Source organism: Budorcas taxicolor, chromosome 21 (genome assembly GCF_023091745.1).
Source record: "Budorcas taxicolor isolate Tak-1 chromosome 21, Takin1.1, whole genome shotgun sequence".
Classification (NCBI taxonomy): Eukaryota; Metazoa; Chordata; class Mammalia; order Artiodactyla; family Bovidae; genus Budorcas; species Budorcas taxicolor.
The window spans coordinates 63,684,991-63,757,079 of NC_068930.1; the positions used below are offsets into that span (position 1 = coordinate 63,684,991).

The 72,089-nt window shown below is 41.8% G+C and overlaps 1 protein-coding gene across 4 annotated transcripts; it reads right to left on the bottom strand.

Annotated features, from left to right (window-relative positions):
• Positions 1-12,262: 12,262 nt before the first annotated feature.
• Positions 12,263-58,944, bottom strand: DICER1 (dicer 1, ribonuclease III). 4 transcript variants are annotated; one of them, XM_052659411.1, is made up of 30 exons: positions 58,879-58,944; positions 57,736-57,836; positions 57,184-57,211; positions 53,658-53,846; positions 52,693-52,855; positions 51,598-51,728; positions 50,297-50,431; positions 49,552-49,712; positions 47,198-47,366; positions 45,420-45,892; positions 37,993-38,125; positions 36,479-36,721; positions 35,783-35,934; positions 34,771-34,903; positions 33,729-33,804; positions 32,918-33,057; positions 30,780-30,959; positions 30,323-30,536; positions 29,966-30,119; positions 28,036-28,218; positions 27,661-27,766; positions 26,973-27,148; positions 25,222-26,005; positions 22,601-22,756; positions 18,701-19,589; positions 16,750-17,018; positions 13,447-13,609; positions 13,264-13,339; positions 12,768-12,918; positions 12,309-12,388 (listed from the first exon to the last, which is right to left on the bottom strand). In XM_052659411.1, the coding sequence occupies exons 4-30, from the start codon at positions 53,799-53,801 to the stop codon at positions 12,383-12,385; spliced, it is 5,760 nt and encodes a 1,919-aa protein (XP_052515371.1). In that variant the 5' UTR covers positions 53,802-53,846; positions 57,184-57,211; positions 57,736-57,836; positions 58,879-58,944; the 3' UTR covers positions 12,309-12,382. The 4 variants fall into 4 exon arrangements, with proteins under 4 accessions (XP_052515368.1, XP_052515370.1, XP_052515372.1 ...); XM_052659408.1 differs by having other exon boundaries at positions 12,263-12,918; XM_052659410.1 differs by lacking the exon at positions 57,184-57,211 and having other exon boundaries at positions 12,263-12,918.
• Between the last annotated feature and the right edge of the window lie 13,145 nt (positions 58,945-72,089).

The following is a 72,089-nucleotide window of genomic DNA, read 5'->3' on the forward strand; positions in this document are numbered from 1 at the left end:
CGAATGTCAGGAGAACCATGGACCAGTAGACAGTGAGACATTCTGTGAGAAACTTCTACTCATCCCTCAAAACCCAGCTCAAGTGTCATCCCCTTCCATAAATGTTCCATTAATTCTCCAGTTTTCTTCCTTGTTGCCCTGGCCAGCCCTTTATTGCAGGCATCACCAGATTGAAACTATTTGGTTATACACAATTTTTCCCACCATAATTTGAGCCCTGAATGTAGGGTCTGTGTTTTATTTTCAAGGACGGCAGCAGCATTTCTGCATATCCTTGTGTGTGTTAGTCATTCAGCCATGTCCAGCTCTTTGCGGCCCCAGGGACTGTAGCCTACCAGGCTCCCCTGTCCATCGGATTCTCCAGGCAAGAACACTGGAGTGGGTAGCCATTCCCTTCTCCAGGGGACCTTCCCAATCCAGGGATTGAACCTGGGTCTCTGGTGCTGCAGGCATATTCTCTACCATCTGAATCACCAGGGAAGCCCCTCTGTATCTTTGCCCATCTGTAAATCTTTACCTACCCTTGTTTGAAACAGAGGGACAGTGCTTAGAACAGTAAGCACTCACTAAACGTTACTGATCATTGTAATCTGTGGCCACATCACTCCCCCTGCCACTTGATTATATTACCTTGATTAACTGTCTTCCAGGCAATTAGCCTCCAAAGCTATCAGGTTGCTTTAAGATCTGTCTCCCCTCCCACTCCCATTACATTCCACTGGAATGTAAGCTTCTGTGAAAGTGAGGGCAAAATGACTCCCAACCCCACTGACTCTAGGAGCCCAGACAGGGTTGACCATAGTGGATGGTGAAGTGACATTTGTGGATGAATGCACAGCTGATGAGCCGAGTGAAAGAACAGGATCATGACCCTGGCTTCTAGGAATTCATGGTCTTGACCAGCCATGACTCAGATCTCTATTACTTCTGCATTCACAAGTTCAAGTTCTGTGGCTTTGAGTATTATCAGCCATTAGACCCTCTGCCAACTCCTTTAGCATACAGAGGGGAGGGAGAGGCTGTGGGAGGTTAATGACTTGGCCGAGGTGCAGGCTCCCGGGTATAGGCTGACTGGCTTCTTGCAGCATCCTTGGTACAGGAGGGTTAAAGCTACATTGCCCTGGGGGCGTGTCTGGGACTCAGGAATTCCAGATGCCTCGAAACACTCAGACCACTAGCTTACAGGACCTCCTCTTTGTCAACAAACTTGGTTTTAGTGAGCTTTAGTTCTGGAAAGCCTCGATTTTCTATTTATAAACATAACCTCAAGTTGGAATTCTAGCTTAAGAGAACTGATTCAGCCCTTTATTCCAAAATAGGTAAATACAAGTAAAAATAACTAACCACTAAACAAAAGCCAAAGTGGCCTCAAGGCTCTTAAAAGAACGTAAAGCTCAAACACACTTTCCCATAAAAGCAACTTGTGTCCCAGTGTCTGCCCACATTCGAGCCTGGGCTCGGGATGGGGGTCCCCCAGAGAGCATGATACCCGTTTGGGCGAGAGCACGGCTGGCTGTCGCCTTGCCTGTCTTCATGGAACAGCCAGACCAGCACAAGGTTCAAAGCTGTGATTCAGAGGCGCTCCCTGTCTTCTCAAGAACCACCATCCCCACTTAGGTCAGCTCCACATGGAATATTTAGTAGCTGCTTTAAGACGTATATTCTGGACTGAGGAGTATGGATATGCTTGTCACAGCCCATCCTGTTCCCAAGATACATGGCAACAACTGTAGAGATGTCTTAACAGGACAGGCTGGAGTGTGAGGGGAACCAGGGCAGAGGGAAATGAGAAACTGCTAATACAAACACAGGCTTTTATTCCCAGAAAGTTAACTACCCGTTGGTTTGGCCACAGCCTGTCTTCCCCACTGGCACGAGACTGCCTATGAGAAGGCCTTCACACCCCCACTGCTCTGCCCCTGGTGCCTAGAAAGTGCCATGAACTGATGGTGCCCCACAAATATTTCAGTGAACACAAGACCCTCAGGCCTGCTGCAAATCTGGCTCTGAGCTGCCGAACGGTCAACTCAATGGACATGATGAGTTTGAACAAACTCTGGGAGTTGGTGATAGACAGGGAGGCCAGGCGTGCTGCAGTCCATGCGGCCACAAAGAGGCAGACATGACTGAGCAACTGAACAACAAAGCACAAAAGGAAAGAAAAGCAGTTGCAAACCTGACCTTCAGGAAAAAGCACAGGCTCTCTCAGGCATTTCTCAACAGGGCTTTCAGGTCTACGTGAAAACAACTGTGTCCGACTGGCCAGGAGACACACTCTCCACCCAACGCAACCACGCGATGTTCGGGACCAGGTCCCGTTCCCCTCGGCCAAGACGCTGGACAAGACAGGGATCCTCCCCGCTCTCCACTCTGCTGCCCCCTCACCCCCAGCCCCTCCTGACCCTGCCCGTCATCTGTCTCCTGGAGAATCAGCACCTGCAAACAGGATACAGAGCATGGAGCTGAGATCAGCACTGAGGCTCTCCAGTGGCCAGTGCATCTAGGTTGCAGTCCTTTCATTCCAAAGGCTCACAGACGGTGAGAGGTCGGGGGCAATGGGGTGAGCTGTGCTGTGAGAGGGGTAGGGGTCTGTGGTGGATACCCAGGCTGGGGCTGGGTATGGGAAGTTATGTCCCAGGGGGCTGGGGGCTAGCTCTGTCTGCAAGGAAGGGCAGCAGTGGAGGAGGAAAGAGGTGGAGGAGGCAGGACTGGTTTTAGGCAGTCAGCAGCACACAAAGGTCCGTCTAGTCAAAGCTATGGGTTTTACAGTAGTGATGTACGGAATAAGGCTAAGCACCAAAGAACTGATGCTTATAAACTGGTGTTGGAGAAGACTCGAGAGTCCCTTGGACAGCAAGGAGATCAAGCCAGTCCATTCTAAAGGAAATCAGTCCTGAATATTCATTGGAAGGACTGATGCTGAAGCTGAGGGCCAATAATTGGCCACCTGATATGAAGAACTGACTCATTAGAAAAGACCCTGATGCTGGGAAACATTGAAGGCAGAGGAAGGGGACAACAGAGGATGAGATGGTTGGATGGCATCACCAGCTCTATGGACATGAGTTTGAGCAAACTCCGGGAGATGGTGAAGGACAGGAAAGCCTGGAGTGCTGCAGTCCATGGGGTTGCGAAGAGTCAGACACGACTCAGCAACTGGACAACAACAGGAGCACACAGAATGGACTCCTTGCGGATGGGATTATCGGGAAGTCAAGGTCCATTGTGCTGAGACGGCCAAGGCGCAGACTGCAGGAGGAGGAGAACGTCCTGGAGTGTGTCCTGCTCTGGAACTGTCAGTAAACAAGCTCTGGACCAGAAAACACATCTAAGGGGACTTTACTGTGACTGCCCATAGCAAGTCACGTGTCCCCAGGACCACAGGACTCACCTATGACTGGGAGCCAAAGCAACCCAGTGATCAGAACTCTTAGGGTCCCTTCCGGTGCAGCAACCGCAGGGACTGCTTGTCACCTTCATATGTGACAGACCACAGGTGGGGCACCATCAGAGTGCCCTGGCACTCTGGGCACCATCCGAGATGTGGTTCACCAAAGCTCGGGGGCCCTTGGCAGGGCAAGTCTTCATGTGTGTTGCTCAGCATGCTGCCATCTAAGATTTACTATGAAGTTTATCTGTGGCCTAATAAGTTTGGGAAACACAGCCCTCTCTAGGAGAGGCCCAAGGCACTTCAGCTTAATAAAGGACCTAAGAAGTCCTGCAAAGAACACTGTTTGTGTTAAACCCATACATCCCCAAACTTAATTATGGAATCTTTTTTTTTTTGTCATATCATCCCTGGAATCTAAGTCTTGAACTCAAGGGTCGAGTCAGGCACTGAGTGGGAAGTGGGGATGGTTGAAAGGCAATGCTCAGAATAGCAACAAAAAAACCAGCAACACCCAACATTAGTAAGCAACTCAACAAAATTATTCCCCAAAATTGTTAGAAAAAAATTCAATGTCCTGGTGGCTCGGTCAGTAAAGAATCCGCCTTCAGTGCAGGAGACCTGGGTCTGATCCCTGGGTTGGGAAGACCGCCTGGAGGTGGGCAGTCCAGTATTCTTGTCTGGAGAATCCCCATGGACAGAGGAGCCTGGCAGGTTGCAGTCCATGGCGTCACAAAGAGTTGGACACGACAGTGACTAAGCACACTGCCTCATCATCTGAAAGCTTCCTGGCGAGCTCGGAGGTTATGCACACACCCAGGTGCATAAGGTCAGTGGTCTTTGTCCCCGGTCCCCCGAACATGCAAAGCGGGGAGGAGGTCACCAAGCTCAGGAAAGATCCTGTTCACTCTGCAGGGCACAAATCCCATCATGGGCCATGCTTCTGTTGCGAGGCTGTGTGTGTGTGTGTGTTGTGTGTGTGCGCGCACAGAGAACACACACTTCGGAAGTCCAGCTTCGCTCACATTTTGGTTCTGCTACAAGGACACCTTACGGCATAATGGGAGAGGCTTTACTGAGGGAAAAGTGCTTTCTTTTCAAAATACAGCAAATGCAAAAGCAGGAGGGAAGAAAGCAAGACATTAAAATAAACGCCTGCTACTTGCTGGACCGGGAAGAGTGTTACTTAAAACTAGGAACCAATGGCTTCTCCTACCAAGACCACTGACCTTGTGCACAGACCCAAAATGGCCGCTGGGCATGTCCCTAGTTTTTCAGACTAAAGTGAGTTGAGTAACAGGGTAATGGTGGGTTTTAACCTTGGCTCTCTAACAAAGACCATGAATCTTCTCAGGAGCTACTAGGGTTACACACAAAACGAAGAAACAAATCCTGCAGTTGGCGCCCGTGTTGGTTATGAGTCACCAGCCATGGTTATGGGTTTCTCCTCAAATGCGAAAACCCTGTGACATCCACATACATTCACGCATTTCCATCTTTATCTTAAAGGAGCCACGTATGGTAGAGAAGTACTGAATGATGGTTAAACACTCTTTTTTACGGAAACAGGTGTTCAAGGTCTTACTGCGACCTCAGGTAAGTTATTTCCCGTCTCTGTGCCTCATTTTTCCCATCTGTAAAATGAGGGTTACAGTAAGTGAGTATCTCCTGCGGGCTTTAGGATGTGCAGGGCACAGTGCCCAGCATTTTACATGAACTCTCACTGAATCCCAATGTCCCTTCCTCAGGGAAAAGGCTAGGACGTGAGGCTCAGAGTGGTTTAATACCTTGCCCGAAGTCACACAGTGCTGGAAACCAGACATTCTGACTCGTGTTCTCCATGTGAATGTCTATGCTCTACTTCCCTCCAAAAGCGGCCGTTTCTGTAATCATGGCAAGGAGTAAACGGCATAAAATGTGTGCAACATTTAGTATAGATCAGGCACCTACTACATGTTCAATAAATCTTAGCTAGTAATGGTCTGAGAGCCCTAATCTGAAATCCCGGAGGCCAATGTACCTTGCAATTTAGAATTTTTCAGAATTTTCAAGGGACTAAAAAGGCAATGCACAGAATGGAAAGATGTATTTTTACATTATAAACTTGATAGAGGTTTAATATCTAAAATACATAAAGAACTCCTTAAAACTCAACAACAAAAAACAACCCAATTCAAAAATGGGAAAAGGGCTTGAAGAGGCAGTTCTCCAAAGATACACACGTGGGCAAAAAGCAGAGCTACAGTAAAATAGCACCTCAGAGTCACCAGGGTAAGTATGATCAAAAATAGAAATGAAAGCCAGAGTTGGTGAGGATGTGAAGAAACTGGAACCCTTGTGTGCTGGTGGTGAGCATGTAAAACGGTGCAGTGCTGTGGAAAACAGGATGGCAGCTTCTCAGAAAACCACACAGAATTATCGTGAGCTAGCAATTCCACTCTTGGATACACACGCTAAAGCACTGTAAGGTGTTCAAAGAGGTACGTGTACACCAGTGTTCACAGCAGCAATAATCACAATAACCAAAAAGCGGAAGCAACCCAAATGCCCAGCGGCAGACAAATGGGTCAACAAAATCTGCTCTATACTGTTGTTGTTCTCGTGAAGTTGTGTCCAACTCTTTGCAACCTGATGAACTGTAGGCCACCAGGCTCCTCTGTCCATGAGACTTCCCAGGCAAGAATACTGCGGTAGGTCACCATTTGCTTCGCCAAGCGATCTTTCTGGGCCAGGGATCACACCCACATCTCCTGCACTGGCAGGCGAATTCTTTACCCCTGAGCCACCTTGGAGGCTGTGCTCCACAAACATACAAAGAAATGGTGCTCAGGCCTAAAAACAAGGAAATGCTGACGCACGTCACAACACAGCTGGCCCTTAATAAACAAGCCAGATGCTGGAGGATACATGCTGCCTGATTCCACTTATATGTAAGTATCTAGAACAGTCAGACTCAGAGACAGAAAGTATCGATGTAATAGAACGGGTGGATACCAAGACTGGGGCAAGGAAGGGATGGGAGTTAGTGTTTAATAGGGACAGGGTTCAGGTTTGGGATGAAGAAAAGTTCTGGAACCAGGTTCTGATGGTTGCAGAACAATGAATGTGAATGTACTCAGTGTCCATATGTTCTAAACTTATGGCTCTATGGTGAGCTTTATGTGTAAGTTGCCACAGAAAAAACAAACAAACAAAGATCTACAAGTTGTTCCCACATGGCCTTACACACAGGTCAGGAGCGCTCCTGGCTGCCTGTCTGCCATGAAGGCACCCCTTGCTCCTGGTATCTCTGCAGGGGTCACAACTCGGTCCCCACCCCAGGGGGCTATGACCAGCATCTGCCATTGCACCCAACACCTATATTATACGCTCATGGATCCACAAAAAGGAAAAGTTCATTTCTATCTGGATCCTTTCCATGCACACCACGACCTGTACGCTGACCTGCCTGGCCTGCCCGTGTCCCCTCTTCCAGCCACGGGAGAGGCCAGCCAGGGGAAGGGAGAGGGCTGTGGTCTCAGGCATGGTCTGCAGCACGCAGTGGATCCCAGGCAGTAACACCGACGTGGGCAAGCACACAATGCTGAGCAAAAGTCCTCAGGAGGAAAACACACATACTGCAAGACACCATGGAGATTCCTTAAAAAACTAGGAATAAAACTACCATATGACCCAGCAAGCCCACTACTAGGCAAATACCCTGAGAAAACCAAAACTGAAAAAGACACACGTACCCCAACGTTCACTACAGCGCTATTTACAATCGCTAGGACACAGAAGCAACCTAGATGTCTATCGACAGATGAACGGATAAAGAAGCTGCGCTACATATATATACCATGGAGTATTACTCAGCCATGAAAAGGAATACATTTGACTCGGTTCTAATAAGGTGGATGAACCTAGAGCCTACTACACAGAAAGACATATATCACATAGTAATGCATATTATTTGAAATCTAGGGAGACAGCACTGATGAACCTATCTGCAGGGCAGCAGGGGAGATGCAGACAGAGAACAGACTTACGGACACGGGTGGGGGCAGGGAGGAGAGGGTGGGATGGATGGAGAGAGTAACGTGGGACCACATACACTACCATCAGTGAAATACAGTCAATGGGAATTTGCTGTACGACTCAGGGAACCCAACCGGGGGCTCTGTGACACCCTAAGGGGGTGGGATGGGGTGGGAGGTAGGTTCAAGAGGGAGGGGACATATATATATCCCTACAGCTGATTCATGCTGATGTATGGCAGAAGCCAACACAGATTATAAAGCCATTCTCCTTCAATTAAAAATAAATAAAAATTTCAAAAAACACGTCCTTTTTCTCCTTCAGTTTAGAGAAGTCAGAGAGAAAAGGAAGACATTAATTTAAACCCTTATGAAAGAAAATGGAATTTTTTTTTTCCCCTCATTTTAAGAAACTTCTACTTGTCGTCTTGTTCCTCTAGCCAAGTCGTTCTTTTTAGTGCTTGGTTTACTGAGTTACGAAAAGGTTAGCTCAAAGCCTGAAATAATAGAATTCTTTCTTAACCAATAATATACTGAAAGTGCCTCCTAAAAATCTAGAAGCTTGAGCATTTTGTCCACTTGACTTGAGAATAACTAAATTTACTTAAGGAATGTGTCGAACGTGCCATAAATAATCCAGGACCTGGAACCCATCAGTCAATGTGGCAGAATTTCAGAAAATCACACTGACATTATTTAAGTCTGAAAAGAACAAGGCAAGTGTTAGTTGATAACGCTACCAGCAGATGAAGTAGAACTCAACCGGCGCATGAAGTAGAACTTGGTAAACAACATTTTATCCTTTTAAAGGACACATTTTCAGGTGACCATGGAATCAAAACATTTTCAAGATAATTTCTGCTACAACTATCTAGGTGCTATCATCCACTCAAAATGAATCAAAACAAGAAAATAAAAAGTCAAAAGGACACAACGTGAACAGACCATAACTTTATTGGAAATTTACTTGGCTACAATTATTACAAAAAAAAACAAAAACAAAAACAAAAAACGACTAAAGGTAATCGTGACCCTTAAGGTGCAGACTGCGAATTTCTGCAGCATGATTCCTGTATGAATGAATCACATCATGTTCCTTAAAAACAGCTGCAGCATGTGATGGTAAGTATTTTATTGTCAATCAAATTATATATGTTAGTCTTACTTGATTTTAGTCATTTTTCTTTCGTTCTATTTACAGCAGAAAAGCCAGAAATTTCACCTTCTGTTCACCTTTGCATTTTTGCTACGTAACCTGCTGCTGCAGTGAATTCTGAGTGCATCTAGAAAATTTAAATGGTGGGTGATGTCCAAATAAAAATGGACTAGAGGGGGGAAAAAAACCAAAAACACGATGATTAAAATATATTTACAAGTTAGTTTCAAAACATCATTTTCACCTCTAGTGGAAAATACAATAGTCTCAATGCAAATTCCCTAGGTATTGCTACTGGCAAATTCCAACAACTTTTAAAATCATTTCAGTATTCTTGGTCTTAAACATATCTTAAAAACTTCTCATGTACAATATAAAATAAAGAAATTTATTTGGAAATAATTAAGTTCCTGAAAAGCAATCAGTGGTTGAAAAAATATACCTATTTAAATGTAATTAAAATAACCATATAGGTAATAAACAAGACATGAGTTTCAGTTCCGCAGCGAACACAAACTGGTTCAGGGCGCTAACAGAACTTCAGATGCTGTGTGAAATGAAGATGTCAAGGTCTCAGTCTGGTGGCTTAAATGTTGTGTAAAAGGATTAGATGCCCTAACAGAGCAAGATAGAAAGTTTTAAATCAACGGGGCCTGAAGACTGAACTGCGGTGGGTCTGCATCTCTGTTAAGTCTCTGCACTTTGCAGTCACCGGCCAACGTCAGGTGATGACTCAGAGAGCCGACTGCCGTGTGAATAACTGTACTTATGAACTAAACCAACAGAACCAGAGTAGCCTCCAGTCTCTTGCTATGTAGGCAGGGTAGTTTGAATCTTTCTGAGGGCAAGCTATTATGAAGAGAGGAAAAATATTAGCATTTTAAAAGATAATTACAGGAGTGTTAGAGGTCGTTCTAAATTTAATCATTTCACATAACGTAAAAGAGAAAAGAAAAAGTTAACAAACATCTTTAAAACATAATTAAGAGTTCAGTTAACAAATCTTTGTCATACTTTCACAAACAGTAAAAATGCCACAGACAAAAATGACCTATTTAAGTTGTGCAAGTATATAACACATTGCAGGCATTATAATTATCTTTTTTTCAAATTCGGTTTATCAAAACAGCAGCGAGGCCAAACCACATTTTTTCCTCTCGGTTAAGCATATTTTCCTTGAAATGAGGTAAAGCATGGTACCAAGTGCAATGCTTATCTGTGCTACATGAACAGAACAGAGGAGGAAAAAGCTATTACAAAACGCAGCATAGTCAGGACTGCTGAAAGTATTCTTTAAAAAAAAAAAAATCAAAAAACATTTACAATGAAGGTTCATGCCAACTAACCTCCACACAATCATCGTAAGGAATTTCTGCAGTTGCTTTTCAAAACGTGCCCGCCCAGTCCTTCCCGCGTGTGCTGGCCGTACAACCACACCGCCCACCAGCGGGGACTCCAGATCACACCGGGTCTCACATGGCAATCACAGGAACAAAAGGACGACAGACAAGGTGGTCGAGTGGGGCGACAGAGAGCAATTTTTTGTTTTTTATCCCTTAATTAAATGGATGCAAAACATTTCAGTAAGCTGAACTGGGGGGAAGTTTACAGCATTAAAAAATCAGCAGCACAACAGCATTCATAACCATTTTATATATCTACATCAGAGTTTTGATTTTCCAACTTAAGAACCAGGGGATCAGAGATTGCTTCAAAGTGTGAGTCACAAACTAAAATCAGCTACTGTCCTCCAACCAAAAGGAGAAAAAAAAAAAAAAAGCAATAGCTAAAGTCTGCTGTTGATAAAACATTTTGAATGATAGCAGGAAATTTGAACCCCTGAGACTGTGTGACCTAATCTTATCCAAGTCTGAACTTTTTAGTATTAACAAAAAATACTCTTCTTAAGGTTACAAAATATATTGAGGCATTTTTCTCCCAACGGGGATTGTAACTCTGAAACAATCTGATTTTGGTGCCAGGAGGCCAGAGGACACCTCGACACTGGGATTAGTGCATTAGACACAAGGCAAGGCCCTAAACTCCTGGCAGCAGGTAGTTTATAATTATCAAGAGATTTGTGATACAGCTTTATCACGAATCACCCTCACAAGGAAAATTCATATCCAGCCTTACTTGTTAAGTGTACACATTTACAGTTATGTAATTCAAGAAGCGCTTGGTTTTACATTGTCAGGAGATCTTACATGGAGGTGTCTAAAAAAAAAATCAAATAGAAATCGAAGGTTCCGAATCAGAATTAAATTTTTAAAAAACATGTCCATCCAAATAAATTTGCTCTAAAGCTCGTTTAGTAACTGAGATCTCAGTGGAAGTTTAAGGTTGGAGACGACAAATCACGTGGGAGAAGCGGAATGCTCCCTTCACTCAGGTCTCCTTAGAAAGCGGAGCGGACAGGTTTCTGGGTGCACGCGTGCAGAGGTGTTTCTCTGGGGGTGGGTGGCGCAGATAAAGCAAGAAGTACAGTATTCGACTGCAATTCAAAATATCAATGCAGCATTATATGAGGCGCCACGTTCAGAATGATGTGCTGGAAATTACGAGACGCCTCTACTCAGCTTTCTTGAATTTCAAGCATAATTAAGGGGCAATTGCAGCAAAACTCTACTGGTACGTTGGTGGGAGTGCAAGACTGACCCACAGCTTTTAAAAAGGTAAATTAAGAGGTATTACAGTTACAGTGCAAAAAAAAAAAAAATTAAAATTTCAAGCATAATACATAAACATAGCACCAAACGGGGAGGGGAAAAAAATGCATGCAAAAGAAAAGAACTGAGGTATTTAAGTGAAGAGTGCCTACAAGTCTAATCAAAGAAACTTAGGCAAATGCCTAAAAGTGTCTTTTTTCTTCCTTTTCCAAAGATGGAAACAATGAGCTAGTTTACCTAAATTAATGGCCTAAATCACAGACATATCAAAATTACGGCAGTTTATTGCAAACGTTAAACTTCCATGGCATTAACAGCGCAGCTTTGGTAGGTGAAGCACGCAGCACTGTGAAAGCAGAGTAAGAAATGTGTGTGAGAAGACGAAGGGTAAGGTGCTCTGTTCTGCTTCTTTACGTAAGTAACCAATCCTTATAAGATCTGCAGCATATTTTAGGTGTGATATGTATAAAGTTTATTTTGTTAGAGCAACAGCCTACAGGGCAAGGTTTATTTGCCATAGACAATTTCCATCCGTGGAACTACCTAGCTGGAGGTTTCTAGTAAAAGTGGGGTATTTAGCCAAAGATGATTCTGATGATGTATCTTTTAAAAAATCCATAGGTTACATATTCTGATTTTGAAAATGTCTTCAGTACACCTGACAGAAATTCTCATATAATCCTGTCATTAGTTAGGTTACAGCTATACTAGTGAGTCATTAAGTATCACGCTGTCTCGAGGTCTAATGCATAATAAACAGAATGAAGGGAATGTGAAACGATTTGTTCCAGAAAGATCAGAAGTGAAAGAATATCCACAAGGATTTTACTTTTAAGGCAAGAACCTCTTTTATGCAAGACAACATGGCATGAGAAAACTAGGATGTGATCTGCCAACATGCCGGCCCATGCTGATCAACAATCTGTCCCTTACTAATAAGTGCAATAGCGACCGGGAAGCATCGTCTTACACAATGCAACGTGGAAGGAGAGAGAGCACTGGCACACTCCTCTCTCAAACCGCATCCCTCTACTCGGCTTATCGACGCCGCAGGGCGGGCTCTGCCGCGCACGCTGATGGGTGCCCAGAGCTCTCAACAGAACCCGTTGTCGGGGTTGGGGGGTGCTGTTTCAGGTTTAAGCTCCTTGGCCTCCTAACTCTAAGCAAAACCGACAGAAATTAAACTAAAATGAAACAAGACAAAAACGGTCAAGAATCACTTTGAACACTTGCGAAAATGTCATCAGTAAAGCACTCTCGTGATTTAAACAAAGCAGAAGTGAGGAAAGAAGACGAGAAAGATTGTGTTTGCGCAAAAAACTAAAACTACGGTTAGTTCCAAAATTTTTTACATAGGTTAAATGTTTTATTCTGTAATCTATCTTGTTATCAAACAAACTTTACGTTCTGCCTTCAACTCGTTCCACTCACTATCAGTTTTAAATCATCCTTTTCAACTTAAATATTTTCCACCTAATTCTGCTTTCCTTTTTTTTTTTTTTTTTTAATTTAAAAAGGGGTTTTCAGCTGTTGGGAACCTGAGGTTGATTAGCTTTGAGGCTTCGCAGGGCTCTTCTTGCTGCAGCAGACTTGGCAATCCTGTAACTTCGGCCAACGCCTTTGAACTTCCCCTTCCCGACCACTTCCACGGTGACTCTGACCTTGCCATCGTAGGTTCTCTCAGCTGGGCTGCAAAAGAGCCAAGCAGCTCGAATGAGAAGTCAGAAGTATTTATTGTTATTGTCAATCAGCACCAAGTACGTACTCTCAGGCTGAGAGTCCCCTGTAGAAGCTGACACCGCACAGAGGAAACGTGCATTCTGACAGCCTCCCACTGCCAACAGATGATGCTGCCACTTCCCTCTCACTTCCCAGGAGCAAAAAGAGCCAGTCAATCAGGCTGCAAATGGCAACCGCAGGACAGCACGGCCCAGGGTGAGTACTGCCTCAAAACCGTGAGTGTACGGCATCTCTGAGGACTTTCCCCCTTGTTTTTCAGTGAGTTAATGCTCTTCCATGCACACTTTTGCTTACCTGAATTTGGCAGTTTCTGGTTCCATTTCAAGCAATTCTCGCACAGGGGAACGGGGCACATTTGCAGAAAATTTTTCTGTAATCAAAATGAAAGAATAACGTGCTTAATCTGCTTGTTTTGTTTTTTTTTTTAAGTCGTTTTGAATTGTGATCCTGCTTCTTCCGAAGGGGAGCCAACCATACCGATCAGCGGCCGCATCATGGGATAGTACACCTGCCAGACCGCCTCCAGCGACATCCCGCTGTCCATGTAAATGGCGCCCGCAAGTGACTCGAAAATGTCCCCCATGGCCTTTGGAACTTCAATATCCTCTTCTTTCTCTTCATCCTCCTCGGATCTCCTAAGCTATTATAGTGAGAAAAGAAACTTGTAAGCAGAAAGGCCTCCTAGAAAGGCAGTCTACAGAGATGTTTTTCTTTTCTTGGATGTGACTCCTACCATCTCTTTAACAAGGGCAACAACACCAAACATTTATGACAGGCCAACTACACTGTAATAGGTTCTTCATAAAAGCTGTCGCTGTGTCCGACTCTGAGACCCCATATCCTATAGCACACCAGGCTCCTCTGTCCTCCACTAGCTCCCAGAGTTTCCTCAAATTCATATCCACTGTGTCCGTGACGCTACCTAACCATCTCATCCTTGCCACCTCTTCTCCTTTTGCCTTCAGTTTTTCCCAGCATCAGGGTCTTTCCCAATGAGTCCAAACATTACCTTATCTTAAAAAAAAGTTCTTCACTTAAGAAAAATAAGCCCTTCTCTATTTAGTATTCTGTATTCAACAAGGGGGAAAAAAGATGACTTTCAAATAAAACCAAAGACAACCCTACCACAAACTGTAATAGTCAATAAATTTATGGAAAAAAAAATTCAAATTCACGCACAATCACAGAACTGAGTGCTGAAACAGCTCTGCCCGCCGGCAGCTCGGCCAGGAGCCAGCAGAATCCTCATCCATGCAGCGTGAGCAAGGGTGCACGCTGCTGTGGGAGGGCAAACCGCCACTTTTTGACAGGGAAATTCTGTTTGGAAGATGTTTTCCTCCCAGCTCTCCTTTTATTAAACCACTTAATAAATCACTATGACAGAGAACCTGACACATAGTAGGTATTCAAATTAATAGAATAAAAATTTACATAGGCAGCAAATGCCTTTTAAAAGTTCCTAATTCTTTGATGTGGCAATTCCATCTCCAGGAGCTCATCTTAAGAGGGTAGCTGGATATTTATGCATATCTATCACATACATGTTTATTAAAACCCTAACTGAAAATACGTTAACCATCCAGCCACAAAGGAGCTGTTTGAACACATTACACTTCAGCCATATACTCACTAGCGTGTAGCCTACTAAAAGTCATAACCCCAATTAATAATGATTGGAGAAAATCACCCACAGTATATCAAAGAAGAAGAACAAGGCATGTGTGACAGAATTTCATTTCGTATGTTATGCAAATTTATGTTTATATACATTAGCAACGAAACATCACAAAATGATAATTTTGGTTCTTTTATCTTATAAAATACAAATTACTTGTGAAAGAGAAATAAAAAGAAGAGAGGAGAGCCATGTCTAAATGGATTGCTTAGCCACACAAAATTCTATACAGTGGGTTTATAATGCTGACTACTGGAAAAACAAGGCACCTTACTGTTGTGGATGGGAATTTTAAAACTTAACAAGTTTACAAGTATCTACTTGTGGCTCAGACGGTAAAGCGTCTGCCTGCAAAGTGGGAGACCCCGGTTCAATCCCTGGGTTGGGAAGATCCCCTGGAGAAGGAAACAGCAACTCACTCCAGTACTCTTGCCGGGAAAATCCCATGGACAAAGGAGCCTGGTAGGCTACAGTCCACGGGGTCTCAAAGAGTCAGACATGACTGAGTGACCCCACTTTTCTTTCTTCACCACATTTAATTCTCTTCTTTTACAAATGAGGAAACTGAGGCCCAGAATGGTGAAGACTTTAAGATCCAACAGTAAGTTAGAGAAGCCAGACATGACATTCCCCATCACTTTTTCATAACTTCCATAAATATGTTTATATAAACAAAGGGCAGGAAAAGAATGAACAAAAACTAGCAAAAGCCAGTAAGTCCAACTGTCATCAAAGGTTTTTTTGACCAAGGACCTTATTTCTCCAAGCAGGGAATCGAACCTGTGCCCCCTTCATTGGAAGCTGAGTCTTAACCACTAAATCACCAGGGAAGTCAAAAGATAAGGTTAGTTTTAGCTAATTCCTCAACTTCTAAGCTTACGTATTTCTACAGGAGGAGACTAGAAGCAATACTGAATGTACCTGAGGTGGCTGTGACTCCTGGTCTCACTGCTGGCTGTACTCCACCTCAGGCCACCAATCTCGGAAGAGTGTACCAGGAGGAAGAGGGAGGAAGAGGGAGGAAGGGTACCAGCTATGGCCCTCCTTCAGCACACCCGACACCCAATTTACCGCCTGACCCTCCGCCCTGTGGCTCCACCTCCAAACCCAGGCTCCCCACTTCTCTCATAGGACGCCAAGGAAGTGCACTCCTCCTTAACAAAGTTTGTATAACTAACAACAGGGAGGTACATAGTCAAGAAAGAATAATTACAGTGGTTACCAGAGTTATGAATGGATTCCCTGAGTTCTAGTAAGAAATCTACGGAAAGAACAGAGGGGTCAGAATGAAAAGACGAAATGAGAGGGCTCTCCTGGGTACCCAGGTATGTGGATGGATGTTAGTGAAGAATCAGAGGCTGGAAAGATCTCAGCAAAATCTTTCCTTATAAAACTTCAAAACAGGTCACACATACACACACACACACACACACACACGAGAATTAGCTCCATCACCAAAAGGATCTTTGGCTGAACCTACAATAGACGTCTATCAAATTCCAATCCCTAAAATTTTAGAAGTTTGCTTTTTAAATGAGATTTCCCCATTTCAAGAGAAGCAGGATGTACATTCGTGATGCTTACTGAGATAGAGCAAATATTTCTGATCTATTTTAAACAGAGAAAGGGCAGAATCCACCATGCCGAGCTCTCACTAAGGTTAAAGCTTTTTGGGGGACTGGGGTCGGGGGGCTGCACCTCTCTGGCATGCCTGAATACCGGAAGCCCACACTGTGGGGTGGGGAGGGGGCGCGGTGCACCTCTCTGGCGTACCTGAATACCGGAAGCCCACAGTGGGGGTCAGGGGGGGTGCGGTGCACCTCTCTGGCATGCCTGAATACCAGAAGCCCACATCAAGGACTGAGGATGAAGCTGCTGGAAGCCCCTGGCTCCTTCTCCTCACCAGAATGACCACAGTACCTGCGGCCAAGTTTAAAAGGGCTGCCTGAAGACAATGACCCATGTAGGTTTCCTGGAGAACACAGAGCGTGCTGAGGACCACAACCCTGGCCTTCAGCTGGCTCTTTGGATGGCTGTGTTGAGAAGCCTAGTTGGAAGGCTTTATTTTAAACACTGAACTCAACGTATCTTAAAACGGCACTAACCTCAGAATCCATTCCTTGCATTTCGTTCTTCTCGAGCTGAAACTGCACGAAATCATCGATGACGTGGAAGAGCTCAGGAGAAACGGCCTTAAAGTACTTGTGGTAGTCATATTTCACAGCCAACGACGCGAAGATGGTGTTGTTGACCAGAGCAGAGCGCAGGTCAGTCAGGACCCCTGGGGAGTGCTGCCGTGGGTCTTCATAAAGGTGCTTGGTTATGAGGTAGTCCAAAATTGCATCTCCCAGGAATTCTAAGCGCTGGTAACAATCTGAAGGAAGATTCAAAGGGAAGTTATGAGAGCCAGCAAAACCACCAACACGACTTCCAAATAATAACTCAGTTAAAGGATGGATTCCCCCAAGACCCACTGAAAATATTGAGAAGGGGGTTCCATTTACACGTATATTCTTCAATGACAGAATTACTGAACGACATCCTATTGAAGCTTCTGGAAATTAAGTTCTAATGGCAAATTAAGCACATTTCTGATATATAAATTGGGGTCATAAAACCCTTAAGTTGCCAAAGGACTAACGCTCATTAAGAAAAAGGCATTTCCCAAGTGACATCATTTCACTGAGCCTTTTCCTTTGGCTCTCTGGTGGCCAGGTAGGTGCTGGGGCATCATTCTAAAGCCTCCATCACGATCCGCATCTAGCAACGTCAGACCCTGCACATGTCCCCTCCCCACGCTGCGATACCACCACTGGGCACTGTCCACTCACACTCTGCGAAGTGTGGGAGTGATACACACCTCACCACTCCTGGGTTACATTTGTTACACAAGATGACACTTAGTACAAGAAGACCTTCTTCTCAAACTGAATAAAAAATGGTGAATTTGACACAAATCAAGAAGGAGAATAGCAGGGGCAAGCAGAGACCTTCAGCAAAAATGATCAACGTCAAAATGGGAGACTTTATCAACACTAACCAACACTTCTATTTTCTCACACTGATTTAAAAGGAGCCGTTCAACTGTAGAAACCCAGGTGGGAACAGATTAAGTGAGCGGCCCCCTCACGCCCAGCGAGCTCAGAAGCGAGGGCTGAGACCGAGTAGAGCCCAGGGCTCCTTCCAGGAGAGTGCAGTAGAAAACCAGGCCTCGTTTCTTCTCCACAAAGAAAAACAGGCTTCAGTTTCACCAGCGTTTCTAGTCTAAGCCAGATAATTTTTCACTTTTGGTTTTACATTCTTCTGATCATCTTAACCTACATTGTTTGTCTTATACAAACGTTATACTCAGCTTTGGTTTTCTGAATTCAAGCGCTTGTGACTCTGACATAGAGGGGAGAAAAAAAAAAAAAAACTCCAGACTCTCGCTGTTTCACAATCTGAAGCTGGTTTTGGTTTTAGGCGCCTGTTCTCCCTTCTAATCGAACGGACTGGGAGTCGATTAAATAAAGGAGAGAAAGAAACATGGAGCTTACTGCAAAGCAGGCGATGGGAAGAACAGAGCAAGGGCGATGAAACCTTCCTGTGCCAAGAGTTTCTTTTAATCGATTCCTCTTTAGACTTTAAAAGACCTTAAGAGAGGGGCCTTTTTGTTCAGGAAGAACAATAAAAAGACATGGGGACACATCCAGGATATAGGAATAAATTATTTAAGAACCTGAAGCAGCAGTGACCGGACACCATAAAGGCAGTGGGGCAGGATAAAACAGCAAAAACACATCCCAATACTAGGCTCAAATCTAACTATGCTGCACAGAAAATGACGTGAGCTGCTAAGACAGCTCTGCTCCCAACTATCAAAGTTTAGGAACAGCCCAGAAAGATGAGGGAAAAAAGGACTGCTTTCATTTTCCTACGCTTCCTCCCCCCACCGTGCATATTAAGCTCTAAGTCTGTACATACACAGATTATTCTCTTTACATTATTTTACGGGTTGATCCAATTAACACCAGGCCTCACTTTCAGAGCAGCAAGCTGTGGTCTGGGGCTCCTTACCCGTGATCGTATTGTAGTGGTAGGAGGCGTGTGTAAAAGCCTGTAGAAGGTAAGCCTTATTCTTGAATCTGTAGTTGATTTTCTTTTCGAAATTTTCAAAACCCGAGATCAGGTGGCGCAGTGTCCTGTCTGCGTCGGGGTGATCAAACATACACCTCGGGGGGATCTTCAAACACCCATACTCCAAGTCTTTCAACACAGAGGCTCGGTAGCCGGCTCCACAGGCGGCCGCACGGCTCCCTGAAAGGTTCTTTTGTTGGCTGGTGAAATTCTCCCTGGTCGGGCACATGGCCTTTTCCCGATCAGTCCTTTTAATTACCGGGAGCACCTTCAGCCCCAGCGAACAGAGGAAAAGCTGAGCAGCCCGCTCGCCACAGCTGGTTAAATAGCAGCCCAGCAGGGCTTCCACGCAGTCAGCTATGCTCTTGTCGGCAATGCACTGCTCGGTGTGCAGGTCATAAGAGATGGACTGCTTCCCTGTGTCGACACCGCAGTTTTCTTCTGATGGATTCCAGAACCCCACCACAAAGTCATCCTCTTCAACAGCTTTGCTCGGATCCAGATAGCACATCGCATCCCACGAGCTGTAGTCGAAATCCTCAAAATCGGATGAGAATGGCAGACTACCCAGGGAGGACTTTTTGGGCATTTTCCACTCGTATGCAGAATCGGTGGCGGAAAAAGGAGAAAGCGAGATTTTCTTGACGAAAGCCCCTGACCCCATCAGCATGTTATCTATGAACTTGATGTGCTCCTGATCGTACTCCAGGAAGTCGTCCTCGTCGTCGGCGTCCTCCTTGGGAGCCCTCCACATCAGGTCCTCCTCCTCCTCTTCCTCCTCCTCAAAGTCATCGTCCAGTTTGCCATTAGCCAACATGCAGTCTTTTGTCTGGAAGAGGGGGAATGGGGAAGGAGGGGAGACATAGCTGCTGTTTTTAAAAGGGTTTGAGACTCAATAAAAGCAAGGGTTATGGATAATTTCAAATGACAACCACAAATACTAAAAGGCAACTTTCAAATCATGGCCATTTGTTTTCAATTAACATAAAATAAGTTATTTAATCATATAAACAAAGTAAAACATGTTCTTTGAATGTTCATTTTCTAAGTTATAAAATGACCTTTATCTAGTATGAAACTTTAAGTTAAGGATTTTATACACGGATATAAAGTTTAAAATTAAGGCTCACAAGGCAAAACTTCAGCTAAGAATTATAACTCTGGCAAGATACACAATGAAAGCTCTCATACGCCGATCACAGAGCTCTTCAATTTTGCTGACAAAGTTTTAAAAGAAATTTTTAAAGATTTTCAAATTAACAAAATTAAATTCCAGGTGTAGAAAAAGCATAACCTCTGCAATTCAGTAAGAGTATAATATATAAACAGATAAAATTACTTTCTTCATAACATTAAAAATGTACAGTGGGGCTTCATGATGAAGTTTTTGTCCCTATTGCCACTTCACATCCAAGCACATTCGCTACAATGTAAAACTAAACTGCCTTGCTTGGAAACTAAAAGTGATCACTATGAACTAAGCTATGAATTTGAGAAATTATGCTTTTCCCTTCAGGGTAACAGATTATAGCATAACTGACAAAAATAGAAGACAATTTAGACTAACATGAAACACAACAATCCAATTTCTGTCAGAAGGTCTTTGCTAATTCCAGTTTCTCGGGCAAAAGCTTATTTGTGAGTGACAATTTTAATAATGGGCCAGGATTCAGTAACCATGGACCTTTTCTGCAATGCCAGAAAGACACCGAATTCCTGTTGTGCAGTGAAAAAAAGAAAAGAAATAAGACTTTACTTGGGGAGAAAGGAAGGAGGGTGTGCTTCAATTTTGATAGTGACAATTTTGCAGAGTATTATGACATAAAGGTTTTCAAGCTTTCTGTGGAGCACTTTTTTCAAGAGAGATACAAACAGCGCATTTGTCTGAAAAGAAACAAGTGCGATGAACCAAGCCGTGTATCTACAGCTAACTTTCTTTATATTTTTTGATTAAAAAGTTTATGATTTCTTTTCAAGAATAAGGAAGAACACCAAAAAAAAAAAAAAAGCTATAATGGTGGATACCTCTAGGGACTATTACCTAATAAAAACCTTATACTTTCCCAGAGTAACATGAGATGTTTTTGACTATCTGGTCCGTAAGGGGGGGTGGAAAAAAAGGCCAAATTTTTATTTTAAAAAAGACAATAATATTTTCATTTTAAAAAATCCTTATATATCTTTAGTAAGATGCTACCATAACCAAAAATTGGCAAAGTGCAAAAAAGGCCAGGGTTTTATCAACAAATAAGCTGTGTGACCTTGTGCGAAGTTCTTTAATGCCTCTGGGTTTCAGTTATTCTATCTGCAAAATAGTGGGATTCTACCTTACTAAATGGTTTCCAGGAGCACTTCCAGTTCTTCAAGAATAAACAAAAACAAAAAAACACTAGCAAGAAACTCTTTGCTCCCACAGTTCAAGTTCACTTTCCACCTAAGCTATTCCCACCTTTGGCATCTGTACGCAGAGCTTTCATGTAAACCTACTTGCTGAGCAGCGAAGCAGGCAGAATAGGAGTGGATTAAGCATAAGCTTCACAATATCATCTAACAGTCTATTTCAAGAAACAGAAATTATTAAATAAAAACATAAACAGTATTTTAATGCAATCTAAAAATCAAAGGACCAGGCCATTTGAAATGCTAAGGAAAATAAATAAGAACTTTACGTAGCATCTTTAACAAAAAAAATTTTTTTTAGTTAAAAGGACATGCTAATATCACCTTTATGCTAAAAAAAAAAAAGTTTCTAAAGCACCAATGATACTATTGACTATTTATAAGGCAGGATAAGTGTTTCTGGAATTTTTGTCATAGACATGCAAGATTTTCTCTGAAGTTCTCAAAATCATACACACTTTCCTCTAAGCTTCTTTCTAAATTAATAACATATATAATTTTTCTAACCCAACTTGCATTAAAATACTCAATGCTCTGCCAGGTAAGTCCAATCTATAATAAGTCAAATACTGCACAAGTATAAAAATATACTCAGTGAATAGGTTAAAAAATCAAAACAGGGTCACCGAGCATGCTACCTGGAAATACTTAAAAACAGATTATCTAGGGCATACATGTCAGAAAGAAGACGAGAGAAAAAAAAATACATATAGAAAATATAACTTGTGAAAGAAACCGTATTCTCATTGCTGATCTTTAGTAGAGATGAAGTAACAATTAACCAGTTCATCATTAATGCAAAATAAATGTCTGAAAAACGACACTGCTGGCAAGATGGCCTCCCCGCCAGCTGCCCTGGCCGGCGGGCTTCCATAGCTCCGGGCTCCCAGGCCCTGCGAGCTGCCCTCTGGTGGCCTCCAGACGAGACGAAACGCAGCAGCAGCTAAAGTTCGCAGGCTTCTTTTAAGTTTTTGGAAAGATTTAAACCATTTCCAGGAAACTACAACCTTTACATATTTTTATTTTTTTAAGGTCACAAGAGGAGAAATGAGGAAGCCCTGAGCTGCAAAAGCAAGATTTTACTGAAATCATCTCACAGACAAATTGGAGATTATAGGCTACTGATTTCACTGAACAGAGCTAAGGATCTATGATAAATCGCAATATGTAATAGTCAAGTGAAATGTCACAGAGTTAAGCCCTTTTTTTTTTTTTGAATCACAACACCAGATACTCTTTTGCCTTTGGCAAGGGAAGATAATAGAAACTGTTCTCTATCACAGTTACAACACTGTTCTAAATTCAATGAAAAGAAATTAATTTACTATATTGAATTTCTACTCTATTATAAACACACTGGGGACAAGAAACAAAAAATTAATAGAACAAGATTCCACCCCCTCACCAGAAAATAAATCCACCGAGTTACGAGAAACTTACCATTTCATCTTTTTCCCATTTCTCTGTGTTACTTTTGTCTTGATTTACTACGTAACCAGGAGGAAGCCAATTCACAGGGGGGTCAAATATGGACACCACCATGCGGCTGGGCAGCCCCTTCTTTTTTCCAAGCCGATACAGATTACAGTTGCTGACCTGCAGCAGAAAAAAATTTATGCAACACTTATCCATAAATGATCACTGTGGAAACTCATGTAAGACATTAATGTAATTTTTATCTACAGATTCTTCATATTCCATAACTAGTCATCAGTTACAGTTTTTCTACCTATTCATGACAGGAAATATTAAATTCTCATGTAATCTGAAGATAGAAAATTCAAACTGCTGATTGGAGCTATCAAAATAGAAAATAATCGAAATCTACCAAGTCCAAAATGTCCCAATATTCTCAATGAAATAAAAGGTGGAAGTACCATAAACTCTAGCTATAAAATAAAAACCAGCACTGAACTGAACTAAAATAATTTTTTAAGTTCCTTGAACCTAAACTATAAATATGATTTCAACTACAATGCTTTTCCAAATATCACTCTTGTTTTGGATGGCATTTCAAGATATTTCAACTATTTTAAAACAGAGCAAAGGCAATAAAGAGAAATTCCGTGTTCACTGACATCAATAAGCCAGCTTCACTGTCTTCCCTCTGGTCTATTTTTTCTACAGCCTTCATCTCCTCCATAATCTACTCAAATCGCTATGTCTCTGCCTAGTTTTTACTTGAACACCAAGGTCTAGAATTGTCAATTTCATTTTCCGAAAACTGGGCTCCTTTTTATGTAAGCACTTCACGAGTCCCTTTCCCCCATGTAACTCAACGCCCCTGAACAAGCACCCACGCTGGAGAGGCACTGGCTGGGATGTGACAGGGAAGTGGTCCCTGAAGCCTGCGGGATGGGGAGGGGGAAGCCCCCACGAGGCTCACTCTGGGCCGAAGGGCTTTCCCACGCCACCCGCGTGGCGTAAGTAGACTCCAGTTTCCCTCTCCACACCGTGGGACCACAGCATCGCAGATGCCAACGAGAGGATAACATGCGACAGGCACTTGGATGGAAATTACAAAGTCAGTGGAAATGGTCCGCAGGATGGAGGAGGAAGAGGGAGCTCAGAGAGGGCCCACAGGAGGTACAAGGTGGGGCGGGCCGCGTTCACATGGAGACATGAGCCGAAGAGCAGAGTAGCAGCAGCAGGTGTGTGCAGGCCCGGGAAAGACAGCTGGGGAGGCCACTGGCTGCAGCAGGGCTGGGGCGAGCACGCCCAAAGGGCCTTCAGCACCCCGCTGCGCGAGTGACAACGATCTCCGCTGCAAGTAACGAGTCAGAGCTTTCTGAGCAGCGGGATGGAAGGACTTTCAAAACGGAAAATAATTTCTTTCCTACCTAAGTGGATGCGGTTACTTTCTACTCACTCTCAACCTCTGCAACCACCCTGGGGAAATCTCGTTTGCTCTCAATTAGCACTCTTAAAAGACGATTCACCCAGACCCAGACCGCATCCTACAATGTAGAAAGTCCTACATTCTTAATTACCTGAACATTCCACCGCCGAGTCCATGAAGTCCAAAAGCCCTAACTTCACTTTGACTCCGACATTCCTGCCTCCCCCAGCGCTGGCCCCGCAGAGCCCGATCACTCTGGGGGTTACTCCTGCAGCAAGCACCCTCTTTACTTAAGGAGGCTGCAGGGAAGAGTGTGGAACGCTTGGGGCTCCAGCCTCAGCCACGCTCCTGACCATCCCAGACCAGCCAGGTGAACTGCACGAGCCGACAAAACTCTCTAGGCAAGGGTTTTCTCATCTGCAAGATGGGGCCGTGTTATCATCTACCTCTCAGGGGTTCGCTGAGAAGACTGGATGGAGAACGTCTGTGGACCACTCAGTGCAGCGCCAAGTGTCACGGACAACAGCAGGGAGAGGTCGGTGTAATGGTCAAGAGCAAGGTCTCTAAAGCCGGACTGTCTAGGCCGTGCCACATATTTCCACACTTTTGACTGCTGCCATGGTTTATTCACCGAGTGCTGACACGCTCTGCCATCTGTTCCCTGTTTACACACTATAAACGTACGTCCTTCCATTAACGCCTTCCCTGATCACAAGTGACAGTCCCTCCTTCCAAGTACTCAGCAGCTTTGTGTGTTACATGCCAAGCAGGTACCTGGCACCTTGTAACCCCTCTCTTGTATCTTCATTTCTTTTCTTCTCTGAATCTTAATTCCACACATTTAGTGTCCCTCCTGTGCGGGGCTTCCCTGGTGGCTCAGCTGGTAAAGAGTCTGCCTACAATGCAGGAGACCCAGGTTCGATCCCTGGGTCAGGAAGGCCCCCTGGAGAAGGGAATGGCAGCCCGCTCCAGCACTCTTGCCTGGAGAGTCCCATGGACAGAGGAGCCTGGCGCGCTGCAGGCCGCGGGGTCGCACAGAATCGGACACGACTAAGAACCAGCACTCTCCTTCTCCTGTGCGCATGCTCTGGAGGGCCCCTGCTGCCCTGCCGGGCGGGGCAGCCCCTGCAGCAGGCCTCTGCTAGTCCTCTGGATCACGGACGCTGGAAGCCACCCTGAGTAAGTCCTCTAACTGCGCAAGGGTTAAAGGACGGCTCCTTACCTTTTTGCTTCTCATGTAGGAAAGGCGGCCCTCGTGCGCGTCGGGGTACGTGCAGAAGAGATACGTGGTGATGGCGTGCTTCAGGAAGGAGTCACCAAGCATCTCGAGCCGCTCCAGGTTAAATCCGTCGCTGGCGTTCGAAAGGGTCAGAGCCTGAAGAATGAGCCCAGGGTTGGGGCCGAGCGTCCTCGAGGAGTGCCCAGGAGAAGGGCTCTGCTCAGAAGCCGTCCTGTCCGGGGGCGCCTCCCCAGCCTCTGTAGTACCAGGCACGGCGGCCGTCACGGGACTTCCATCTGAGGTAGATGTGTTAGCATTTCCATCAAGGTATTTATTACTCAGTAGAGTACATTCATCGCTGGGCTTGGGCTGGTTCTCGTAATTGTATAAATTCTGAATGGGATGTGAGGTAGTTGGTTGTACAGGTATTTCCTGCTTGTAGTAATTCAGATGGTTTCCTTGGCAAAAGTCTCTGTTAGCTAAATCGTAACTGCCATTGGCAAGACTTTTATTGTAAGAAAGACCATTAATTGCTGTCAGATCTGTTGAAACTTCAATTTGGAGCTTACCAGGTGACTCGCTGAACAACGTTCTGCAGTTCACAGACATTTGGTCATGATTTTCTAGAGAGGAGGTTCTATTAGCACCTTGATGTGCAGCATTTTCAGGGACGACAATTGTGCTATGCTTACAGTAATTCTCATTTTCAGCTGAAGAGGAGTTAGCAATTGAGATGAAAGATTTGCTGTCGATAGATTTTTTCCACCCGAAGTCTAAGTTAGGGTATCTGCAAAGACATTTTTTATAACTTTTCATCAGACCCTTCAAAGAGGCCAGTGCAATCTGAGTAAAAGTTAGATAAAGATCGGTATAAATATATTCCTACCTTAAAGAGAAATAAGGTTCCAAGGCAGACATCAGCACTACTGGGAATTCTTCACAATATAAACCACACAGTGGGACATGGTTCTCTGCGCTGGTTTACTCGCAACCCCGCAGCACTGGGTGGGGCTGAGTTCATGAAGCCTGGGGTCAGCCTAGCGGACCCGGGGCCACAGACTGGGACTCCAGGCCAGCCGAGTGACTAGCTGGGGAATTTCGAGTAATTTACTCAATGTCTCTGTACCTTAGCTACCATCCCTGGAAGAGGAACCAGTAATTCCTACCTCATAGGACTGCCCTAAAGATGAAATCATCTAATACAAGCTATAGCGCTTAAACCAGTGTTTGACACTGTAGTAAGTGATTGGTACTATTACCAAGTTCCTCAGTGCCTAAACCAACTTGCTCTTGCCAACTGGATAAGCAAAATAAATCGGAGTCATTAAACCGGTAATTTCCTTAGAATGCAGAGGCTTGACCAGTGAGAAGAGAGCAACTGAAGACCACACACCGAGGCAGCTGCTCTTTAACATATATCTGATTTATAAAAGAGGAAGAGCCTTAAAATGTCAGCCCTGGGACAAATAACTCTTTTTATTTTTACTTAAACTGCCACCACTGAAAAGGGAATCACTGGTTTTGACCTTAAGCTCTCCTCTCCCTCTGAGCATCAGCAAAGGATGACTCGATACACAGATGTTCACTTAGGAGTCAAATGACGCCTCTATTTCAGGGATTAAATAGATATCCACATTTTCTTTCCAATCTGTTAAAAAATTATTCTACATAAAATTAAAATGTGAACTGAAGTCAGTGCTTTTTGCAAGCGGGATTTCATGAGCCATGTTTTCTGACCCACGGCACAGGCATACCTAAAATCCACAGGAAGTGATCTGACTCCCACACCAGCATCGCTGGCTGTCTGGGCTCTGAGCTCCTCTGCAGTCAGAAGGCAGTGAAGGCGGTAGAGTATGCTGGGGAGACAGACGGCTTTTCTCCACAGTGATGCTGGAATTGGATGTATAGCACAGAGTTCTGGAACCAGTATCTGTGAGAGCGCAAAACATGTGGCTAAGTGTAAATTGCGGAGAGGTAAATACAAAGCAAGCACACAAGAGAATACAAATAAAACTTAAAAATCAATCTCACTGACGAATAAAGACAAAAATCAGAAACACTAGCAAAATCTTATTTTTAGAAATGTTTTAAAAACTAACCCTTTAAGGAACACAGGATTTATCCTAGGATTTCATGATATAATTGCTACCAGTGGACCAAGCATAAAGGCCAAACCTCTCGCGCTTACCAAAAAGACATTCATTGTGTTGAGGTTTGACAGAAACAACAAAATTCTGTAAAGCAACTATCATGCAATAAAAAAATAATTAATTAAAAAAAAGACATTCAAATGAAGTTAATATGCCACAGTAACTAAAGCAAAACAAAACCTAAGTGTTGGGCAACTTCCAAAAAACTCATAAGTCACTCAGTTCACTTGCTAACATAAAATCCAAGCATCTTTCAAAATACTAAGGTATGCTAATGACAGCGAACTCCTACCTGTTTATTCTGCAGGCTTTCCCACTTGGCTTTCCTCTTCTCAGCACTGCTTAGAGGAAGAGCTTTCCCCTTCTGATTCAAATGGCGAGGTGTCAAAAGATTAAGTCTAAAAAATTTTCAAAATAATCTTATCAAACAGACAAAGACAAGTTCACTCTGACAGCGGCTCTATGACTTCAGGGCAGCTCACTGGAAGAGCTCATTCAAACTGCAGACCCCTGGACAAGACTCTGGGCAACCGTGTGTGCCAAGGACCTCCTGAGTTCAGGGTCTACATACCGGTGGGCCGCGGGGACCACAAACCTCCACATCTGCCTACTGACCTTGGGAAACTGGCACAGGTACAATCCAAGTGCCATCTCTGGAGTGCCTTACCGTGAAGACGTGTGGTCCACGTCCAGCAGCGGCTGGTTGAGATTGGTCAGGTCAAGGTTATACTTTGTTTTATAATACTCCGCAAACGTTTCATACTCAGGGGAAGGAAATTTACTCAGGGGGGTAAGATCAGTGTACACGTCAGCGACATAAAATCGATGAGGCTGATCAAAATTGCGGTATCTAAAAAAGAAAAACAGTTTCAGTGACTGTACGGTTTAAATCACCTATTCTCAAAACACAAACTGTTTTTAATACAGAAATGCAAATTATGATTTTAAAGTAAGAGTTCAAAAGGTTAAAAATATATAACAGCAATGACACTTCAACTCTAACTAATACATTTCAAGTGAATTTAAGCCAAGAGAAACTATATTTACATCAAGTGAAAATCTGACTCTCCATTCTCTCCTATTCTAAATATCTCATCCTTATTCTTGGAGAAGGCAATGGCACCCCACTCCAGTACTCTTGCCTGGAAAATCCCATGGATGGAGGAGCCTGGTAGGCTGCAGTCCATGGGGTCGCTGAGAGTTAGACACGACTGAGCGACTTCACTTTCACTTTTCACTTTCATGCACTGGAGAAGGAAATGGCAACCCACTCCAGTGTTCTTGCCTGGAGAATCCCAGGGACGGGGGAGCCTGGTGGGCTGCCGTCTGTGGAGTCGCACAGAGTCGGACACGACTGAAGCGACTTAGCAGCAGCAGCAGCAGCACCTTATTCTAAATATCTATGCTTTGATAACACATGAAGCCAAACGGCTCCTCTTGTTGTTGTTCAGTCGCTAAGTCGTGTCTGATTCTTTGCGACCCCATGAGGTGCACACGTTAGGCTCCCCTGTTCATCACTACCTCCCACAATTTGCTCAGAATCATGTCCGCTGAGTGGGTGATGCTGTCCAACCATCTCATACACTGCCAGTCCCTTCTCCTGTCGCCTTCAGTCTTTCCCAGCATCAGGCACTTTTCCAAAGAGTGTGCTCTTCACATCAAATGGCCAAAATATTGGAGCTGAAATGGCTCCTCTAAATATCTCTAATTTCATCAATATAAACAGTATAGAAAACTTTCAATATCCAAGCAACCAAGTAAATAGTTTATGCATTACTAAAGCTAGACGTGAAAGATTCTTGCCCCACAAGACGCAGGCTACTGCACCGTTTCTGACGTTGACAGGCTGGCGTTAACCAACATTTAAAACATGGCACTGAGGTACAAAGTGAAAAAAGAAAAAACAAAAACAGAACAAAAGACAACTGCAGCCAGTATTTTAATTCTTTAAAAAGTGTGACATTTAATCTTAATGCTCAAAAACTTGATCCCCTAAATTTTTACCAAAAAGGTGGCACTAGTGGTAAAGAACCTGCCTGCAAACTCAGCAGACCTAAGAGACTCGGGCTCAGTCCCCGGGTCCGTAAGAGTCCCTGGAAAAGGGCGTGGCACCCACTCCAGTATTCTTGCCTAGAGAATCCCACTGACAGAGGAGCCTGGCAGGCTACAGTCCATAGCGTCACAGAGCGTCAGACAGACTAAAGTGACTTAGCACACATGCAACAAAGCACTGTAATTAACTATTTTCATTGCGCTTAATTAACACTATGCCTTTCAACAATTTTAATTAACTGTTATTTATAATCAAATTCTTTAAGACTTTGGGGATTAAAGGATGGAGGTTTTACAAAGAAAGCCTATCAGTATCATTTAGATGAGCTGACCTTCACAAAGTAAAATCCTTTCACCAACAGCATTTCAGGCTTTGTTTTTATGCACGTAAACTGGGGAGCACAGGCCTGCCACTAAGAGATACGTGAATTTTCTACTGGCCACAGTGACGCCAGGCTCACAGCCCACCACATGCCCCATGTGCCCGGGGCGAATCTTCAAAAGTGAAGTGTCAGCTCCACCTTGCTTTCCGCTTAACACCTTACCTTGGAATGATTACTGCATCTTGGTAATCTTCTAATTTGAAAACAAAGGGAGTTTCTTTTGAATACTTTGTGCTGGGAATGCCTATGCGAGCTTCAGATTTCTCGATATCTTCCATGAATTTAAAGTCAATGTCCAAAGTGCTGGAGTCATTAACTTAGGGAAGAAAAAGATCTTTTAGCTTTTTAAAATATAATAATACAGGTTAGACCCTCCCTCAAGCTCTGCCTTCATTCCCTGTGCCTAGTTCAGAGTTATCAAAGAGATGGCTGTACTATACTCAGTTAAGCTCATTGTTAAGCAACACTTTCGTTTTTTAGCTACTAGACAGACAATGCTTTAGTCTGGGTCCTTCTTACCAACGTTAAGAGGTAGAACACAGTAGGCTGAGTCCGCGTCTGCGGGTTTAAATTCTAGGGCAGGTTTTTCAAGCCGAAGAATATGCGAGAATATATACTGGTGAAGTCTTGTAATCAACTCAAGCATCTGCAGAGATAACGTGAAGCCGGACTTCTTCAACTCAATAGATATGGTCACCTCTCCAGAGCGCGTGTACACAGGAAAGTGTGGGATCTTCGGGGAAAGAAAAATCAAGCCCAGGGTTAGCCAAGATTTCAGTCCATTATAAATAGTTAACTTCAGAAAAGGAATGATGCTTTCTATCAGGGGAACAGAAGAGACACTTCCAATTGTAAAACTGTGACCATTCTGAGGTAACAAAAGACAGTTACTTTTAAAGTCACTTTTCCTTTAAAAAAAAAAAAGAAAAAAAAAACAAAGACAGTCCAACATAGCAGGCCACTGTGAAATGTCCACCTGAGGTATGGGCTTGGCTGTCAGTATTCCAAAGCATCTTGTGGTGTCCTCGGGGGGGTAGAGCTTCCGCCTTCTGAAGTTGAGCTCATCAGGTAAAGGCGTCGTCAGGACCATGCCGATCACGTACAGGTAACAGGGCTGACCGGGCTTGGGGTAGCTCTCCCTCAAACATTCGGGAATCTGGGAGTGGAAAGAAAAATGTAAGCAACAAGTGCAAGCATATTCACCTCTTTTCCAGATGTTGGCAAGAAAACAAATTTTTTTCCTGGCTTTACTAAAAGCTGATGAGAAGAAACTAAGACCCAAGGCAGGAGACCTCCTCATTTACTTAACCTCACTTGGAGAGGTATTCAAAAGCATCAAACGTCACAGGGTCTTCTAACACAATACTATTCATTTGACGTGGGCTTCCCTGGTGGCTCAATAGTAAAGAATCCGCCCACCTATGCAGGAGACACAGGTTCAATCCCTGGATCAGAAAGATCCCCTGAAGAAGGGAATGGCTACCCACTCCAGTATTCTTGCCTGGGAAATCCCACAGACAGAGGAGCCTGATGGGTTAAAGTCCATGGGTTGCAAAAGAGTTGGAACACAACTTAGCAACTAAACAGCAACATTTCATTTGACCTATTTCTTCTGACTAGAGAACAAACTCTTTTCTTCCCTGGGTTTCTTAGTCTTTACTCACTGTTGAATATCAGAAAATAAAAGCAGCCAAATTTTTAAAAATCCTACATAATCCTGAAACTCAGATAACCTTTAGCAACACTGTCACATACCATATCATCTTCCAGACTTTTCTGGAATAAATGTATACATTCCAGAATAAATGCACATAAATATATACACATACATATTTTTCATTACAAACGGAACCACAGAACAAAGACTGTATCACTGATTTTTCCCTCTAGTTACTACAATGAGAATACCTTTCAGGGTCAATACAAGTCAGTACTATTTTTAATGGCTGTCTGATTAAAGGAGTAAACTATGACTTAAACTAAACTAAGTTTCTAAACTTCTAATATTCATACAACCCCACCCAATAGTCTACAGTTTCCAAGGCTCAATTTAAACTAAACTAAGTTTCTAAACTTCTAATATTCATACAACCCCACCCAATAGTCTACAGTTTCTAAGCCTCAATAAAATAAAAAATAGTTACATCTGTACTTAAAAGGTGCAGAAATGCTGGCTAAGAGATATAGTTCCTAGAGTATCAGACAGTACAGAATGCACCTATTAATCACACAGGATGCAAAGCCGTACTATGCTTCTCAAAACACTTATTAGTGGCCACGTTTGTCACATGCAACTAGCCCAGGAACCTCTAGGGTAATGTTCGAATAGGAAAACTGGATATGAGAAAATGAGCAGTTCAGAAAATCAGATAACTTAATTTCTGATTTTTGAAGAAGTGACATGATTTTGAATCTTGAAAATGCTTAGCTGGGTGCAAACTTTTTTAAAAAAGTAAAAACTCAATAAAACTGCAAAAAAATAAATAAAAAGAATCATATTTAAGCTAAGATCAAAAGCAAATTTCTGCTTTTGTTTGGGGGTTTAATAAGGTAAAAATATTGACTAGTATTTTTAAAATAAGTACTCCAGCCCTGCATGGTTACAGCTAGAAAGCCACAGATGCAGCTACGCACGACACGCTGGAAAAGCTATTACTAGTCAGGCCACGCCCTGACTCCTGACAAGCCACCTCGCTCACGCCTGCTGCGCTCCCCTCACCCTGTACAGGCACACGTCTGTTTTAGCACTCATACCCTCGACGTCTTCGTCCCCAGTGTGAGGTAGAGCGGGGACCTGGCCACTAAAGTGAATGAAACAAAGAACGTCTCTTTAAGTGACATTAACTCATTCCGGACAGAATGTGATAAACACAAGAATCCTTTTGAGAAGAAAAACAAAAGCGATGCCCGAAGTGAGAAAGAGCACACACTGTACAAGTAACAGTGAAGGGGCTGCTGTGAGAGGAGCTGCGAGCGAGGCAGGGAGGCGAGCTGAGACGGGCTGGGCGGAGTTACACGGGTTTGGGACGCCAGGCAGAGGAGTCTGGGCCTGGTACCGCAAGCAACAGAAGGTCAGGAAGGCTAGGTTTGTATGCGGCTCTACCCAATACTGACTGCTTTCGGGTAGCACTGCCTCCGCTTCGTGGAGCCCGGTCTTCCTGGAACACTAGTCTCTTCTTCATCGTGCAGATCCAGCTCCTCCTCATATTTAACAGTCTCCTTCCCAACGGGCATCAAATGGTCATCCAGTTCACCTACGAAATGTAAAGAGAAGGAACGTGATTTTGTAATAAAATACTCAATCCTGATTTTGCCTAATTAATCAGCAGCTCTGTGCTGGGAAACAACTGGACAAATCACAAAGACTAAAGCATCTGTGCTTTTAACAGCAACAACGTAATCAGATGCGATAACTGAAAGCCGACTCTACTGCGACATCCATATATTCAGTATGATGAGGATTATAAACTCTGTTTTAAGACTCAAAAACAAAAACATGTAAACAGGAAAACAGTATCAGATCATCCTTTTACGAATGCCACCGGAAAACAAGTCCACCCATTTTTAAAAAAGCTTTCATCTGTACACAAATATAGACTAATTTGAGAAACCGGTACATTAAAACACAAAACATAAATGTTCACGATTCAACAGTCAGAAGACCTTATTACATTTATATATTTAAAAGGAGTTAGAAATGACAGCAAATAAATCACAGCTGCTCAGCTGTGAAAAACAGAGCTCTTCCATTTTACAGGTTCTTCAAGCTACATCACACTCAAACATCTATCCTTCCCAAGAGCACCAAGAGCAAGGCATCCACAGCCCACAAAACCCTGGAGACCCATAAAGCCCCTGAGGTGCTTTTGTTATACAATGTTTTTAACTTAATTTTTATTTACATGTGTTTTTCACACACACTTACCAATTTTGTGCAGTTTTTCACAGCAAATGAGAGCCACGACTCTTTCAGCCAATCGAATGCAGCTCATTGGGGGACCCTGGAAGTAACAAAAAAAAACATGTCCACAGTATATGCATGGAGCTGGAGTACCGTTGGCGCATAAAACACAGACGAAACCTCTGCCCTAGTATCTTGAAAGCTGAAGTTTACTAGTTCTTCATTGTGAAAAGCATCAGCCAGTTTTAAAAAATCCTATTGTCTATATTTGAAAAGCCATCTTTCAAAATCCTGCCCAGTAAAACCTATACCAGTTATCATAAAGAGTTTACAATCTTGATGAATTTAAATTTCAGTAAGAATTTAGTATATCAGCATTGAGACCAAGGACAGCAACTGTATAAAGGTCTATTTTTTCCAATCAACAACAAAATAACTAGAACAGCCCAACTATATTTAATGAATTCTGTGTCGCTGTAAGGAGAAGGCAATGGCACTCCATTCCAGTACTCTTGCCTGGAAAATCCCATGGATGGAGGAGCCTGGTAGGCTGCAGTCCATGGGGTCGCTGAGAGTTGGACACGACTCACTGACTTCACTTTCACTTTTCACTTTCATGCACTGGAGAAGGAAATGGCAACCCACTCCAGTGTTCTTGCCTGGAGAATCCCAGGGACGGCAGAGCCTGGTGGGCTGCCGTCTATGGGGTCGCACAGAGTCGGACACGACTGAAGCGACTTAGCAGCAGCAGCAGCAGTGTCACTGTAAGGATCTAAAGCCGTACGTGAATGATGCTGCCAGAAATGTTCAGAGGAGTAAGATTTTAAGATTTTAGAGGAATCTTCAGAGGTCGTCTAGCCTAATTCAGAGAGTCTACAAATTACATATATATAGTCTACTGAAGACTCGAACATGTAGTTGACTACAAAAGAGATTTCTAAATGTACTTTTAAAAGTAGATTTAAAGCCAAATTTACCTATAACTTGCACAGCCTTAGAGAAGCTGAAAACAAATCCATTAACGACATTAACTTTAAGGCACAATCATTTCTTTTTCTAAACTTACAACAATGGAGGCTCGAAGAGGTGAGTTAATTGGCAGATAAAGAGTTGAATAAAATGTGCCATCAGGCAGCTCTCGGGTTCTACATTTCGGAGCCAGATGAGTAAACGGATCACTTGGTAATCTAGCACAGTATCTGTGGGGAAAAAAGAAATGGTGACGCTAAGTCTGCAACTGAGAAACGGAAGGAAAAAATCTGGTCTTCACATTCTATAGTTTGGTTTTTTATGTTCCTCTTCCCCTCTACTGAACAGGTATTTATATGCGCGGTTTCAGCATCGCTGCTTCAAACTTTCAATAAGATGGACTATATGTATGTTTATATATATACATATAAAAACCTCTGAGATGACGTTCTGTATCTGTGCTGTTCAACAGGGAAGCCACTGAGCTCTTGAACTGCAGCAAGGGCAGCTGAGGAACTAAACAACTTTAATTTTTATTAAAATTGATAACTTGAGTATCAACAGCCATATAGGTCTGTACTATGACTGGACAGTGTAGAAAGTATTGTTCAGAATCCATTAAAGGAACGAACCGCCGTTTGTTCCGTAATGATTGCCAACAATTACGGGGGCCTGTGCAAGGCAGGCATCAGCAGTGGGCCCAGTGTTCACCCAAGGAGGGCAGGAGAACAACCGGGCCGCCCCACAACAGCACAAGGAACACGGGGCAGGAAGCCGGCCCTGAGGAAGCTTAGCCTGAGCAGGGAGGGGGCCGGGACACAAAGCCAACCTGGCGGGGAACAGATGCATACAAGGAGGGCAACGGAATGGGCCGCGATGCTGCAAGGCCAGAAACACTTATTTCTGCACAATACTAGCTTTGCATTGTGACCGAAAAAACCATGAACAGAATAAAACAACTTGTCTTTCTTTCTGTCACTGAGGCATCACAGGCCATAAACGGAGAGACTGGTTATTGCTTGCAGATGGTGAACAACACAACGCTTACAGAGTCAAACCGAAATCTCACGATTCTCACAGGTTAGCTACCACGTGGCCTGCGGCCGTACCTGTTGACGTGCCCAATGGCCGTGTTGATCGTGACGCGAGGACCGTCCTCAGGCCTCAGCACGTACGGTGGGAACACATCGTCATCGTCCACCACGGGCTCCGTGTCGGCCTCCCCGGTATCAACCGACTTGGAACATTTGTTTCGCAAGATCTGAACAGTTTCAGAACAGAAATTATGAGAACAAATGCCTTTCCTGCCACTAGCTGTCTGCCTCTGAACCTACGAAAAAGCTCTCAACATGAAATCTCTCTCTCTCCTAAACATACCTCAATACTCCACAGTCACCTGCTGCAGACAATTTTCCCCATGCATCCTTCCCAGCGCCAGTCAGATGGAGACGTTCCCATCCAGGGAACAAGACCCTGAACTACCCCTACCTACCAGCACACAAGTGATCGCCAGTCTTACATGAGTATCTGGGCTATGTCATCACTCTCAAACCACTCCGCAACTCAAGTCAACTAGGACGACACCGTCCATGTGAACAGTATACTTCCTAATCTTCCCCAATAACCTATATGACCATTTTCACTGCCATTTTATTGCAAAATACTGCTGGCTCTGTGCAATTACTCTCAGCTGTCTAATAATGTACCCAGTGCACACCTCTGTTGAGACTATTCTCTGAAGATACAACTGTTTTTATTATTTCCGTATGCATAAGAATAACTTACAGATAACACGTGAATCTTACCTTTTCAATAGCTTTGTATGTTTTAAGGTCTTCTTCAAAACTCTTTATTTTATCTGTATCTGCTAACATTACATAATTAGAGATGGGTGCCCTCGCTCTTCCCTTAGACTGAACATAGGATCGATACTCTGTGGGCAGATCAAAACGAACCACCAAGTTGCATTTCGGTATGTCAACACCCTCTTCCACAATACTTGTTGCAATAAGCAGGTTGGTTTCATGTGCTCGAAATTTCCTAAGGACCTGAAAAAAATCCACCAGGAAAAGGAATTCTAACAAACTTTCCAAAGAAAAGAGGACAGTAAAATAAAGGGACAGCTGTCATTTGTGACAATACTCTGAGCACTCTTAATCCAGGCCAGGCTAAAAACAATGACAGTATCACACAAAACTCGAGATGCCATGAACATTTGGGCAAAGAAACTCTGATTTAAAGACATTTTCAGCTGAACATGACTTGAAAAAATCAAAGTGCCTTTCTACTTTAGAGAAGCACCCAGGGACAAATCACAGTCTTCTGGCTAAAGACACTGGCTTCTTTCATAAACAACGGAGTGACCAAGTGAATTCACCTCTGAAATCCTGTTGATATTCTAAGCCTCCCTATGGGACCTGTGTCTGTGAGCCTATGCCAACATCCCTCCAAAGATGTCAAAACTCCATCACTAAAATCCCTAAATCACTTGGAATTAAAAACTACAAGCAAAGCATCACTTATTTTCTGACATCCTGGGACACACTTAATTTAAGGGATCAGAAATGATTTTTTTTTTAAGTGAAATTTTTTTTTCATACTAGATTTAAGGTAACATCATTTCCCAATTCAGCGTAAGTTAAATAAGAAATTAAGCTGGGTTTTAGACTGACCTGTCAAGACTCTGGCTACTGAACTCCCCAAACTTGGAGTATTATCAAAGAAAAATGACTTCGACATGAATTATGCTGCTACTTTTAACTTCAACAACAAATTTTACATAAAAAGTTTTTATTTGCAAGCCAGGAACACTATGTTAGGTTTTATCATCTTTACAGTGCTATTTCCTATATCAAATCTTGAATAAAAAGCATGAAAAAAATTAAACCAAAAATCTTTAAAACATATTGTCGTTTTTAAAACAGTCAACCAAGGTAGGACTTTCAACAGCAAACAAAATACGTTCTAGGAAAAAAAAAAATTCAGTTTGTTGCTTCAGAATCGTAACAAGTCAGCAAGAGTTATATTTACACGAGCTATCTTCTTCTATGAAACGTAGCTGTGTGTCCTCAGCCCCATAAAGGAAAATAAAATGGCTGATGGCAATTAAGACACAAAATTGATTTACCAGACAGGTATTCTAATTCTACACATGAGAATCATCGTTCGGCTACCTCAAGGGAAACAGTGAGTCTCTGTTTATGAGTACTGTATATCACCAAAAAAATGTAGAGGAACTATAAAGAGAGGGGGTTCCTATAGGCAGAGTTTATATATGTTCTGAAAACTGTTACTGTAAAATTATTTTCACTTAGCTTACCTCTTCCTGTTTTCTGAATTCTGCTTCCATCTGTTTGTTCCGAGGCTGATTCTTTCCAATGCCATGTCCAGTTATAAAATTGCTGCTGATGTAAGCCAGCTCTGGATCTTGTTTGCCAGCTTCCTTTATCAATCTAAGAAAATTATACACATTTGAAAGTTAAGCACTGCTGAGGGAAAAAAATTTAAACTTTTGTTTGTAAGGTCTCTCTTAAAATGGAAATACAGGTATTTTTTTTGCCAACATACCTAACAAAACAGTCTTGGTATTCCCCCCCCCCCCGCCCCCCAACTAGCTTAAAAAGAAATCACCGTCACTCTTTGTGTCAATCTGTGCACCAAATACTTAGAACACCAAAGACAGGGTTGATTTACATGACACGGGTGAACGAAATGGTCACAGTCCCTCAAACTTTCTAATTTGGCAGTAATGACCTTCACAGAAACGTGGTCTGGGAAGCGACAGCGCTAGGCAGAGAGAAACATGGGCTCTTCATGTGTTCTGGCTTAAGGCCAAGCCTTATAATGAAAAAGCCACACACACTCTCTCTCCAAAACACGCTTCCCTAAGCGCACGTACAACTTGCGGCAGTGGTCATGCCCGTCTCTATAACCAAGCTTAGCAGAGTTAAGTACCAAACACCCCAAGGGAAACTTCATTCTCTTCTCTCTCCGTGTAGTAAGAGTCCTAGCTGCGCGTGCAAAGAAAGAAGCGTGTTATTTCTGTTCGGTTTACCCCAGTGTCCTGTCCCCCTGGAAGGAGGGCTCCAGGGCAAGGAAAGCCTCCATCCACTGATAAGCATCTCCATTCCCAACACTCCGTGGCCCTGCTGATGGCCACTGACCACAGTTCTGCATGAAAGGCCACTGAGCTTCAGTCCTGCAAGGCTGACAGAGCTTGCCTCCCTGCAAGGCTGAGATAACTCCCCTCCCACCTAGGCAGGAAAGAGGATAGGATCTTGAGCTCGTTCCCCTTCCTGCCTGCTCCTCTCTAACAACCCAGAAAGCTTGTCCCTGAAAACGGGCCCTTGGCTACAAAATGAAAAAGAGCTACGGGACAGGCTCACGTTACATGGGTGCAGAAGGTTAACAGTTAGTGTTACCATTACAGCTATTTTGGAAATATCCACATTGGAAAACTCAGCACACAGGATAAATGGTTCCACACCTGACCTAAGTGATCCCATATGGTTCCTCTGAAGTCATACAACGTAGCACAAATTCCTAATAGAAAATTGCATTTTTTAAGTCAAACCATTCTTTTCTTTTCTTTTTTTTTAATAAGTACATGAAACAGACTAATATCAAAGCCCTGGGAGAAACCTTGAGTGGCCATCTAGAATATCTTCCTGCCTCCAAATCAGTAAAACACTGGCATGCCTAGGTTACTTTGAGAGTCTGCGCTATAGTTCAAGTACTTAAAATGTTCAAAATCAGAAAGTTCTTTAATATGTTCAAAGATTTGTTATTATGAACTTATGATGTCAGTAACAGAAAACAGTGTTACATGCAAACTGCATGCCCCAACATCTAAAATATGAAATCAATTATTGTAGAAATAATACGTACTTCCAAACTTTAGTTTATGCAAACAAGCATCAATTTGAACAAAACAGAGGTTTAAAAATGCATTTCCAGTTACTCCTAATTAGGCAGAGAATGTATCTTAATTTGCCTAAAATAATAAATCTGGCAGACTTCAACTAGCTGAGAATTGGAAGCACCAAGAGTACTTTTATTTCTCCTTAATGAGACTCTCATCAGGACTGCGGGGAACGGAAGAAACAACGAGCACATTCAACGACAAAGTCCCTTGTAAGCAGCAATTAAATGCTACATACCTACGCTCACAATGTTTAAAAAGCAAACATTTCTCTATCAGATACGTTTAAGGAATCCCTACAGACAAAGCTATGGGCTTCCAGAAAAACAAAGCGAGGTCTACTGTTGTCAGGGCACTTGTATTAATCAGGACTACACTATCTGCCCAGAGATTTCACGGCACCGCAGAACTGCTAGGGCGGAATCTCGTTCCTTTTAAGTTTACACTGAGTTTCTGTGAGTTGCTCCACAAGCAAGCTGTCTGATAAAGAAAGCTGCTCTCTAGCGCAGCAGACACTCACTAGAGCGCCTCAAACAATCTCTAGCAAGGAAGTGATTTTTTTTTTTCTGTTTTCAAATTTACCTGAAACCAGTATTTCTGTAAAATTCCATGAAAATTAACTACTAAGAAAACATAACTTAAAAAATATTAAAATTCAACGGCCAATTGTATAATATTCAGCAGACATAAAAATGTAAGAGTTTATAAATACAATCATATTCAGCAGACATAATTTACTGTAAAAGCTGAAAGAGTTGGTGCTTACCCTCCATCTCTACCTTCCTCACCGTGGCCGGCACAGGCCCACCCTGTGCGTGCACACAGCCTCCCCGAGTACAACGTCAGGCGGTAAGACTGTGGTGTTTGTATACAGTGTCTCTCACTAATGACTCAGTAAGAAAGGGAGGTATTATTACTATCTTATAGATGAAGATGTTGAGGCTCTAAAAAGTGAAATCACTTGCACAGAATACACACCTAAAAAGTGAGTGAAGATGAAAAGAACCAGGGCCCCTCGGAAAAACGGCTGATTCCCTGGCTGAAGCAAGAAAAACACGGGATGAGCCTGGAACACCTTGGCGTACCAGAAAGTCAGGCAGGGTTCAAAAATCAGAAGGATCGGGGCACGGCAAGAGGACCCAGGCGCTAACCTCCAAGAGCCCCCAGTGGCCCAGGGTGGAATAACTTATACAAAAAACTAATCCAGCAACAAATCATAACCAAGGTATAAAATAAACCAACACGAGTTCACAGCGATAAAAGAACGTGAGTCAACAAATATAAACAGATAAACAGGATAAAAGAGACATGTTTCCCTTACAGAAGAATTTCAGTAACACATATAGAGAAGCCCCTCTCCAGGCATGAAGCTGAATTCCTCTCTCCCCAGGATAAACTAGCTTCGGTGACCTGCTTCCAAAGAATAAAGTAAGAAATAAGAAAAATAATAACTTCACAGTGGAGGAAATGGGCAAGTGCATGAAAATCATAATCACATGATGAAGTTTAACATCACCCATGATGTTCTGTGTCGAGACCACGAATCCCCCTCAGATAAAGCAACAAGAAGGGCACCTCATATCTGCAGCCTTCTTTCAAATGCTAAAACCTAGTCTAATCCTGAGAAAAACATCAGACAAATTCAAACTGAGGGGCAGTCTACAAAATATCTGACCTGTCCTCCTCACATCAAGGTTGTCGAAAACAGGGAAAGAATAAGAAGCCGTAGGAGACCAAAGGGGATTAGGCAAATAAAACTAAATGAACTCTGGTACACCTTGGATTAAAAAGAAGACATTAATGGGAAAACTGGGGAAATCCAATAAAGTCTAGAAGTTAGTTAATAGTAATACACTGATGTTAGTTTCTTGGTTGAAACAAACGTACACTGATAAGGTAAGATGCTACTGACCTAAGACATGGGGGAAACCCAGAATGGGTACAGGGAACTCAGTACATCCGAGGAACTTTTCTGTGAAGACAAAGCTACTGGGAAAAGAAAGGAGTGGAGGGATGGGGGATAGAGAGAAGACATCAACCCAGGTTTGTTCAATGCCAAAGTCACACAATACTAATAAATCACACAGTGAAAAGAACTCGAGACTTGGAGAGTGAAAGTCACTTTCTGCCACTTGATCCTTGAGTTATTTCAGGGGGTCACAAACTGTTATCTTCCTCATCTATGATAGAGTAAAAACATCTATCTTCTTCCCTCATGGAGTGTTCTGAAATTTTAAAACTATATAAATGTACCAGACATGAACAATGGACTGGTTCCAAACTGGGAAAGGAGTATATCAAGGCTCTATACTGTCATCCTGTTTATTTAACTTACATGCAGAGTACATCATGCAAAATGCCAGGCTGGATAAAGCACAAGCTGGAATCAAGATTGCAGGGAGAATATCAATAACCTCAGATACGAAGATGACACCACCCTTATGGCAGAAAGCAAAGAGGAACTAAACAGCCTCTTGATGAAAGTGAAAGAGGAGAGTGAAAAAGCTGGCTTAAAATTCAACATTCAAAAACTAAAATCATGGCATCTGGTCCCATCACTTCATGGCAAACAGACAGGGAAAAAAAGGAAACAGTGACAGACTTTATTTTCTTGGGGTCCAGAATCACTGCAAATGGTGACTGCAACCATGAAATTTAAAAGATGCTTGTTCCTTGGAAGAAAAGCTATGACCAACCTAGACAGCATATTAAAAAGCAGAGACCTCACTTTGCTGACAAGGTCTGTATAGTCAAAGCTATGGTTTTTCCAGGAGTCATGTATATGGATGTGAGAGCTGGACCATAAAGAAAGCTGAGTGCCGAAGAATTGATGCTTTTTAACTGTGGTGTTGGAGAAGATTCTTGAGAGTCCCTTGGACAGCAAGGAGATCAAACCTGTCAGGCCTAAAGGAAATCAGCCCTGAATATTCATTGGAAGGACTGATGCTGAGGCTGAAAACTCCAATACTCTGGCCACCTGATACAAAGAACTGACTCCCTGGAAAAGACCCTGACGCTGGGAAAGACTGAAGGCAGGAGGAGAAGTGGACGACAGAGGATGAGATGGTTGGATGGCATCACCGACTCGATGGACATGAGTTTGAGCAAGCTCCGGGAGTTGGTGATGGACAGGGAGGCCTGGCACGCTGCAGTCCATGGGGTCGCAGAGAGTCTGACATGACTGAGCAACTGAACTGACTGACTGATACAAAAGGTAAATTACAGACGATAAATCCTTAAGGATATAAGGCAAAGGAAAAACTGTAAACCCAAGACTACACATGCAACAGAAGTAGCTATTTTTTATGTTTCTGATTAGGAGAGTAGAAAACTGCCCATGTATTACAATAGCTTCTACCCCCGTGAAACTGTTTGCTGAAGAGTGGTTTTTCCTCCCATTAAATTGATGGAAGGAAAGAATCTGGATTTCAGGAAGTTTTTCTAAGCGTATTAAAAAGCTTACTGGAACAAGACCTCTATTGTACATTTAATTAGCTGCCCATAAAGTAAACCCTCAAACCACTCCTGATTCATCATCCAACACTAAATTCCAGGCACATTTTATGAAAGTTGATCGCAATTAATCTGATCCTCAAAGTCAACAGGAAGTAACACTGATTTCTGATAAACCTTTTCAGGCTAATATTCCTTCCGTGGAAACTGGCTCATCTCCATACTTACAAACACATGTAGAAAAGAGGGAAAAAGGAAGAAAATGAAGCCCCCACTTCTCTCCAAGCCCCAGAAAATGTACTTAATTCTTAACCCATCCTGTGTGGGGCAGGGAGCCTGTCTAGAACTCGGCTTAGAACTGTGCCAACATTAAACTTCTCTGACCCCAAAAATGCCTTTCCCCATTCTAAAAAATAACCCGAGCAGTGGTGCACTCCCTGGCCTGTCTCCTGGCAGTCTTCCCACTGTAAAGCACTGGTTTTTAGCGTTCTATGATACCCAAGGGTATCATGATTACACAAAGAAGTGGAAACGAGGAGGCAGAATATCAGGATTCTTGAATGGTCTCTGCCACTGGCTGGCAATTTAACTCAGAGCAAATCACTGATCCTCCGGACACTTTCCTCCTTTTTTTTTTTTTTTGCTTATAAGAGTAAGTGAGTTGGATTAGTCAGTGAAGTTCCTTTCCAATCTTAAACTTCTGATTTCAATGTAATTCACTACCTAAAATTATTTTACTTCGTATCCATCATCAGGATCAGGCCCAATGACTATGAAAACTTCCAGACTGAAAACCGCCAGATGACGACCCCAGAGTCCAATTTCTTGTTACCCAAGTACATTCTCAAGTCAGAAGCCGTTCTTTTTTTTTTTAAACCCCAAATTACCTCAGGAAACAAAGTTTAATTTCTCCTCAGAGATCAATACTTGCAGAAAAGGTTCTTAGGGATCAACTTTGGCCAATTAATAGATCTTGTAGAAACAAGTAATTTGAAGTACAAAATAAGAACTCTTTTTGGCCCTTACAAATAATAGAGCATCCATCCACAAATCAAAAGAAATATACATTAAGTGACCACGTGACGCAAATTTGAAGTACAGCTCCTTGGTTGGGTCTATATTCAGGAGAAATACACTTCTACTGAAGGAGGAGGCAGGGTGGAAATTTACAACCTAATTGGCATTCACTGCCACCTTTGCCAGTATTCTCTGAATTTCTCCCTAACATTTTTATTATCTTCTGATTTGGAAAATTTTAATATGTAGTCTATGGACCAATTCAAATTTCAAACCCAGTTGTTACATGCTTTTCACTGCAAATGTGCAAACTTGAATAGGCATTTGTTAAGAAAAAAAGCTAACACAGAAAAATGAGCCACAGCAATATCCTGATAAAATTTATCCTAAGATCACCTGAAGGAGAAAGCGTGGTGTGAAATGCTCAAAACAACGTCTAATACATCACGTGTGTGTGCTGAGTCATGTCCCACTCTTGGCGACCCTGTGGACTGTAGCCCGCCAGGCTCCTCTGTCCATGGGATTTCCCAGGCAAGAATACTGGAGTAGGTTGCCATTTCCTTCTCCACTAACACACCATGCTCTTGCTGCTGCTGAATCACTTCAGTCTCGTCTGACTCTGTGTGACCCCACAGACGGCAGCCCACCAGGCTCCCCCATCCCTGGGATTCTCCAGGCAAGAACACTGGAGTGAGTTGCCATTGCCTTCTCCAATGCATGAGAGTGAAAAGTGAAAGTGAAGTTGCTCAGTGGTGTCTGACTCTTTGCGATCCCATGGACTGCAGCCTTCCAGGCTCCTCCGTCCATGGGATTCTCCAGGCAAGAACACTGGAGTGGGTTGCCACTGCCTTCTCCAATGCATGAGAGTGAAAAGTGAAAGTGAAGTTGCTCAGTGGTGTCTGACTCTTCACGATCCCATGGACTGCAGCCTTCCAGGCTCCTCCGTCCATGGGATTCTCCAGGCAAGAGTACTGGAGTGGGGTGCCATTGCCTTCTCCGAACACACCATAGTCACAGGTTAATAAATATCTGAACTAAATCTAACAACTGAATACCAAACAAGGAAGGTTTACTTTAATGTCAACTTAATTTTTCTGTACTTGCACTCGATTTCAGATGGATTAGAAAAGATGAGCATCCTTTAGGAACAAAACCTCAGTCAGGCAATTGTATATATAAACATCCTGCCGATCCCAGGATAGCGTTACACACTGAATTCTGACGATGGTGCCAAGTAAAGGACTCTTCCCTAAGCCTTCTGCCCAGCTCTTAAAGCTATTACAAGGTATCACTTCACAGAACAAAAAGCTGCCTGTTCTACTACAGGGAAAATAATGTTAATCTCAGAGAGTTACCTGTTTAAGACCACAGCTGTGTATCTTCTTTCCACAAAAATAATTCCACACAAAATATTGGTAAATGGAGAAGGAAAATTTGTCTCTGGCTTCTCTTTCTCTTCAATCTCTTCATCTTCCTCGTCATCCTCAGAATCACTCCAGGACACGTAATTATCCTGGTTCCTATTATTATACCACTCCACGCTTTCAAACTGCTGCCGCTCGTACGGCTTGTACTTGCGTAAGATCTCGAGCAGCTTTATTACTTTAGGAGTGACAAACTTCAGGTCAAGGGAGGCAGGTGAGAAGTGCTCTTCACACAGGGCGTGGATTTTCCTTAGGAAAGTGTCTGTGAACAACAGAAACTTCCGGTGCAGCTCCTCTTGCTCGTGTTTGATGTGTTTCTGTAGCTCTCTGACCATCATTCCAGCTACTTTATCGGCACACCAGGGTCCCAGGACAACTAGGACCGCACGGCAGTCTGAGAGTATCTAGAAAGAAAGGTAAAGACTCCAATGCGAAACAAGACTCCTGCAGCATCTTCACGTGGAGCCCAGCTGGGACTTCAATTGTCTCAAATCTGCCCCTTCAAAATAAATTTACCCCACTAATGTCAACACTGGGGTTCATTCCTTAAAAGGTTAGGGAGAGGGGTCAGCAGTCTTTCCAAGCTCTACTTTTTCATACAGATGCCCAGAACCACCCTTCTGTTTTCCCCAGTGAAAAGAATCAAATGACAGAAATTAAAAGATGCAACTGTGTACGGTAAATAAAGCAACCTCAGAGCTGTGGTCAGAAGTACAACTAAGTCATTTACTTCCAGGTAAATATGCAAGGAACTAAATAACAGAATATATAACTGTGTGTGCATACGCAGCAGAGTATGCCATTTTATTTTAGGGATCAAAGAAAAGCAAGACGATTTTCCTTGAGCTGTATCTGTGCCCCGGAGTGCCACAACTTACAACCCTAGCGCAGACTGGAACGTAATTCCATAGTGAGGCTGTAACTGCCAGTTCTGCAGGCAAATAAAAGACCCACTGGGTTGAACACGGACTTAATGAGAAGACAGGTGCTGAACAGAGTCTGGGCACTGCTGCTCCAGAGAAAATTAGCAAGAGAGAATTAGGATTCGATTCCACACGGTAGTAACATTCACAGCTGGCTGGGACAATTGACAAATTGTCCTGGGACAATGGTTCTCAAGTTTTAACGGCAACAGGATTCACTGAAGGGCTTCAAATCTCAGACAGCTGGCTCCCACCCCAGAGCTTCAGATTCAGCAGGTCAAGGGTGGGATCCCTCATGTGCATGTCAAGAAAGTTCCAGAGGGAAGCTGATGCTGCTCGTCCAGGGTCCACACTTTGAGGACCACTGTCCTAAGGAATCACTTCTCAAAGCTGCCCTACTCGGAGATGAGGGGCTCATGTCCAGTTACATACAAAGAAACAACAGAAGAATTCTTTCAGCTCAGGGTTTGATCAGGAACTAACTCATCTGACTAAGAAAAAAAAAAAAACAAAAAAAACAACTGGGACTTACTTCTTATATTCCAACAATCATGACACCTCCTTAAACCAGGGAGGTCTCCACTTAATAATAGAAATGTCTGTCAGGTAGCAGTAAACTCAACCCAATATGATACACTCAATGAAAAATGTCCAAAGATACAAGAAGGTAAGGCCTTAAACTAAAATGTATATAAAACAGCCTCATTAAAAGAAAATTCATTTCAACATTAAAAATGTGTGGAAGCCTTTTATTATATTCTCTGTACTTACTTCGTATACGCTTACCTGTTTAGAAATTAAAGTGGAATCTCTTTCTTTTGAATGTACAGATATGTTACAGTCATTGATAAAATTAAGTGCTTCTTCTAACTCCATCAGCAGTCTTTCATAAAGCCCACTTCTGTCAGTAAATGGTCCACAGTCTACCACAATCTCACATGGCTGAGAAGTATATCTTTAACATCAGAAACAGAAGTCGTCAATACCACAATAAATTCACTACAGCATTACCATCCATTACATATCCAAAGCAGAAAAGAAACTCCCTCTTTTCAGCTGTGTAACTACTGGAAGAACACACAGGCTCCCAGCAAGCCTTCCTCAAGCTGTACCCACTTCCATCTGTACTGTTATTTGCCGGCTAAGTGTCAATAAATGCATAAGGCTAACAGTCAAAAGAATTCTGTTGCTTCATTGTTAATCACAGGTTTTTCATTCTGATTTTTAGGTTTAGACTTTCACCTTTTGCCCCCTAAGGCATCACCCAGAATGAGAAAATTTGTCAAAATAGACAAGACACTCAACAACGATTACTTCTCAGACCCAGAAATAGGAAATACAGGAGGAGATCATGAGGAGGAAGTACTATCATTAAATGTATCTGTTTCTAAACTACTTGAAACATTTAGCATTTGCAAATGTCAACTTTCTTAGTTTTTAAATATATCTTTTAATTCATTTTTAACTGGAGGATAACTGCTTTACAATACTGTGTTGACCTCTGCCACACAGCAACACGCATCAGCACGTGCCCTCCCTCCTGAGCCTCCCCCCAGCCCCAGGCTGTCACAGAGCGGTGGGTGGAGCTCCCTGAGTTACAGGGACTGCCACCGCCCCCTCTGCACACGGCAATTCCTCTGCACACGGCAATGTGCGTGCTTCAGTGCTGCTTGCTCAGCTCCGCCCCCCTTCTCCTTCCCACGCCGTGTACACAGTCTGTTCTCTACGTGCTCTCCGTCAGAGCTGCTATAGCTGCTATTCTTGCCCTGCAGATAGGTTCATCAGTAATCATTTTTCTAGATTCCATATATATGTGTTAATATATGGTATTTGCTTTTCTCTCTTTCTGACTTATTTCACTCTGTATTATCAGGCTCTAGGTTCATCCACCTCACTAGAACTGACTCAAATGTGTTCCTTTTTAGGGCTGAGTCATAGTTTAATGTGTCCTCTTAAGCAAAGCTCCCCCACATTTCAATCACAACAGTATCACTCCTTGGATCTTTCATGCCTTTCACAATATGACAACAACACATACAATCCTAAAAGCATATGTAATAATTAAGGAAAATAAATATATTAAAGATATAGTTTAAAATGACAGTGTTCATTATTCCCAACTAGAATTTATAAGAGTCAGATTTTGAGAGCTAAGTAATGATGCCAAACACAATAGAGTATCTATCAGTTTTTTTACCTAAACACCTTAAAGGCCATCAGAGGTATATTTCATATCACATCTGACTTCCATGAATCGAAATGTTACCTTTTCTTCTCATTTCACAAAGAAAACTCTTTCCAAACTCCTACCAAGTGACAGGCACACTGCAAGGTGTTTTCATGTCAATGTAACTGATCACCCAAGAGTCCCCTGAAACCACTGGTAATGCTATTTTATAGGTTCAGGGACAATTAATGACTCACTTGAAGTCACACATTAGTGGAGCCAGTCCTCAAAACCCAAGTGTGATTTAACTTCACAATCTGAGAAATAAGTCTTCTCTCATGTAACTGTTTTAAGAACCACCACTTGGTAATCGTTAACCTTGTTAAAGGCTGTACCTAACAAGGATATAAGGATAATTTAATATGAACTGAATTAGTCATTGTAATTTAAAAACCTAATTTATAAAGGTTCCCTTCTACCAACTTAGATTACAAAGGCTGTGTTTTATGTTTCAATGAAACTCAAAATAGCAACCTCCTCAAAAAGAGACAAACCTAGAAACAGGTCAGAAATTCACACCCATTTTCAAAATCAGAGGGTGTTTCCTATTATTTTCAATCAGACCGTAAAATACTGAATTCTATAAATAAATTAATGTTCTTTCAAACCATCATGTAGAATGTTTGGGTCAGAACAAAAAAATGCACAGTGACAGAAAAGGACACAGATCACCTACTGAGTCCCCAGCCCTCATTAACACAGACAGACAGGCTGGGCCCACGTGTATGCAACATTCCCTCTTAAGGGTGAAACACCGCCATCTGTTACGCTTTCTGGAAACAAGGTTCAATTCCTGCATCTGAAGATGACTGTCCTAATAAGGAATTCTTAGGTCTTCCAAGTGGTATGGAACCAAAGGCCTCAAACCATCCCAGCAGGTTTCACTGAAGCCTAGTTAATCCTAAGTGCTTACCTGTCTAAGACCACCAAGTCAGTTGCAGTTTCAGCATTACTCTTAAGAATTTTCTCCAGTTTCTGAATCTTTTCTTCCAATTCCTCTGGATCACATTTCCCATTTAAAATGGAAGCAGTTAGTCCCAAAATACGAGGACATGATGGACAATTTTCACAAAGCTAATGTAACAAAAGATATTGACAGTGAGGAATTCATTTTGCAAGGCCCCAACCAAAGAGACAGCATCCTGATTAAACATGGCAAAAAGACCTAACAAACACCAAAATGGTCACGTATGGAATTTACTGTAACTTACTTAAAAGATCAATTCATCAAAAAGGAACATTTAAATATGCTATGATAGACTATGCAATTCACTTATGACAGATCGCATAATTTACTGATTTTTATTGTTTAAACTATTACAGATTTAGAAGTTATAAATATATAAATATTATAAATTACCATCAAAAAGGAACATTTAAATATGCTATGATAGACTATGCAATTCACTTATGACATATCGCATAATTTACTGATTTTTATTGTTTAAACTTTTATTATAGATTTAGAAGTTATAAATGTATAAATATTATAAATTACAGATTTGAATGAATGTTAGTTTAATATTCAGTCACTCATTCCTACACTGAAACCAAGTTCCCAAAAGTGGTAACTAAAATTGCTTTTGGTAAATAAAAACACTGCTTTTACTCAGTAATCTGACCTGCATTATTAACACTGATAAAATCTAAAAACTTACCTTCATGATTTCTCGGTAGGGGTGGTCTAGGATTGCAAGATGACATTCATCAAACACCAAAAGGTTGATGTCTGACAGTGATAAGTAACCATTTTTCAAAACATTCAAGGCGACATAGCAAGTCATAACGAGAACCTAAAATAAAACTGCTGTCAGTATACAAACATGCCATTCACCTGCCTGGATATACGTCTATGAAATCAGATTAGGGAACCACTGTATTTTAGGTGAGGATTAAGAAACTCGTCATTAAAAATTACAACAACAAAAAAATTACTACAAAAATTCCCAATGTATGGAAGCTCGTACTTGAGGATCAAGATGTAAAACAAGGAAAACATGGAAAGAGATAAGAAAAAAAAATACTGATAATGGAGACCACGTTTTTATGATAAATCTACTCAATCTACTGCAAGTTTTCAGCTTCCTCATAATTTGATTGATGAGACCTGTCAGTTTTATCAGATCACGAAACAATTCACACAATTTTTCCCTGTCAAATTGATAGGGTTTTCTGGAAGAAGACACGGACTCCTTAGTTTTTTTAATGGCTTATCATTCTGTGGATTTTAAATGCATTATTAAGAGAGCGTAACCCAATATGTAAGACATACTAGCAGACCCGGGACGGCTTGAGGTCAGTTAGGAAACATGTCTTAACCATTTCAGATTCACCAACAAGTAAAAGGCCCTCAACACAAGCCGGTGGCATGGAAACGTCTAGGTTACAGGAAGTGACAGTCACTCAGTCGTGTCTGACTCTTTTCGACCCCATGGACTATACACAGTCCACGGCATTCTCCGGGCCAGAGCACTGGAGTGGGTAACCTTTTCCTTCTCCAGGGGATCTTCCCAATCGAGGGATCGAACCCAGGTCTCCCTCATTGCAGGCAGATTCTTTACCAGCTGAGCCACAAGGGAAGCCAAGTTACAGGAAGTCTCCATCAAAAATACTAAGATCTCAACCAAGAAATGTCAAGGCATTTAACTCAAGAGTAAACTTTCTGAAAGCAAGTTATCTGCAAGATGGAAATAGGTCATAGGAATTTGCATTTTTCAAACAAAAAATCGTACTGTAAAGCTGTTTCTTTTCTATTCAGTAACAGCAACACAAAGGAGTAGCTTATTTGGATTTAGGATGAGACTATAGTAAGAAAATGCATGAGGGGTAGTTTCTAGGCTGACAAAGTACTTGGAAAGTAGAGACTTCAAACCTAATTCACATAATGAAGGCTTCAGGTCATCTTATAAATCAAGGACTTGTACAGATTTATTAAGTGAAATTTCTTTATGAGTCTTACCTGATGTTTAGTAAACTCTTGGTTCCATTTCTCTTTTGTCCAAGATGCAGTTACTTCTAGGTTTGAGTATTCCCCGACCTTGAGATCTGAGTGAGTTCTGACAGCTGACACTTGTTGAGCAACCTGGTTTGCTGATTACAAATACAATATTCCATGTAAATGCAAGAACTCTTCCCTAAATGGCTCTCTGGACAACTACTAATTAAACAGCTAAGGGAAATCCTTATTATTATATATTATATCTAACCACCAATTTTTTACATAGCCAACTTAAAATCATACTTTCACAGTTATCTCCAAAATATGCTTCTTATACTCACCACCCCGCCTGTCACTCACTTTACAAAGTCTTAGATCACCTTCCTTAAGGTGACTTTCCCCAATCTAAGAACATAATTTCTAGGCTAGAAAGGCAACTACTCCAGATCCACCCCTCCTGCTTTCTTCAATAAAATCAGATTGTATCACCAAGAAATAACACAGACTGATACATATTTAAAGCACATGAGAACACCACATGCTGAAACAATCTAAAAAGAAAAGAAAAAAATGAGTCACATGGTTATATTAGTACTTGAGCTGTTTATATTCACATTTTATACTTTTTATTTTAATATATAACCCCAAACACATAAAAACCTATATTTTAAACTCTTACTGAATATCTAACTTTCAAAAAGCCTCTGACTTTCTTTCCACAACTGGTATAGCAAAATCATAAATCAAAAAGTTACCTATAATCAAGCTCCTTATGATACATTTTGTGAAACTAAGACATTAAAAACAAAATAACTAACTACTGAGATCAGATTATATTCCAAAAGGAATCCTTCAAAAGAAATGCAGAGCCAGAATTAAAGGCGGTTCCATTTAGGAAGAAAGCTAACGTTTAACATCTATGAAACAGGATGACTATCATTTAAGAGAAATACTATTTAAAGTTAACAAGTAAGACAGAATGATATTTCTGCTTCAACAAGCACATTATTCATCAACCTATTCTTTCAAGACTTTATACCCCAAGAGCAAATCTGCTTAGCCGTAAGATCTCATCCAATTTCCTCCATACAATCTGATAAAATAGAGCTTGATTACCAGAGTTGACCAAGAACACCGTCCTCCTGCCACTTCTGTTGAAGTCTCCCCTGATCTGGTAAGACAGCTCTTTAGTGAGCAGCACTGCAATAAACGTCTTCCCTGAGCCAGTGTTCAAACAGACTATGGTATTATGGTCCAGAGCTGCTTCAAGCAGTTCAACCTAGAGACACAGTGGGGAAAAAAGATTACACACTTCTTATCTAAGTGCAGAACTTTAAAAACTGGGTTTTGTTTCAATTCAGAAAATTCCACTGTTTTCTAAAATCTCCCTCCAATAAATCCGCCCTTTCAAAAAGCTTACCTTCTACATGTTTATTTAATAATAATAATCAGAGGCATTAAAATGCCGGTTACACATAGCTGTGCTGTCTAAATGTGCTGAAATGGCATTTCCAATTTCTTTAAAAATCATTTTCACAGCGACAGAAACTTTTCTAGAATGATATGAACAACTGAAACACTATAACTTTGTGAAAAATAAGTGGTTATTTAAAATTCATTAGCAAAGTCAAAGTAAAGAAGAAAATTAATGATTTTACTACTGCTTATTCTACTGAGCTACTCTTATTTACCACTTTAGACCAACTGTAATAAAATATACTGTTTCTTTAAAAAAAAAAAAAGACTATAACCACCGTTCTGACACCCTATGTTTGTTCAAACCAATCTCAATTCCTACCCAGATTATGAGGACAGACACACCCAAATAGATACTCAGGAACAGTGAGGTTTTCCCAGGGTAAAAAAGATAAGAAATTTCATCAATGAAACTATCAAATCAATTACCCAGCAGATGTTAGAAAAGAAAATGACTATTAAGAACAAAAGTATTTGGCATGAGAAAATTAATCAGAAGAGGAAAGCTTAAAAAGGTAAAGGAGTTCTATAGAAGTTGTGTCAACTATATGCAAATTTATTCCATTTTAGTGAAAATGCTCCAGTATTAGTGTTCTCATTAGTACCTGATATTTTCTTGGCGTATAAATGTTATCATGAATTGCTTCTTGTTGCCATGGCAGTCCAAAGAAAGGACCCATTGGTGAGGAAGCAGGGGTCATGAGCTGCAGGCCTGCCATGCTGAGGGGCTGCAAAGCAGGGCTTTTCATTCATCCAGTGTCTCTTTCATTGCATTTTTGCTCTAGCACAGCTTACTACAAAAGGGAAAAAGAATACCATTACACAACCATGCAAGGTTACAAACAAAAGAAAGCACAGAAACAAGAGAAACGTCAGAATATCGTTCCTATGGGCCTTTTCAAATTCTTCCTGTAATTGTTTTAGCTTTTTCTTGATCTAAGAGGATCTGTTTTAAAAGTCAAGCATTCTACACTCGCCAACCCAGCAATTCTATACCCAGAAACCTGCCTGAAAGGATCAGGCAGATGCACAAAGATGTAAACACATGAATATTTATTGTCACATTATTACTTAAGAACAAGAAATAACCTTAAAATGAATTAATCAAAAATTATCTAAGTAAATTATGGTCTAGTCTTAAGTGGAAAACTTTAAATCCATTAAGATAACACAGATCTAATATTTACTGACATAGAACCATGTCCATAAAATACCTTTAAAAGAAAATTTGTATACTATGATGCTCTTTAAAATAAATGTGTTTATATACAAAACATGTAAATATATATGTAAATATATTCCAAACATCTGTAAATTCTATGATGCTATTATTGATAAAATAATGAGAAAACTGTATGAAAGGCATTTCACACCATGTACACACAGGAAAGAGTCAAATGCCACCAACATTTGGTCATTTTATCAAAGGACCATAAACACAGACGAAGGTCATTTTTCTTAATTGACACCCTATCACAACTGCACAGCTGATAGACTATTTTACGTTAAGTATTTTTAAAATTATGCATATCCTAGATAAATTAAAACAAGGCAACACCACTTTGTGCAATAAGAGCTACTTCATGGTGTCTAAGCACTCTTCTATATTTCACATATTCTTCCCTGAAGATACATTTGATTATATAAAAGGGCAAAACAGAAATTCAGGCTTTTAAAAATTCCTAACCTGCAGATAAAGGGTCAGGGTTTCAAATCTCTATGAGAAAGTCCACCGGCGCGGAACTGACTTGCCCTGTAGAAGGCAATTTCCCCTTGTACTGCTTTGCAGTGTTCACTGTTATTACTCTATGAAACTGGGAAGAAAGAATTCCCACTCTTTGTTCCCTGACAACAAAAACTTTGAATCTCCTGACCTGTTAAATTTATAACCATGGTACAACACAGTAACTTAACTGTTGTGTCTAATCCACCAAGAAGCCTCAAGAGTACAGTCTCTTGTATGCATAGGCTTAACACCAAAACTTTGATTTCAAAGCTGAGTTCAGCTGACAAGAATTCAACATCCAGTTAACACAAGTAGCACCTCCAGTAAATGGCCGCAGGGCCTCAGGCCTCAGCAAGGCGGTGTGTTCGTGGACCAGAGAGCACGACCATTCTCAGTATCCCTCTCAGAGGAAGAAGGCAAGCAGAGTGCTCCAGATACACAATGAAACACTATCAAGGCCTTCTTTTGCCGGGGTCAAACAGAACTACAATTCCACGAGAGATAATGTGCTCACTCTCTACTGAACCAGAGTCCCAACGGCCTTTCCTGCGACCTCCTTTGTACTCAGCATTCACTTTTCTCAGTTCTGCAGGCCCACAGGATAAACAGTCTCAGGTTGGTCAGTCAAGCTTCTTACTCAACCCGGCTGCAGAGAACCTGAAGTGGAAGGCTATTTTACCCAACAGCCTGAGACCCAGTAGGTCATGCTGAAGGCCCAAGGCTGAGACCCGCAGGCACTTCCCACATGGCTACCCATTCTTGAGGTATCTCTATACGGTGCTCCTTATCCGCAGGTTCCACTTCCACAGGTCAATCTATCCTTGGTTGGATGAATCCATGGATGCAGAGGGTCAACTGTACTATGCAAGGGATATGATCATCCGGGGATTTGGGCATCAGAGGGTCCTGATGCCAATCACCATGGGCCCCGAGGGACAACTGTACTTCTTCACTACTCTAGGCTGCTCACCAGTAGGGTTATTTAAGCCTGATGCTTCACTTTCCACCCAACCCAAATGTTAATCCAAGACCAAACAAATAAATGGTGGAGGGATCAGGAAAAAAGCCCAAATCCTGCTGGTGGATGGAAATTTTCAAAGGAGAAAAGAGGGCAGCGATGTAAATCCTCAAACACACTTCCTCCACCTCCAGGAACCCTCCTTCTTACCACTGTCACTGTTTCTGCTGATGTAGACGTTAGTAGTAATGACAGAGCCAGAAAATAGTCTAAAACACCAATGAATGTGCTATTTTTAGAACAGTATTAAAAAATCTACTTATAAATACTTAAAATTTTATTACAGACTATATAAAAGTAGTCTAAAAAATAAAAATCGATTTTTAGAATAGGCTTAGAATAGTCTAAAAAATACAACGATGCTCTATTTTTTTTTAAGGGCACATGATATTCTTCAAAATTATCAGCATCATAAAATACAAAGAAAAACTAAAAATGTTCCAAATTAAAGAAGACTGTATTAAACACTGTATTAAAGAAGACAAATTAAACACTGTATTAAACACTGTATTAAAGAATACAAATTAAACATGACAACTAAGCACAGTAACTGACCTCAGACTAGATCTTTCCTGTTATAGAACAAAGGCTCTAAGGGCCATGATGGAGTCCAGCGATAAGGCTGTAGACGACACACTGTTACACTCACTGAGATGAGGACTGCACCATGATGACACAGGGGAGCATCCTATTCTTGGCAAATACACAGTGATGTACTTAGGAGTAAAAGGGCCAAAATGCATGCAACTTATTCTCAAATGGCTCAGAACCAGAAACTACGCACAGAAATAGAGAGAACGGATGTGACTGATAAACCAAATGGAGCAACACAGGTAGAGCACACCGCCCTTGTCCTAGTCTTCCTCTTTTCTGTAAGTGTGAAGCCACTTCCAAAGAAAAGGGCTTTAAAAAGCAAACAGTTAAAGGTGACCCATGAGACCAGGATCTCCTTGAGTATAGGAGCTGTATATCTCACATATACTTCTATCACCCACCAGACCAAATCACACCCCAGACATAACAAACAAACAATATGGATTTGTAGAGTGAAGACCCTGCCTATGTGCACGGCAAACGCCTCCACACAGCGTCTCTTGCCCCTTTGTTAGTTACATCACATTGCACACATTCTGAGAGACAAAGACGGACACAGCTCACTCTTTGACTGGCACACATGTTCCATGAGAACAGGAAGTGTGTCTCATTCTCTGCAGCTCTTAAATTTCCATACGTGTCATATATATACATCTAAATAAAAACGTGATGAACTCAATCAGAGATTTAGGAATGTCTACACAATAACATACAGAACAGAAGCACAGACAGCTTAAAAGATATTTCTACATTACTTGGTTTGGAAATGCACACCCACCCCACTCCTACTCACCCTGAAGGGCGGATACAGGAGAGAAAATCTGCAAGGAAATGGAGAACAGGAATTGAACCCTCCCATTACATTCCCATTAGGTCACAATATTTAAACTAATTTTCATTCACTTCGCACAATGACTGGCCCCAGTAATATACTATCTATTTGGGGAAAGCAAACCCAACATTGAAAACTGAACACGTAATCCAATAACGTGAAAACTAAAAAAGGCTATAATTTTGCCAATTTTTACTTTCTTTGGCATGTTTAAATAGTTTTTTTTTTTTTTTTCTCTCTCTCTCTCTCTCTTAACTTAGCCTTAATGAAAAGCTCTGAATCCCTACTGGTAAGTAAAAGTTCTAGAGTTTCATAGATTAACTGACTATAGTTAACTGCCTCAGCAGAGCCAACAGGATAATCCACGTGACTATTTTCCGATCACAGATTTTAACAATTAACACTCATCAAAGTGGTGAGATTTTCATAGTTTTGGATGATTCGTTTAGAAACAACTTAGACACATGAATAAACTCTCTTCCTTTTTCCACATAGGATAAAGCCCAGATTTACCGTCTTAATGTTTGAGATCTCTGTGTTGCTGTTGTCTGAACTGCATTTTGACATTGTGATAGCAGTTTATTGGAAAATCACAGCATACCCAAGCTTCTGCTCTAAAAATAAAGGCAAAAATAGCCAAGTTTAAGATTCTTGTACTTAAGCTGAATATAAACACATCTACAAGAAAGTCCCATTGATAAGAAAAGTTGAATAAAAGGCCATTATTTTGTATTAAACTTTAAACAAAAGACATCTGGGTTATTTTAGGATACTAAGTCTTATTCTAAAACAAAGAACAAGAGAATGAGCTGTTAACAACAGCATGCCTAATTTCCAGAGATCGGGGTGGGGAGGAGGTGGGGTTAAAGAAAAGTTCCGGGAAAGATTTAAAATGAATACAACGAAATCAAAGTACATAAAATTCTAAAGAGAATGACTAGGAAAATGGAGAAAATAAATAAATAAATATATGTGTGCGCGCGCATGTGCACACAGCTGTTCAGTCATGTCTGACTCTCTGCGACCCCATGGACTGCAACCCAGATGTGTTATTTCCTAAATTCATATACACAAGAGAAGTACAGAAGGTCACCAGAAGAGGTACTTGTCTGAGTAATCCAAATCAGCTGGTGGTAAGTCTTCACCACATGTATGAAGACTTATCAGCAATTTAAATTTCTCAAAGAAAATTTAAAACATGATCTTACAGAACAATTAATCTAACTATAAACTTTCATTAAATTCATGTATGAATAAAAGAATTCAGGAAGACAGTTCAAGAATGTTAATACTGTGGAGAAATTTAAAGTTAAGGGTGGTCCCAAAGAATCCTAAAAGAGACTAGATATCAAAAAGGAAGCATAAAGCATTGACGTGAAAAGCTTAATTCGATTAACAAAGGTTGATTTTCCTATATCTGGTACCAGATTTAATTTATGCTCCTTAACTTAACGTCTCTATTTCCACAAGCTCAGGAAAAAATGAGCTGGCAGCGGTCTCTTCTCGCTTATTTGCATCTGGTCTAGTCTATAGCAGTTTAAAGGACATTCATGTAGAGGTTAAACTTTCTCATTTCATACACAAATTGGTTTTGCTAATAAGTTAACAAAGCAGAATGGGGGAACCTTAACACTACTTTAGTATTTACATATTTACCTCAAAATGCTGATTCTAAGTTCTTTCAGTTTCCAAGTCTGTATTAATTCATACCCTAGGTAACCTAAAAGCAATCAGAGAGAATATTTTAGAACATACAACTCATTTTTAAAAAACAACTTTAAGAAATTTCCTACTTGACAAGATTTTCATAATTCACTTATCTGAATAAGATCTCTGATAAAAACAATTCTTGTATTTATTTATTGGGAGTCAAGAAAACAGTATACGTATGAAAGAGCTGCCCTTTAAAATTAGTTTTTATGATATTCTATTACAATTGAAAAATTTTTAAAGCTGTTAGCACAATCCAATCAGATACATAAGGGAGAATTTCTGGAAGTAAATTACATTTTCCTCCAGTAAAATCTTGATTTTAAAAATACATAAAGACTACACTAAGTCAATATTGTGCTTTCATGAACTTATAACCCCTCTTCTAAGGAGTCAGTTTATGTTTTCTAAAATTACCTCATGCTTTGACTTTTAATTCCATTCTACACTGCCACCTAATATGATGCAAATTCAATACACCAACTTGGCCTGATATGTCACACTAGACATCTTTTCAAGTAATATTCACCTCTATACTAGAAACATCAAAATAGTAAGTTGATAACCCTTGAAATTTCAATGCAACTGCAGTATTGCAAAATTACTGTTGAGTTATCCAAATTACTTCCCTAAACAATTCTGTATAAAGAGACATTAGAATGTTAATATGCCAAGCACAGTGATAATTTATTTTATGTTCGTACAACACAGCTAATAGGTCAAGTTTTCTAATTTTAACATGATTTAAATTACCAAAAAAAAAGTGTTTGATAGGGCTCTTTAAGATAACTCTGCAAAAGACACACCACAGACCACAGGCTCAGTCAAGTTCTAGTATAAACCAACAAATTTAATCTAATTAGCATCTAAATCCCGTATATGGCTGTACCCTTTCAGACAAAAGCTGTAACAATGGCTAAACCCTCCTAGTCTTAAATTAAAGGCATCTAGAGCTTCCTGCTACGGATTTTCAAAACTGGTAACAGAAAACTTCCAACTCATTCATTTTATTATGTATCAAGAGGCTGATACTACTAACTTTACGAATATCACTGTCCCAATTTCATCTCTACACTCATGAAGTCCAAAACGCGCAACTACCATGAAGTCCCAGAGTGAACAAAACAAAACACACACACAGTATCAATACTGTGACATTAAGACGCTGTCGAAAGTACTTCTGGAAGCTAACATATAAAGCTAAAAATGTCTTGACAAGCTTTTAGTCCCTAGTGACAACTATGCTATGGAGATCCAAGACATTAATTTTAACTCCAACCAAGCCTAAATGCTAAAAGCATCCCTGGCTATGGATATAAAATAACAGGTTTAGAATACAGGTTGCTCGTATAAGCACAAATTAAAAATAAGTGGGTTAATTATCCCATTTGAAAACAAAGGGAAAGGCATCCCTTCCCCCTCCCTCTTTTTCAGAACTCTTTTCAGTCCTTTTCGGTTGTACTTCAATCTTTCTAAAAGCTAAGTAAGCCTCTAGCCAGTCTCACTTCTCAGGAATGTTTCCTTAAGATATGTAATCACCAAGAAAGATATGCCCAATCTCCCAGTTTCCCAGGATGGCCTCACTTGTCAACCGACTCCAAATTGCAAAACCTACCTCCAGTTGTAAAGATATGAGAGAATTGGAAATTTTATCTTGAAAACACAAATGTAAAGTGTTGTAACCACTTAGCTATACAAAAGAATAAGACTTCTTTGCAATCTCTTTAGTGGATAGCCTAGATACACATCACAGTCTGGTTTAATGCTTACTCAATAAAATTCTTTCCTCCCCTTCTTCGTTCTTGGAGAGATTTTCTGGTTGGGAAGAAGTCGTTTTTAATTATATTTCCCCGGCATCAGCTTAAAAAAAAATGTTCAACTCTCAAGAGGTATACATGATAAATAACAAAACCCCTTTCTTAAAACTTAAAACCATAAAGAAATCCTAAACTATGCTGCCTAATGGCACTGGAGAGAACGGTTTTCAAAATGAAGAAAGATCTGGAAGAAGTTGGCAAACACCTTCTCTTATCCCTAAAAATGAATCTGCACACAGGGAGGATCCAAAGTGTTTACAAACAACTCCCACCAACCTCCCTTTTCAAAATTAAAGTTAGAGGAGAAAGAGAGTCGGCTGTTTTAAGCTAATTCATAAGTAAAGGCGATGAGCTCCCATCTTAATACTTTGGGGCATACAGTCACTCCCTCCTCACGGAGGCCCTCTGATAAGGCAGGACACTGGGCAAAGCCTCTGGGGATGTAGAAGGCAGTGTTTTCTAAGAATATTTTATTAAAATCATCTGAATGCTAGCAGGTGACCATCTGTGTTAGGAAAACCAAGGCCCATCCAACTCCACCACCTCTCTCTAAGTTTGTTTCCCTCCTATAAAATAGAACACTTGACTAGTATAAGGATTAAGTAATTAAATGCATATTAATCTTGGTAGAGAAAAAGTGCTTACCCAGAAATGCAGATGACACCACCCTTATGGCAGAAAGCGAAGAGGAACTAAAGGGCCTCTCGATGAAAGTGAAAGAGGAGAGGGTAAAACTGACTTAAAACTCAACATTTGAAAAACGAAGATCATGGCATCTGGTCCCATCACTTCATTGCAAATAGATGGGGAAACAATGGAAACAGGTGACAGACTTTATTTTGAGGGGCTCCAAAATCACTGCAGATGGTGACTGCAGCCACAAAATTAAAAGATGCTTGCTCCATGGAAGAAAAGCTATGACCAACCTAGACAGCATGTTAAAAAGCAGAGACATTTCTTTGCCAACAAAGGTCCGTCTAGTCAAGGCTATGGTTTTTCAAGTAGTCATATGGATGTGAGAGTTGGACTATAAAGAAAGCTGAGCGCCAAAGAATTGATGCTTTTGAACTGTGGTGTTGGAGAAGACTCTTGAGAATCCCTTGGACTGCAAGGAGATCCAACCAGTCAATCCTAAAGGAAATCAATCCTGAATATTCATTGGAAGGACTGATTCTGAGGCTGAAGCTCCAATACTTTGGCCACCTGATGCAAAGAACTGACTCATTGGAAAAGACCCTGATGCTGGGAAAGATTGAAAGCAAGAGAAAAAGGGGACGACAGGATGCTACAGTTGGATGGCATCACCGACTCGATAGACATGAGTTTGAGCAAGCTCTGGGAGTTGGTGACGGACAAGGAGGCCTGGCATGCTGCAGTCCATGGGTTCACAAAGAGTCGGACACAACTGAGCGACTGAACTGAAAGAAGCCACACTCCCATCTCTATCTATAACCACTGTTTTCACAGAACTCTTAAGACTTTAAGGAACTCCTTTAAAGAACCCAAAATGTTTTATTAATCTTAAGATACAGTATAGAAAAAGCATTCTCAAAGCTGAAGAACTATACAAGATTTTATACAGTATTTTTAATCAGATGAACTTGAAAAACCACAGACTCCAAACTACTAGTCACTATGAATTTACAATAAAATGAAAATCAATTTAAATCGCAAAGCATGGTATATAATGTAAAATACAATTAAACAGCTTTCTGCCCACTAGATCTCTTTAAAAGCAAAAACCAAAAAATACTACTCCATCTGTTTGGCTCCCCAAACTTCACTGAAAACATTACTTAACTGTTTTTGAGGCAATGAAATGGTTCACATGCTTGGGCAAGTAATCATCCTCACCATTACCATCCAGTAGATAAGCTTGGAAAATATAAAATGCAAGAAATGAGAAAACAAAAAGATAGGAAATATCCAAAATACCCATGATACATGAAATAAAGATTTCAAGGATTTACCAACCATTATTTGGTGAATACAGATTACGAAAAGACTAAGGTCAAATCAAAGACTAAGAGACCAAAGAGAAAAAAGATAATAAATTTCAAGAATTTAAACACTATAATTTTTAGTCTTAGGTAAATACACAGCACAACAGGAATATTTCTATTTTCACTTCTGTCATAACTATCATTATTCATCAGAAATCCTTGGATATTTAATCTAGCATACAGCATTACACAAGCTACATTCAGATATGCTTTCTCGGCATTATCTTTTATGAGACCAAAAAGTGTCCCTCCCACCTTCCCAAAAAACTAAATGTCTAACAACAAATGAGGGAGAACTCTGGTAAACCACAGATGGCTCACTTTACATGACGCAGTTCAACTGAGCTATTAAAATGATGTCAGTTTGTAATAAACAAAAATGCTTATGTTACGGGATTCAGTGGAAAAAAAAATATTTTTATTTACAGGAAGATCTGGTTGTGTCTTCAAGTTAAAAACTGAAGAAAACAAGAAAGGGAAGAAAGGAGAAACAGAGGGAAAGAAAACTCCCCCCACAATTGAGAATGGGATTACTACCGAAAGTCATTTCCTCTTCCTTAAGGCTTTTCTGCATTTTAAAATTCCCTATGATTCGGACACTTTATTACATTTAGAATTAAACAAAGTCTTAAACTGAGGATGAAGACAATAAACATATATGACTCTGTCTTAAGTACTGGCGAGGAGGACTCCGTTCTTAAGCCACTGAATGTGGTTGAAGATTTACCCCCGTTTCTATAACTGACACCACAAATTCACCAGCTTTCTTTTCCTGCAATACTCTATGAACCAAACAAATTTCTGCATTTCTCTAAAATCTGTAACATAAACATATTATGTTTACATTTCAAAGTAATTAAGCCTAAAATTAAATTTGTCCAAAATTGAAGTTGAATACAGGTCAAATATCATTTTAACAAATTCAATCCACCAAAATCTCCATATAGAAAGTAACTCTAGGCTGCCAGGCAATGGTGCACTTACTTGGAATACTTCTTAAAAAGACAACATTCCAACACATCAAAATGGCACAGGTACCCACCTCTGCCCTTCAGGTCACCTACAATGACCTTTCCTCTGCAATTTTGTTTTCAGAGAGGTGAACATTTAATACATCACTAACTTTCAAGGTGAGTTTTTAGGTTAATATTTGGTTTGAAGTTTCTGTACTTCACTCAATAAAAAATAAGTGCTAGAATGTTATGCAATCTTTCCTCTTACATCATCTTAGAATGTCCAGGAGGAGAAAAAGGGTCACAGTTCTGACAGGCTGTTTTAAGACACTACATACAGCGAAGATTTCACTACTAAAGAGAGGTCAAGTCAGTTCTGAGACAAAAGGAGCCTAAGAAACTGCTAACTGTACAAATGCTTAGTCAGTGTTGACTCAGGAAGCAAATGTGTTAAAGTTTCAGGTGAGAGGCAAAGCCCACATCACAGCCACGTGCACCCACACATGCGCTCTGCTTTCCCTGTGACTCCAACACGGGTGTACCACACTCTCCAAGGATGAGTCTCTATTTCTGGAGCCCCACCCCTAAGCTTTCCCTCATCACCCCCATCATCACGCTCCCCTCTCTTCCAGCACAGTGGGGGCTCCCTGCACCACCCAAATCAGGGCTTCATTACATCTGCTCCACACTGGGTGTTACTGCCATCGCTCCTTCCCCCCAAAATTCCAAGACCTTTGAAAGGAAAGATAATCTCACACTCGACTAACATAGAGGAAAGCTGACAATGTCCATAAAAATATTTTCATTCATTAATTCTATGTTGAAAATGAACCTTATTGATCTAAACCTAAATTAACCTGCATCTTTTTGTGGCCAAATAAAAAATTCAGTTTAGACACTTCCTACTTTTAAAAGATTTTAAACAACCCAGATGATTTCAGCAAGTTTAATATCCCTACACTTGCCCCCTCTCCCAACAAACAATAGTTCACAGCTGACCTGAAACTATCAAAGCAAGAGATGCATCAATTCATACAATGATCATTTTGACATCATCCAACTATATCCATTCTCCCACCCTAGTTCTTTTCATGTAACTCCCAACCTATAAAATTCTCATGAATGTTTCATTTTAGAATTTACTTTATTAGGTTTAAAATTCAGATAAAACTATTTAATGTCAACTGATAAATGTAGGGAAAAATGACAGGAAAATCACCACTTTTAACCATCACATTAGTAATTAAGGCAAGAATCACTGTTGCCATGCAGTCACTGTGTCATGCCCGACTCTTTGCAACCCCATGGACTGCAGCACGCCAGACTCCTCTGTCCTCCACTATCTCCTGGAGTTTGCTCAAATTTACATCCATTGAATGAGTGATGCTACCTAACCATCTCATCCTCTGGCACCCCCTTCTCCTTTTGCCTTCAATCTTGCCCAGTATCAGGGTCTTTTCCAATGAGTTGGCTCTTCATCTCAGGTGGCCAAGGTATTAGAGATTCAGCTTCAATAAGTTCTTCCAATGAATAGTCACAGTTGATTTCCTTTGGGATTGACTGGTTTGATTTTCTTGCAGTCCAAGGAACTCTCAAGAGTCTTCTCCAGAACCACAATTTGAAACCATCAATTCTTTGGCACTCAGCCTTCTTTATGGTCCAACTCTTACATCCATATAAAACTACTGCAAAAACCACTGCCTTCCACTTTTTCTCCTTCTATTTGCCATGAAGTGATGGGACCAGAGCTTCTTGATGAAAGTGAAAGAGGAGAGTGAAAAAGTTGGCTTAAAACTCAACATTCGAAAAACGAAGATCATGGCATCTGGGCCCATCACTTCATGGCAAATAGATGGGGAAGCAATGAAACAGTGAGATTTATTTTCTTGGGCTCCAAAATCCCTGCAGATGGTGACTGCAGCCACAAAATTAAAAGACGCTTGCTCCTTGGGAGAAAAGTTATGACCAACCTAGACAGCATATTAAAAAGCACAGACATAACTTTGCCAACAAAGCTCCGTCTAGTCAGAGCTATGGTTTTCCAGTAGTCATGTATGGATGTGAAAGTTGGACCATAAAGAAAGCTGAGTGCTAAAGAATTGATGCTTTTGAACTATGGTGTTGCAGAAGACTCTTGAGAGTCCCGTGGACTGCCAGAAGATCCAACCAGTCCATCCTAAAGGCAATCAGTCCTGAATATTCATTGGAACGACTGATGCTGAAGCTAAAGCTCCGATACTTTGGCCACCTGATGCAAAGAACTGACTCATTTGAAAAGACCCTGATGTTGGGAAAGATTGAAGGCTGGAGGAGAAGGGGACAACAGAGGATGAGATGGTTTGATGGCATCACTGACTCAATGGACTTGAGTTTGAGTAAACTCTGGGAGTTGGTGATGGACAGGGAGGCCTGGTGTGCTGCAGTCCATGGGGTCACAAAGAGTCAGACTTAGTGACTGAACTGAACTGATGTGACCAGATGAGCTTATCTAAGTTTTTTTTATTGTTGAGTTTCAAGCCTGCTTTTTCCCTCTCCTCCTTCACCCTCATCAACTGGTTCTTTAATTCCTCTTCACTTTCTGCCATTACAGTGGTATCATCTGCATATCTGAGGTTATTTATATTTTCCCTGGCAATCTTGATTCCAGCTTGTGATTCATCCAGCCTGGCATTTTGCATGATTACTCTGCATATAAGTTAAATAAGCACGGTGACAACATATAGTCTTTTCATTAAGAATCATTAAAGAATGACAGATCTATTGGGTGAAAGTTTCAAAGTCTCTCTGTATATACTACCTACTAATTCAAATGAAAAAGCAAGAGAGTTCCAGAAAAACATCTATTTCTGCTTTATTGACTATGCCAAAGCCTTTGACTGTGTGGATCACAATAAACTGTGGAAAATTCTGAAAGAGATGGGAATACCAGACCACCTGACCTGCCTCTTAAGAAACCTATATGCAGGTCAGGAAGCAACAGTTAGAACTGGACACGGAACAACAGACTGGTTCCAAATAGGAAAAGGAGTATGTCAAGGCTGTATATTGTCACCCTGCTTATTTAGCTTAAATACAGAGTACATCATAAGAAAACGCTGGGCTGGAGGAAGCACAAGCTGGAATCAAGATTGCTGGGAGAAATACCAATAACCTCAGATATGCAGATGACACCACCCTTATGCCAGAAAGTGAAGAGGAACTAAAAAGCCTCTTGATGAAAGTGAAAGAGGAGAGTGAAAAAGTTGGCTTAAAGCTCAACATTGAGAAAACTAAGATCGTGGCATCTGGTCCCATCACTTCATGGCAAGTAGATGGGGAAATAGTGGAAACAGTGGCTGACTTTATTTTTCTGGGCTCCAAAATCACTGCAGATGGTGACTGCAGCCATGAAATTAAAAGACACTTGCTCCTTGGAAGGAAAGTTATGACCAACCTGCTGCTAAGTCGCTTAAGTCGTGTCCGACCCTGTGCGACCCCACAGACGGCAGCCCATCAGGCTCCCCCGTCCCTGGGATTCTCCAGGGAAGAACACTGGAGTGGGTTGCCATTTCCTTCTCCGATGCATGAAAGTGAAAAGTGAAACTGAAGTCACTGACTCGTGTCCAACTCTCAGCGACCCCATGGACTGCAGCCCACCAGGCTCCTCCATCCATGGGATTTTCCAGGCAAAAGTACTGGAGTGGGGTGCCATTGCCTTCTCCGATAACCAACCTAGAGAGCATATTAAAAAACAGAGACGTTACTTTGTCAACAAAGGTCCGTCTAGTCAAAGCTATGTTTTTTATAGTGGTCCTGTATGGATGGGACAGTTGGACTATAAAGAAGGCTGAGCACCAAAGAACTGATGCTTTTGAACTGTGGTGTTGGAGAAGACTCTTGCGAATCCCTTGGACTGCAAGGAGATCCAACCAGTCCATCCTAAAGGAGATCAGTCTTGGGTGTTCATTGGAAGGACTGATGTTGAAGCTGAAACTCCAATACTTTGGCCACCTGATGCGAAGAACTGACTCATTTGAAGAGACCCTGATGCTGGGAAAGATTGAGGGCAGGAGGAGAAGGAGATGACAAAGGATGAGATGGTTGGATGGCATCACCGCCTCGATGGACATGGGTTTGGGTGGACTCCGGGAGTTGGTGATGGACAGGGAGGCCTGGCGTGCTGTGGTTCATGGGGTCAAAGAGTCGGACACGACTGAGTGACTGAACTGAACTGAATTCCAATGAAAAACTGTTCTTTTTACACTGGAAAAGTGAAAGTGTTACTCACTCAGTCATGTCTGACTCTTTGTGATCCCATGCACTATAGACCCCCAGGCCTCTCTGTCCATGGAATTCTCTAGCCATTGCCTTCTCCAGGGGATCTTCCTGACACAGGGATCAAATCCAGGTCTCCAGCACTGCAGGTGGATTCTTTACCGTCTGCGCCACCAGGGAAGGTGGCTAGAAGACGTGGTAAAAATGAGGGGTATTGTTCTCTGCTGCCTGGATGCTTAAACCCGACAAATAATACCTCCTTAACTCAAGGGACAAAGTTGAAGCGAAAGTGAAGTCGCTCAGTCGTGTCCGACTCTTTGCAACCCCACGGCCTGTAGCCCACGAGGCTCCTCCATCCGTGAGATTCTCCAGGCAAGAATACTGGAGTGGGCTGCCATTTCCTTCTCCAAAGAAAGTGAAAGTGAAAGGGACAAAGTTAATATTACCAATATTGGGACAAACTGACAATATGTACCTCCTAATGTGATGAACTGAGAAAAGAAATATCATTTGTCAGAAGTGCAAAACCTCAGTCTAATCCTGAGGAAACATGAAAACCAAATCTGAGGCTCATTTTACATAACAGCTGGCTTGTGCTCTTCAAAAATGTCACTATCACACACACACACACACACACAACCTGAGAAACTATTCCAGATTAAAAGAGAAAAGAGACAGGACAACTGAACACAATGTATGTTCCTGTACCGAGTCTTGTACCAGGGAAAGGAAACTGCTACGCTGGACGTTCTGGGGACGAAGGAGGATCAGAAGATGCCAGCCCTGAACGTGCCGATCTGGCACGAAGGTAACAGAGAGACAGCAGACTCGAGCGGAGCTCTCCGTCCCTCCAACCCCGCCAAAGATGACAGCTACAAGTAAACGCAGGCAACAATAGGGGACTCTTTATACCACTCCTACCACTCATAAACTTGAAAACTATTTTAAAACATAAAAGTTAAAAACAAAACTCTGCCAAATACTGACCTGTATGTCTGGCTACTAGCAGGACACAGAAAAACAGAACACATCTGATTTTATTTCAGAACAGTTTAAAAAGCAGTATTCAGTCTGCGCCACTTAAAAACACAAAACAAAACTCTCATTGTACCTTCTGACCCTTAAATTATTTGTTCACTCACTCAACAAATATTTATTAAGCAAGACATCCCTAATGCAGACTTGTATTCTGTAGCACGTGAGAACCTGAGATGAGTTTTGAAGAACGTGTGGGAAGGGCACTGCCCGGGGAGAAGTGCACACAGGACATCGTGGGGACCAGCGGACAGCGTGCGCAGAAGCGCCTGAACAGAAACAGGCGAGGCGACAGGCCGAACAACAAGCCACGTGGCACCGTGTGCGCCCGCAGGGGAACGGCAAGACTGTGACACCTGAGCGGGAGCGAGAGCGAGAGCGTGAAGGGCCTTATACTCAGCTCTACAGGGTCAGAAGCTCACCCCGTGAGCCTTTTTAGTCTCACTACACACCAAGGGTTGTCGCCGACTTAATCTCAGCCTAAGCCTCTATCAAGGCCCGCTGACAAGAACATCTAAACACAAGGCAAGAGACTCCTCAGCTTGCCTCTTTCCTTTAGAGGGGACACTCCTTCTCCTGGCTGCAATCACTGCCTTTACACATACTGGTTTGCCTGGAACCGCCCCTGCTGGAGCACTGCAATCCCTTATCCCAGGAACCACCCACCCACCCACTCTAACCACGGAAGAACCACGGAGTCAGTCACCCTATCTCCAGCGCCAATTCACTATCCCTGCCTGCCTGCAGCACATTTCCACTTGGAGATCCTCACCTGACTCTCAACGGAGCCTTTCCAAAAATTCCTCAAATACAATTGATCTAAAAAGAAAGCTGAAGATCTGCTGCTGCTAAATACAATTTTTAAAAAAATCAAAAGACCACCACCAAACACACACACACGATTTCCCGTACAGGAATTCCAGAGATGTTTCAAGAAAGAAAAGCAGCATCAGGATAAATGCAGTCTCCTAAGGGGCTTCCCTGGTGGCTCAGTGGTAAAGAGTCCGCCTGCTAACGAAGGAGATGCAAGAGACATGTGTTTGATCCCTGGGCTGGGATGATCCCCTGGAGAAGGGAATGGCAACCTACTCCAGTATTCTTGCCTGGGAAATATTAAGACAGTGGACAGAGAGGCCTGGCGGGCTACAGTCCATGCCATCACAGAGTCGGACAAGACTGAGCGCGCACACACACACAAGATAGTAACTTTTATTTCACCCAATTATGTTACAGTTAAACCCAATATACATCATATTACAGGAAAAATCCAGATAAGACAGGAAAGGAAGTAGGCTCCAAAGACAGGGTGGTGAATGAACCCATCTGTTAGCTCTAAGACTGCAGGTAAATAACTCCTCTCTCACTCAGGCTCATTTCTATAACAGGACCGACACAGATGGCACCCCCCTGGCTCACTCCTTCTCCCCTGCATAATTCACAACACAAACATTTAATTATTAGCTAAGTCAACGATGCCAATTATATTTTTTTTAAAAAACAGGTAAGATGTTTGGTGTGGAAAAACAAACTGCACGTACTAGGGAGAGGTGGTGACAGACTGCACGAGCCACACTCGAGAAGGCTCTCCAAGCCCTTTGACCCTCCTTGGAGGTCAATCAAGAGCAAGCTACGGGGTTTACAAATCTTGGGACTATAGAGAATGGGAAGAAGAGCAAGAACCGAAACTACAGCTGCTCTCATCTTTCAGGGTTTTTGTTCTCCTCTTTAAAAAAAAAAAACAGGCCAGTTACCCACCCTGGACCAAAGGACAAAACTGGCAGCTACCGTATCCACAAGCTCGAGTTTATAATCCTGTACTGTTTGAACAGGAGCAAAGCTGCGAGGACACCCAATAAGGACCTGCTTACACGTAACTGCAAAGATGAAAGTCTGGCATCTCCAAGGGATCTCCTCAGTAAATTGCCTGAATGGCAATTCAGACAGATGACGTGACTGACACACGGTATCCACCACCAAGAGCAGAAGACAGATCTGTCAGGTGGGGGAAATGTGATGAATCAAATCAGGACAGCGAGACAGCTCTAAAGCTTCAGTGGAGCCCCTCTGCACTTAGGATAAGATCTAAAACCCTTGCTATGCTGTCCTGCACCTCCCTCTCCCCCACTGGGCTAGCTCCCCCAGGTCCCGCTGGTCATAGGACCTCAGACCCTCTGTCAAGCTCCTTCCCAGCTCAGAGCCTTCGCACACACCATCCCCTGCTATCTGCTCCCCAATCTTCAGTTTTCACAAAGTCAGCAGCTTCAGTTAAAACACAGTTTAAAGAAGTTTTTTGGCACTCAGTATAGACAACACAGGTAAGCATTTTGCTAGAGCATTTCCTGCTAAGGCAAGACAGATTTCATACATGCATATGTGTTTAAATGTGTGATGCTAAAGAGGCCTTAGGAAATGTAAAACATATAATCCCTATATCCAGAACCAGTCCAAGTTCCAGGCACAAGCACGACCTTCTTGAATAAATGAAGAAAGGCCACCACAACCACCACGACGAGAAGCCCACGCATGTTAACTAGAGAGCAGCCCACGCAGCAATGAGGACCCAGCACAGCCATAAATTAATTAAATTTAAAAACAATATAAAAGACAAGTAAATACTGACGTATCACGTGATTAAATGCTGTAACTTGATGATGCAACAGAGAATGACTCACACATTTACAGTCTTAAGTAAAAAAAAACTGAACACAAAACCTTAATTTCCATGATAGAAAGTTATTAAATAAGGAAAAGTAATTAAGTCGGGACGATGTCTGCTCTTTTTTGGAAGAGGCTGGTGAGGGGAGAGGGAAGTGCCTGAGAGGGGGCATTTAGAAAACCTTATAAGATACGGGTCATACGTGTTCCTTCTGGGCACTGGTTACAAGCGTGTTCACTTCGTGTGTCCTTGTGATTTATGTGCTTTCCTGTGTATCAACTGAAAGTGATTTCATTTAAAGTTAATTTTAAAGAAGTAAACAATCCTCAATACAATGTGTAAAAAATTCTTCATTTACCATGGTTAAGTATAGTATCAGAGTGAAGAAGGAAAATGAGAAAAATGACTTTCATTAAGCATTTACAGTCTGTCATTTGGT

Excerpts from the sequence above, each read along its gene's own strand:
- DICER1 (XM_052659410.1), bottom strand. The coding sequence starts at position 53,801 with ATGAAAAGCCCTGCTTTGCAGCCCCTCAGCATGGCAGGCCTGCAGCTC. Across the intron at positions 33,805-34,770 it reads CTCTTCGAGCCTCCATTGTT|GGTCCCCCAATGAGCTGCAT; the intron begins GTAAGTTTAGAA and ends TGTTACTTCCAG. Across the intron at positions 27,767-28,035 it reads GTGGACCACACGTCTTCACG|ACTTAATCTTTTGACACCTC; the intron begins GTAAGGCACTCC and ends AAAATTTTTTAG.